The sequence below is a fragment of the Uranotaenia lowii genome, chromosome 3, assembly GCF_029784155.1.
Source record: "Uranotaenia lowii strain MFRU-FL chromosome 3, ASM2978415v1, whole genome shotgun sequence".
NCBI lineage: Eukaryota > Metazoa > Arthropoda > Insecta > Diptera > Culicidae > Uranotaenia > Uranotaenia lowii.
Window position 1 is genome coordinate 34,485,341 of NC_073693.1, and position 72,089 is coordinate 34,557,429.

At 32.5% G+C, this 72,089-nt stretch overlaps 2 protein-coding genes and 1 long non-coding RNA gene across 3 annotated transcripts; 2 read left to right on the forward strand and 1 right to left on the reverse strand.

Moving 5' to 3' along the window:
- Positions 1–2,888: 2,888 nt before the first annotated feature.
- Positions 2,889–3,917, reverse strand: LOC129752076 (leucine-rich repeat-containing protein egg-6-like). The gene has a single exon (XM_055747870.1). The coding sequence runs from the start codon at positions 3,915–3,917 to the stop codon at positions 2,889–2,891; it is 1,029 nt and encodes a 342-aa protein (XP_055603845.1).
- Positions 3,918–20,201: 16,284 nt separating this feature from the next.
- On the forward strand, positions 20,202–31,850 carry LOC129752077 (uncharacterized). The gene is made up of 2 exons (XM_055747871.1): positions 20,202–20,233; positions 30,722–31,850. The coding sequence occupies exons 1-2, from the start codon at positions 20,202–20,204 to the stop codon at positions 31,848–31,850; spliced, it is 1,161 nt and encodes a 386-aa protein (XP_055603846.1).
- A 9,422-nt stretch (positions 31,851–41,272) lies between these two features.
- LOC129750740 (uncharacterized) lies at positions 41,273–42,461 on the forward strand. The gene is made up of 3 exons (XR_008738474.1): positions 41,273–41,395; positions 41,457–41,748; positions 41,821–42,461. It is a non-coding gene; the product is annotated as an uncharacterized LOC129750740 (long non-coding RNA).
- The last annotated feature ends 29,628 nt before the right edge of the window (positions 42,462–72,089 follow it).

Genomic DNA, 72,089 nt, shown 5'->3' on the forward strand with positions numbered 1-72,089 from the left:
ATGTTATGAAATCGCTTGGTACATCTTTGTACCAAACATAAAATTTTAATTTTCTAATCAAATTTTGATGAACTACGTAAATGATTCAAGAGTAACAATAGTGTAACAATCTTGAATCCAAAACCTCGAAATCTAATCCCAGGACCACATCTCTACAACAGTTTTTCAAAAAATTTCTCACTTGTTGATAGTAATTGAGTCCCAAATATTGAATCCCAATAAAGTTAGACTAAGCTTACCAGATTGTATGGATTTTGACCAGATTTTTTCACTCTATTTGCAAAATCAAACGAAAATTACAATTGAGTGATAAGAATTATGTATCTTGCGTTCAAACCACTTTTTTTTAAACAAATTTTGCCAAAATAAACACAACCGATTTTTTGGAAGCCTGATTTTTCTAATGATTCTGAATCTCCTGATGTGTTTTGAAAAAAATTAAAAACAGTATTCCGTGTGTTTTTCTCCTTTATTTTAGAGGAATATTTCCGAAATTTGCCTGCATATTGGACGGGTTTTTAAAAAACTTGAAACAATATGCCCTTATTTCGCAAGGTTTCAGGATAAAATTGCCTGGATTACTTGATCCAACATGAGTATTGCATTTTAATCTAAAATGTGATGAATTTTCCATATTCAAAACACTGAATTTCTGAATATGAAAAAAAAAAAACATTTGAAACTCAAACTTCTTTTAAGATTTGGATCTGAAATTTTTATTCTCAATTTATGTAAAGAGTTGAATCATAAGAAAGTTTCATGAGTCCAAAAATTAAAAATATATAAAAAATTTCGTCATTCACAATTTTATTAAAAATTTTCAAGTTCAACTACGAATAAATAATTGAATAAAAAATCATATTAAAAACCATAAATTCAAACTCAAATGAAAAATTTCTGGTCAAGGGTTCTGATACAAATTTCTCTTTTTGTTTTCATATTCATAGGATTTCTTATACGGAATTTAGATTCAGGCTTAGAATTTGGGTTAAAAATGCAAAATTCAGACTTGGAACTAAATTTCAAGATTTGTATTCAGATTAGGCTTAAATTTAAGTTTTTTATTTTTTGAAAAATCTAGATTTCGATTTTGAAACCATTAATTACAGGATTTAAATTATGAAATATGAAATAATAAATGATAATTTTTTAACTTGTTTTTTATCCTTATGTAAAAATGAAGCTGGAGATTTTATTTACAAAATTTACATATAATGCAGATTCTTCAAAATCAAAGGTTCTAACTAAGTCTTATATTTTAATCGAGTTTACAAGAGTAGTTAAAAAACTCATTGGAACCGCAAACCTTATTTTTTACTTTTATTTCTGAATATTTGATACATTTTCACCCAATGCTTAAAATGGTTATGCTTATGGTTCAGAAGAATTTGCTTGTTAAATTACGTGAGTTAATAAAAAAAAAATTCTGAATGAAGGTTTTTTTTGTTTCGATTCTCGATGCAGTTGGCACACCAGATATTGAAAAACCTATCTGAAACAACTGTAATCGATGTTTACTCTTGGGCTACTCGGGCGAACTCACGGATATCAGCTCAGGAGGCAACTGATTTATCAACTGAGCTATATCTCAAGTACCCATATTTTCGAAAGCTTCATGAACAAAATTGGCTTCTCCTAGGACTTATTTTCAAAAGTTAACAACTTTTAATTCAAAATAATTTTAATCTGAATAATTTGCACTAAGTACATGAAGCTCTCAGAGCCAAAGGAGTAGAAGTGAGAAAATGGTCGATTTTGAGTTAATGATGTTAAATGATTCTTCACATTTCAAACTACATGTGATAATTTTTTCGGATTTTTAGAATTTTATTTACATACTTTTACATTCGATTTAAAAGTACAAATTCTCGAAAAATATATAACAAACGGTCAAACACGTCAATTTAAAATCGTTTTTTCTCGAAATAAGCTTTTATGTACTTATACCCCTTTGGCTCCAAGGGGTTCACTTGTGTAGGCATTGTTTAAGCAAAAATGTTATTGGGAAAAATTTGTCATCAAAACCCCCCCTATGAGCCGGTTCTTCCTACGGCCCTGCTAATATAAATTGTGAAATGATAACAAACATGAACAAAATAGTTAATTAACATTCTATCTTGAGGTTTTGTTTGATTTTTATACAAGGATTAGGGCTTCCTGAATAAAACATCAAGTCTCCTTCAATAGGGGATCAAGTCTCCCCTAACTTCAGAAAAATCGCAATATTTTTACTCCCACGAAAATGCTTCTAGTTCATCAACGGGTTCAAGTATCGTTCTAATTTTTGGAGCATAGAAACTTGAAGTTACAAGCTGTCAGAAAATATCAAAGACGTCGATTTGCTAAATTTTTCCAAAAAGATATGGTGAAAATAAGAAAAGGGGATCAAGTATCCCCACTCTCCCCTACAGAAAATAACATTTATACCTTGAGTCGGTCTGAAAAAAAGGTCATTTACTAATAAGCAAAATTTAATCCGTCCTGACTAAAAAATCCTTTTGATCACCTCTTTCCATAAAATTATGAAGATTTGTAGCTAGAGGACACATCTGAGGTGCAGAAATAAAAGAAAAAAAAATACAAATTAATATTTTTGCTTTTTGCTTTTCCATGCATCTTTCAGTCAAAATGTATGAGAAATATGAATAAAAATTCTTGTATTCTTTTGGGAAATATGAATAAAAATTCTTGTATTCTTCTAGAAAATCAATTATATAGTTATTGTTCTTCATTTAGACATGATTTGGGTTGAAATTAAAACGATTTAAATGTGTATCTGATATTTATTTTTGGGTTATTTTACAACTGTTATTTTCTCTCGAACAGCATTTCATCGATAAACATGAACCGGTTCAAAATAAACGCCCGGAAGGTAGACTATAAAATTGTTAGTGCTCAAATTTTCTTTCACTCGTCTCTTGGTCGATTTCTCCTTCACCATCACTTCGTTTCTTCGATATAACAACGGAAATGTGCACTGGCTTCCAATAGCGGGACCGGATCTCTCGAAGGTGAGCAATTTTCGTCTCGGGATTCACCATTTCCTGCCGAATCCAACTTTCATCCAGTGGATTTTCGAGTAGGTCGATGGCTGCCAGCTGGGGCCAATCCGAGAAGGGGGGAACTTGATGCAGTAGATTTCCCGTTAAAAGAAGCTCCTGAAGCTCGGGAAGGTTGATTTTTTGTAAGATGCTGACGTCTTCTAGGCGGTTGTACTGTAGATCAAGTTTTAGCAATTCCGGGAGTGTTATTGAATTGAGAACTGTAATTTCAGTGATAAGGTTGTTAAAGAGTACAATTTTGTAGAGATTTTTCATTCCGTCGAAGTCGCTTATGTTCAGCTTTTCGATGAAGTTAGATTCTAAAATAACTTCTTGAAGACTGGTTAGGGAATTGAGATCTTGGGGAAGTTGAGTCAGATTATTGTTGCTGAGGTCGATCAAAGCCAATGACGGAACGTCCCAACCGGAAAAACTTAACTCATCAAGGAAGCAGAATGTTATCTGTAGTCTATTCAAATTTGGAAGACTGAACTGAGATGATGTTTTAATGATGAGTTTACCAAGTGTTTTAAAGATCTCCAAAGTATTCAGGTTCTTCATTTTGTCCCAAAGCGCGAAATCTAACCACATTAAGTTAGTTTCTTTCAGGGATAACATTTCCAGTTTCGACAACTTTTGGAGACTTAAGTTTTCCAGTGGATTCTCTGCAATCAGTAGACTCAACAAGTGAAATTCTCCTTCCTCTCGAATCGTAAGTTTAGAGGTGTTACTTCTTGCCAGGGTCAACATTTGAGCTTCATACGGTACGAAAATCTCCGGAATCGATCCACCGCTTATGTGAATCAAGGGACTGTCGCCAAATATCACATCCGAAAGTTCTGCATCCAAATTTTTGGCAACCACATCGTTCCACATAACTGACTTTAAATGTTTGGGGAATTCATCGGTTTGGTTTTTCAACTCAATCAAGTCTTCTCGTAGCGAGATGATTTTACAAGGGTTTAGAAGTTCCGATCCCGGATAACAAAAATGGACTTGACCTCCTGCCCGAGCTGCAGTTACAAGTAATCTTTAAAAGTTGTATATTTTGAAGAATTTGAATAAAATTGAATTCAGCAAGCAAGTAGGTACTTACAAATGTAGAAGAACATATAAAAAGATCATTTCACTGACTTTAATAAATGCAGCTGACTGTAGAGAACTTGTTCAAGTGATAAATGCTAACTAATCGCAAATCAGCACAACAAACTCTAAATAGGAATATAATGAGTACTCACCCTGAAAGGAACATTTCCCATTATTTAAGCATTAGGGTGGCATTCGAGGTATGGATAAAAATTTTTAATTTGGTTGTAATTTTGTTTCTTAAACTAAAACATTCCTTTCGATAGACCATGATATAAAATTTCCAAATTCAAAACTAACAAAATGCCAGTCGTTGTCCATAACCATTTTTTTTTTTGGGTGTGCAAAATAATCCCAAACCAGTTAGTTTGGAACTTTATTGGTAAAACGAAGAATTGAGGAAATTCTTAACTAAAAAACAATCATTTTAATTTCCCTCGTAATTTTTTTTCGTAGAAATATGAAATGAATAAAAATCATTTGAAAAAAACAAAAATGACAAAAATGACAAAAATAACAAAACGGGAAAAATGACAAAAATGACAAAAATGGCAAAAATGACAAAAAAAAAAACAAAAATGAAAAATATGACAAAAATGACAAAAATGACAAAAATGACAAAAATGACAAAAATGACAAAAATGACAAAAATGACAAAAATGACAAAAATGACAAAAATGACAAAAATGACAAAAATGACAAAAATGACAAAAATGACAAAAATGACAAAAATGACAAAAATGACAAAAATGACAAAAATGACAAAAATGACAAAAATGACAAAAATGACAAAAAATGACAAAAATGACAAAAATGACAAAAATGACAAAAATGACAAAAATTAATGACAAAAATGAGAAAAAATGAGAAAAAATGACAAAAATGACAAAAAATGACAAAAATGACAAAAATGACAAAAATGACAAAAATGACAAAAATGACAAAAATGACAAAAATGACAAAAATGACAAAAATGACAAAAATGACAAATACAAAATGACAAAAATGACAAAAATGACAAAAATGACAAAAATGACAAAAATGACAAAAATGACAAAAATGACAAAAATGACAAAAATGACAAAAATGACAAAAATGACAAAAATGACAAAAATGACAAAAATGACAAAAATGACAAAAATGACAAAAATGACAAAAATGACAAAAATGACAAAAATGACAAAAATGACAAAAATGACAAAAATGACAAAAATGACAAAAATGACAAAAATGACAAAATGACAAAAATGACAAAAATGACAAAAATGACAAAAATGACAAAAATGACAAAAATGACAAAATGACAAAAATGACAAAAATGACAAAAATGACAAAAATGACAAAAATGACAAAAATGACAAAAATGACAAAAATGACAAAAATGACAAAAATGACAAAAATGACAAAAATGACAAAAATGACAAAAATGACAAAAATGACAAAAATGACAAAAATGACAAAAATGACAAAAATGACAAAAATGACAAAAATGACAAAAATGACAAAAATGACAAAAATGACAAAAATGACAAAAATGACAAAAATGACAAAAATGACAAAAATGACAAAAATGACAAAAATGACAAAAATGACAAAAATGACAAAAATGACAAAAATGACAAAAATGACAAAAATGACAAAAATGACAAAAATGACAAAAATGACAAAAATGACAAAATGACAAAAATGACAAAAATGACAAAAATGACAAAAATGACAAAAATGACAAAAATGACAAAAATGACAAAAAATGACAAAAATGACAAAAATTGACAAAATGACAAAAATGACAAAAATGACAAAAATGACAAAAATGACAAAAATGACAAAAATGACAAAAATGACAAAAATGACAAAATGACAAAAATGACAAAAATGACAAAAATGACAAAAATGACAAAAATGACAAAAATGACAAAAATGACAAAAATGACAAAAATGACAAAAATGACAAAAATGACAAAAATGACAAAAATGACAAAAATGACAAAAATGACAAAAATGACAAAAATGACAAAAATGACAAAAATGACAAAAATGACAAAAATGACAAAAATGACAAAAATGACAAAAATGACAAAAATGACAAAAATGACAAAAATGACAAAAATGACAAAAATGACAAAAATGACAAAAATGACAAAAATGACAAAAATGACAAAAATGACAAAAATGACAAAAATGACAAAAATGACAAAAATGACAAAATTACAGAAATGACAAAAATGACAAAAATTACAAAAATTACAAAAATAACAAAAATTACAAAAAAATACAAAAATTAAAAAAATCACAAAAATTACAAAAATTGCAAAAATTACAAAAATTAGAAAAATTACGTAAATTACAAAAATAACAAAAATTACAAAAATTACAAAAATAACAAAAATGGCAAAAATTACAAAAAAAAATAACAAAAATGACAAAAAGACAAAATTTGCAAAAATTACAAAAATAACAAGACTAACAAAAATTACAAAAATGACAAAAATTAAAAATTACAAAAATTACAAAAATGACAAAAATGACAAAAATTACAAAAATTACAAAAATTACAAAAATTACAAAAATTACAAAATTTACAAAAATAACAAAAATTACAAAAATTACAAAAATTACAAAAATTACAAAAATTACAAAAATTACAAAAATTACAAAAACTACAAAAATCACAAAAATTACAAAAATTACAAAAATTACAAATATTACAAAAATTACAAAAATTACAAAAATTACAAAAATTACAAAATTACAAAATAACAAAATACAAAAATTACAAAAATTACAAAAATTAAAAAATATTCAAAATTACAAAAATAACAAAAATACCAGAAATGAAAAATATTACCAGAATTGCAAAATTTACAAAAAAATCAAAAATAACAAAAATGACAAAAATTACAAAAATTACAAAAATAACCAAAATTGCAAATTTTACAAAAAAAAAAACAAAAATGACAAAAATGACAAAAATGACAAAACTGACAAAAATGACAAAAATAACAAAATTGACAAAAATGACAAAAATGATAAAAATGACAAAAATGACAAAAATTACAAAAATTACAAAAATTAAAAATTTACAAAAATTACAAAAATTACAAAAATTACAAAAATTACAAAAATTACAAAAATTACAAAAATTACAAAAATTACAAAAATTACAAAAACTACAAAAATTAAAAATATCAAACATTACAAAAATTTCAAAAATTACAAAAATTACAAAAATAACAAAAATTACAAAAATTACAAAAATAACAAAAATTTACCAAAATTACAAAAAATTTCAAAAATTACAAAAATGAAAAATATTACAAAAATTGCAAAATTTACAAAAACTACAAATGTAACAAAAATGACAAAAATAACAAAAATAACCAAAATTGCGAATTTTACAAAAATAAAAAAAATTAAAAAAATTGCTAAAATTACAAAAATTACAAAAATTACAAAAATAACAAAAATGACAAAAACTACAAAAATTACAAAAATTACGAAAATAACAAAAATTACAAAAATTACAAAAATTACAAAAATTACAAAAATTACAAAAATTACAAAAATTACAAAATTACAAAAATTACAAAAATTACAAAAAATTACAAAAATTACAAAAATGACAAAAATGACAAAAATGACAAAAATGACAAAATGACAAAAATGACAAAAATTACAAAAATTACAAAAATTACAAAAATTACAAAAATGACAAAAATTACAAAAATTACAAAAATTACAAAAATTACAAAAATAACAAATATTACAAAAATTACAAAAATTACAAAAATTACAAAAATTACAAAAATTACAAAAATTACAAAAATTACAAAAATTACAAAAATTACAAAAATTACAAAAATTACAAAAATGACAAAAATGACAAAAATAACAAAAATGACAAAAAATAAAAAAATATTCAAAAATTACTAATATTACAAAAATTACAAAAATGAAAAATATTACAAGAATTGCAAAATTTACAAAAAAATCAAAAATAACAGAAATGACAAAAATTACAAAAATTACAAAAATAACCAAAATCTTAAATTTTACAAAAAAAAACAAAAATGACAAAACTGACTAAAATGACAAAACTGACAAAAATAACAAAAATGACAAAAATGACAAAAATGACAAAAATGACAAAAATGACAAAAATGACAAAAATGACAAAAATGACAAAAATGACAAAAATGACAAAAATGACAAAAATGACAAAAATGACAAAAATGACAAAAATGACAAAAATGACAAAAATGACAAAAATGACAAAAATGACAAAAATGACAAAAATGACAAAAATGACAAAAATGACAAAAATGACAAAAATGACAAAAATGACAAAAATGACAAAAATGACAAAAATGACAAAAATGACAAAAATGACAAAAATGACAAAAATGACAAAAATGACAAAATGACAAAAATGACAAAAATGACAAAAATGACAAAAATGACAAAAATGACAAAAATGACAAAAATGACAAAAATGACAAAAAATGACAAAAATGACAAAAATGACAAAAATGACAAAAATGACAAAAATGACAAAAATGACAAAAATGACAAAAATGACAAAAATGACAAAAATGACAAAAATGACAAAAATGACAAAAATGACAAAAATGACAAAAATGACAAAAATGACAAAAATGACAAAAATGACAAAAATGACAAAAATGACAAAAATGACAAAAATGACAAAAATGACAAAAATGACAAAAATGACAAAAATGACAAAAATGACAAAAATGACAAAAATGACAAAAATGACAAAAATGACAAAAATGACAAAAATGACAAAAATGACAAAAATGACAAAAATGACAAAAATGACAAAAATGACAAAAATGACAAAATGACAAAAATGACAAAAATGACAAAAATGACAAAAATGACAAAAATTACAAAAATGACAAAAATGACAAAAATGACAAAAATGACAAAAATGACAAAAATGACAAAAATGACAAAAATGACAAAAATGACAAAAATGACAAAAATGACAAAAATGACAAAAATGACAAAAATGACAAAAAATGACAAAAATGACAAAAATGACAAAAATGACAAAAATGACAAAAATGACAAAAATGACAAAAATGACAAAAATGACAAAAATGACAAAAATGACAAAAATGACAAAAATGACAAAAATGACAAAATGACAAAAATGACAAAAATGACAAAATGACAAAAATGACAAAAATGACAAAAATGACAAAAATGACAAAAATGACAAAAATGACAAAAATGACAAAAATGACAAAAATGACAAAAATGACAAAAATGACAAAAATGACAAAAATGACAAAAATGACAAAAATGACAAAAATGACAGAAATGACAAAAATGACAAAAATGACAAAAATGACAAAAATGACAAAAATTACAAAAAATACAAAAATTACAAAAATTACAAAAATTACAAAAATTACAAAAATTACAAAAATTACAAAAATTACAAAAATTACAAAAATTACAAAAATTACAAAAATAACAAAAATTACAAAAATTACAAAAATTACAAAAATTACAAAAACTACAAAAATTACAAAATTACAAAAATTACAAAAATTACAAAAATTACAAAAATTACAAAAATTACAGAAATTACAGAAATTACAGAAATTACAAAAATAACAAAAATTAAAAAATTTCAAAATTTACAAAATTTACAAAAATTACAAAATTTACAAAAATTACAATAATTGCAAACATTACAAAAATAACAAATAATACAAAAATGACAAAAATTACAAAAATAAAAAAAATTACAAAAACTAAAAAAATTACAAAAATTGCAAAATTTACAAAATTTTGAAAATTTCATAAAATACTAAATTTACAAGAATGGCAAAAATTACAAAAATGACGAAAATGACAAAAATTAGAGAAATAAATTGTTTTAAAAGCGATGTGAATAGCATTTGTTTCCTTTAAGACATCGGTAATAAGATCGATTGAAAGTTTTACAGAAATTTTGTGGGTATGTTTGTTTTTGCAAAAAAGAATGTTTGAAGAATTTGATGGTTGTTATAAATTTTGTTTTGAAAAGGTTATCAATGAGGCTGAATTAGAACTAGAATAAAACAAACTTTTAAAATGTCAGATGTTGAAATAAATTTATATCTCATAAAAAATAAACGTAATATTTAAATTTTGCAACCTTACTTCCTTAACATTTTTATTTCTTTGAAATTAAATTGGACAAATATTCAATGAATTTTCAACATGATGAGCACTTTACCCATCACTCAAAGCAACAGATCCCGAGCTGCATTTCCCCTTTGCAGCTTTTGTCCGGGTGTCGTATACTTTTTTCCAGCAATGCCTTCTCCTTGGCCAACCATTTGCAGCTCCAAAAATTTCCGTTCATCTTCACAGCCGACAGCTCTTCGTACCGGAAACTGTACAGAATTCTCAGTTTGTTGTCAGCCAAATCGAGTGAGCTCAGCTTCGGAACGGTCCAATTTCCGAAATCCAGTGCATACAGATTGTTCTGGGACAGATCCAGCTCGATCAAACTGGGTAAATTAAGGGATCCACCATCGACTATGTAGGCAATTTTATTGTTTTTCAGGGAAATAGTTTCCAGGGATTTTAAATAATTGAACTGGCTCAAATCGATGTACAGAATATAGTTACTTTCCATGGTAACCTTGAAAAGTTCCGGAAATTTGTTCAACTGATCGGGAGTCCGGAGTAAACGATTTTCGTTCAAGTTCAGGACTTCCAGTGACGGAAGATGTATTGATTGAAAATTTATGTAAATAAGTTGATTTCGGGAGCAGTCTAATTTGACCAGGTTCTGGAGCGATACAGGTTTGGAGGCAAAAAGTCGAGTGAGCATTCCGTTTGTGAAGCACGCCTGATAAAGGTTATGCAACGAATTTAAAGATGAAAAGTCCAAATCATACATTTTCAGACCGGAGAAATACATTTCAATCAGACTGAACATTTGGTTGGTTACTTTCGGAATGATGGGTTGATTGTAGGATGATATCACCGACATGGAGTTCTTGAATTCATTGACGAATTTAAGTTCTATGGGGAGCGAAGAATTGATTGTCAAACGTTCCAAATTAGGAGTGATATAAAGCGTAGGAATGTTCGAATCGCGAACAACCAATTCCGTACAAAAGGACAGGATTTCCGAGAACATTTCCGGTGTAGGTCGCTCGATGGTGACATTTATTAGGGACATCTCAAGCGATGAGTGCTGTGGAGTGTACCAGTTGATCGGATGCTTCAAAGGGCCATCGCTGAATCTGCACTTCTGCTGGGGCGAGCTGTGATCACACAATATATTCATACCACGGGTAAAGGGATGAAGTTGTAATCTGAAAAAAAAATATAAACATTAACACCAAAACATTAATAGCTTTTTTTGAAGGGCAGACGTTAACCAGGTTATGAAGATCAAAAGATTTTGTGATGCCATTTCTGACAGACTCGTGTTTGGAAATTGAAAATAGAACCTCATAATCTATGCAGTTTCCGTTGAATACGATAATTTGATTAAAATTACCCTTACTGTATTGTTCATGGATGAGCATTAGGGTGGCCGCAAAGATGGTCATGTGTTATGTACATATTACACAACTCTGAAACATTCTGAAAGAAGCCTGGTGGTGTTCGGGACCCAAGACAGCAACATCACGAAGGTCCTCCTGCGAGATAGTGGGATTAGCTGCGGGCCTTGCAAGTCCGTTAAAATGATACTTCTACCCAGAACATCTAGCAACACTGTTGTGTTACCGCAAACCCAATTTGAGTAGTCGCGCTTAACCGTGTGATGATTTAAACATTCGTACCACGTTTATCATCATCACCTGTCATCAGCAATAATTGATCCATTGTTCTCGATTGCGAATCGAACACAAAGCGTGTGGAGAACCAAAACAAGCAATTTTTTGGTTTTGCTCGTGGCAGCAGAAGTCGTCTGCTACTGTTCCGGATGCCGAAGGAAACCGTAAGTTTCAACAAATACAAGCAACAAACGATGAACAATAAATTTCGGGTGGAAATCGGCAAAGACCGACGCGACGAAAAGGGAATAGCGATTGGAAACTTGGAACATGGAACTGCCGATCTCTAATTTTTTTGGGCAGTACCCACGTGCTCTCCAACGAATTGAAGAGCCGCAAAATCGTCATCGTAGCACTGCAAGAAGTATGCACTGCAAGAAACACCCGAACATGTGGATTTTGCCTGTCCGAGGTGTGCGGCGGTACGTACTAACCTTTTTGCCGCGTTTGGGCCCGGAACGACTGCAGACAACGTGGCACAGAGGATGTGTGTGGATTCCAACACTTGGTATGCGGTCAGCGATGAGTTCACTCGGATCATGACTGCCCTTCAGAGGATCTGGAACCAACGGCAGTCCGCGAACGGTGTAGGATGACTCCATCGACGGGGAGCATCTGAGTAGTGTGCGTCCGATCCCTTGATCGAAGCTAAAAAGAGAAGACAACATCTTCTGCGTAGTGGAGGTCAGGGGTGCGCCACGAACGTGTGTTGTATATCCCAACGTCGAGTAGTGCCGCTTCCTAAGGGGAAAACCGCGGGGATAAAACTATACCTTCCTCGTAGCGGACTTTGCAGGGGGTTAACCACTGTCGAGGGATACCCACGGGTGGAGAGGCTCTCAATGCCGGGCGAGCCTCTCGAGTCGGTGTAGGATGTCGTTACCGTCGGAAACATCCGAGTCGTAGCTTTCAAAGTCCCGAATGTGTGCCGTGACAGGCGCGAGTCCAGGACAATGGGATAAAGAAGACCGGACAACGGTCGGAGTAGACTAACTTCATCGACGGGGGGCTGTCGAGTAGTGTGCGTCCGACTCCACGGTTTGAAGTTACATAGCTAAAGCAACATCTGCAGCGTAGGGGATGCCATGGGTGCGCCGCGCTCGAGCGAAGGATGCTCCACCTTCGGGGAGTATCCGAGTAGGGTGGTTCACAACAACCGAAGCTGCGGAGATAAGACTTGACCTTTTTCGCAGTGGAAATCGTTGGGAAAGGGTTATTTCACAATCGGGGAATACCCACGGGTAGAGTAGCTCTGGACGCCGGGTGAGCCATTCGAGTCAGAGTAGGATGACGTCTTTGTCGGGAATCATACGAGTCGTTGCGTTAAGTCCCACGCATCAAAGCGTTAAGTCTATCTTATCAAAGCACAATACGAGGCATTTTCGTGCAATGTCTTGCACGACGGTGTCTTGTCCGATCCAATCCCGGTAACTGCTGGAATGAGACAGAGATGCATCTTATCACCCCTACCTTCTAATCGTAATGGATGAGACTATGACTGAATCGATTGACTGTGCACCGAACCGAGAATTGCCGAGGAATCCTTCAACAATGGAGCAGCTGAACGACCTTGACCTGGCTGCGATATTGTTTTGCAGACCCAAACACAACCGGATTTGCAGAGCAAACTCGATGACCTCACCGAAAGCTCCAAGGCCACAGATCTCAAAGTCAATGTCGGAAAGACCAAGTCGATGGAGATCAACATAGGAAATCCCTCTAGTTTCATGGTAGCTGGGCAACAAGTTGAGAAAGTGGAGTGCTTCCAGTATCTTGGTAGCCAGATAACGCCTGATGGTGGTACAAAAAAAGACATCGAAACCCGGGTCAGAAAAGTCCGATTTGCGTTTGCGAGTCTCCGAAACATCTGGCGGTCATGCCAGATCTCTCTACGAACGAAAGTCCGAATCTTCAACGTCAAATCCGTATTGCTGTATGGTATTTATAAACCGCTGCCTGCGGAGTATCATCCGCACTTGGTGTCCGGCAACTGGATCTCAAATGAGGGACTACATCGTCGGTGTCATCAAAGAGCGCTAGAAATCGAAATCCGGGAACGTAAGTGGAGATGAATTGGGCACACGCTGCGAAAAGATGAGAACGAGATCTGCAGAAAGGCACTTGAATGGAATCCAGAAGGACATCGAAGAATAGGCAAACTCGGGGCGGCAAAGCTTAGCCGCCGAAATCAAAACTTTCGACGAGAATCTTGGCTGGGACCGAGTGAAGAAGCAGGCTCCGGATCGTCAACAGTGGAGGTCTTTCACAGCGACCGTATGCCCCGGAGGATCGGCGCAAAACATCAAGTAAGTAAGTAACGAATAAACGGATAGTTGAATAAAGGTCGTTTTAACAAATCGGACACTTCTGTTCTTCTGTTTGTCGCTCACGGAACACCTGGGGATCATTTTACCAAACGTAATCACAGATCGACCACGTTTTGATAGACAGCCGGTACTTCTTGAACATCATCGATGTCAGATCCTGTCGAGGCGCTAACATCCAGTCAGACCACTATCTGGTCCATCCAAAACTCCCCATAGTGAATAACATACGAAACTGACGCCTGCTTCGACTAAATATCGCACGACTGGTGCAACCTGAGGTAGTGGTAGACTACGCGCAATCACTCGAAGCAGCGCTGACGGCAATTGGCAAGCTTGATGAACAAGACAGCCATCAACAGCCTTGCGAGAAACGTCATCGAGCATGTGGAACGAACTCGAAGAAACGACTGGTACGACGAGAAATATCGGAGGGTGCTTGTCGATGAGAAAGCCGCGCGGGCGGCAGTGGTGCAGAGAATTGCCTGTCAAAAAGTGGAAAGCGAGTCAAAATTTTCCAGGAGAGTGTCGCCTGGAGGAGGAGGAGCTCGAGGAGCTGGACCACCTTCATTTTTCCCAGGAAACACGAAAGTTCTATCAGAAGATGAACGCATTCGCATAGGTTTCATATCGCATGTCGAAATGTGCCGGGATAAGGATGGTGACATCCTGAAGGACAATCTTGAGGTTCTCAAAAGGTGGAAGCAGCACTTATAAGAACACCTGTACGGCGCACATGCAGGAAACCAAGACCGTTGGTGAAGGTACATAGCCAGTGTAGCCAGCCAACGACGTAAAGGAGCCACTCCCAACGATGATCGAAGTTAAGGAAGCCATTTGTCAGCTGATCAGTAACAAGTCGGCCGAGAAGGATGGCATCGCAGCTGAACTAACACTCAACTACACCGGTTGGTGGTCCGGATCTGGGACACAGAAGAGCTACCGGAGGAGTGGACGGAGGGGGTGATATGCCCCATCTTCAAGAAGGGCGACAAATTGGACTGTGAGAACTACCGAGCGATCACTGTCCTAAATGCCGCCTACAAAGTGCTGTCCCGAATCCTACTCCGCTGCCTAACGCCACAAGCACACAGATTTGAGGGAAGTCATCAGGCCGGCTTCATGGCCGATCAACGACGGACCGAATCTTGACATTACGGGAAATTCTCCAAAAGTGCTGTGATCCCCAAGTCTCTAGGCACAATCAATTCATCGACTTCATACGACCGCATACGACACGATCGACCGTAACGAGCTATGGAAAAAAAACTGGACGATAACGGCTTTTCCGGGAAGCTGATCAGACTGATCAAGGCGACGATGGATGGAACGCAGGACTGTGTGCGGATTTCGGGTGAATTGTCGAGTACATTTGAATCGCGCAGAGGGCTTCGACAAGATGATGGTCTATCCTGCATGATGTTCAACGTGGCGCTAGAAGGTGTTTTCGACGAGCGGTGGGCGAAATGTGGGGCACGATTTTCAACAGATTCAGTTAACGCATCTGCTTTGCCAATGATATTGAAATAGTCAGCAGATCAACTGCGGCGGTGAAGGAGATCTACCGCAAACTGAAACGAGAATCAGGAAGGATTGGGTTGATGATTAATACGTCCAAGACGAAGTATACGCTGGCCTGCGGGTCGGAGACCAACCGAACCTGCTTGTCCAGTAATAAGATGGTCACGATCGACGGAGACAAGCTGGAGATAGTCGAAGATTTTGTCTTTCTCGGTTCACTGGTGACCGCAGACAATGACACCATCCCTTGAGATTCGGTGAACCCAGCATCCAGAAGGTAGCGAAGGCTGGACGGATACGCTGGGTAGGACATGACCTCCAAAACAGGTTTTCGCTACGAATCCGGTAGGAACAAGACGAGCGGGGGCGCAACGAGCGAGGTGGTTGTACCAAGTTAAGCGTGGTCTGGCGAATGTGGGATACCCGAGAAGTTGGAGAACGGTTGCCATGGACCAAGTGAATCTGAGAAATATTGTTCTTCAAGTAATGTGGTGAGAACATGTTTGAGGGAGAGTTTATTGGCAAAACTGAACAGTTAAAGCACATACAAACAGACAGGACACTTAGAACAAAATTCGGTTGATTCTTCGCAAAGCGATTACATCGCCGTCTAGCGGTGACATTGCTAACCAATTCCTTTTGCCTATTCTGAAATGATCGTATTGCTCGATTGTCAGAAGCATTCTGGAGTACGCAGCTCCTGTTTGGGCCCCGTACCAATCGACACTAAGTCAATCCATTGAAGGTGTTCAACGAGCCTTTATCCGCTTCGCTCTTCGGAAACTTAGATGGAATCCTGTTATCACTACTCCATACGAACATCGCTGCAACCTTATACATTTGGATACGCTTGCCTGGAGAAGAAAATTTTTACAGTGTTTGTTCACATTCGACATATTGAGCGGGAACATCGACAATAGCGAACTCCTACAAAATGTTAGTTTGTCCGCCCCTACACGGTCACTCCGGCATCAGCAGTTCCTCTGGATTCCCGGTCATCGGACTACTTATGGTGTCTACAACCCTTTGGACACGTGCAACCGCTACTTCAATCAATGTGCTAGCATCTTCGATTTTGGAATCTCAAAACAGGTGTACAAAAATAGATTAAGGCAACTATCATTATAATTAGTCTGTGCGAAACATTTGTTCTCGAAGACAATAAATAAATAAATAAATAAATCAAGGATGCCTTTGACATTTTGATGTTTTAAAAATAATGCAAACAATGAAATTGAAGATTGGTGAAGCCGTTCTCTTCATCAATAAAGTTTAAGAAGAATCAAGTCTGAAAACGCAGGGACCAGCACCTAAGTACAGCAGAGAGTGTAACGAATGTAAGCAAGCAAAAGGATAGAATTGATGCTCACCTTGGTCTTCTGGAAAGATTTTACAACCTCTTGCAAAGATTCCTGATAGTGAGATCAGCTTATGAATCATTATATTTTTCAGGTACAGATATCTGAGCCACGTCACCGCGTAGGTTACCCAGCAAACCTTCCTTACAATAAACAACGAACATCTGCCATTCCATTTAGGAAAAAATATCAAGCATTATTCCGGGACAGTTAATTATTGATCATTTCCGTTTGTGGCAGATTCCAGCAACTGATTCCAATTCTGGTTTCGAAATAAAGCATAAATTGACGATTTACATATCCATCTTTCGGTAGAAAATGAACTCATTAGTTATAAACCTCTCTTAGCTAGGAATTTGAAAATAGAATGTTTGTTTATTTACTACAAAATTTAATTTTTAATATATTTCAATTAAAGAATAGTCTTAAACAAAGTTTTTAAGAAGGACATATTTGTCGGATTTTCTTTTCTATTTAACCGCTCCCAAATCTTGTCAGACTGAAATTCCGAAGCAGATTCATGTCCACAGGACAGAGATTTTTAAAGTATCCTGGAGTATTCTAAAGGAATCTTTCACGAGAACATTCCTATTTGGTAGATTCACATTCACGGTTTTTTTTTCTCTAAACGTTGATCATGCGTTTCGACAAATAAAAACAGCATTCCGACTGGCCACTATTGCTTACTACGCAGGCGATATGAATTCAGTGCACCTAACTGTAGAAATTTAAGCACAACGATAAATTTAAGTATTATTTTTTTTTATATTGGAGTCAGAATAAACATTAATTGCATTACTGATTTTGTTTTGGAAACAGATTCTGGTCGCACGAAATATAGTACAAAATAACTAGCTACTATGATTGAAATTGTTATTTTCAAAATTTTAAATTAGCACAATCTGGTGTCGGTATTGCCTACTATTGATAGTGCTTTACGAAGAATGAAAAAAGAGTGTCCGGTCTGTTTGTCTGTGGTTAAAGTTAGGATACACTAAGATAATAAGTACACTTTCCGAAACAGTTATTTCTGATTTTTTTTTCAAACGAATCTGGACTCACAATGTACATAAAAAGAATAAATAAATAAAATCGTCATAGAGGACGTTTAGCTTCAATAACATCAATAAAATACAGTATATGTAGGCTTTATCCGAAAAAGTAAAACACAGACTACTTTTTGTCGCTTAAGATGACATAAGAAAAAGAAAAATGATGCTGCATAAATTTAGGGGAAAAGGGATTACACATTTTTTATTCACTCAGATATGAAACTTCAAAACAAAACTTTGAGCTTTCTATTGGAGTTTCTAGCACAAACTTGTGCTGCAAAACAATGATTTTCAAGCCTGTGAAAACGAAAAGAAAAAAAATCGAAATTAAGGAAACATTCTGAAAAAAAATCCAAAAATCGAAAAAACCGTCACGATTTAGATAATCATTTATTTTCAACCTTATCAATTAAAACAACAAATTTCAAGTACCAATCGCCCTGCACACGATTTATCGGGATATTCCAAACTCTTTTCCACCAGTTTTTTCTCCTTGGCTAACCAGCTACACATCCACAAATTAGCATTCAACTTGGCAGTTTTGATTCCCTGATATCGAAAGTCGTACAGAATCCTCAGTTTATTGCCCGTCAGAGTAAGGGTTCGCAGTTTGGGAATGGACCAATTTCCGAAATCCAGGGCATGCAGATTGTTGTAGGATAGATTGAGGTCCAGCAAGCAGGGCAAATCAACGGTTCCATTATCGATTATGTAGGAAATCCGATTTCGTGCCAGTGACAATAATTCTAGATTGTTCAGTTCATTAAACTGACTCATTTGAATGAACAAAATATGATTATCGTCCAAGTTGATCTGGTAAACAGCGGATAGAGCCTTCAACGTTTTGGGAATGTAAAGCAAGCGATTTGCATTTAAGTGGAGGTATCCTAATGAATTTAGATTAAAATTTTTAAAATTCACTTCGGTTAATTGGTTTCCGGAACAATCAAGTGTTGCCAAAACTGGAAAATGAACCACTTGGGATGCGAACAGCCGTGTCAATATCCCATTTCCAAAATATACAATATAAACATTCTTCAGAGGGGCCAGAGTAGCAAAATCAATTTCATACAGGTTTAATTTAGAGAAACGAATTTCACTCAGTTGCGGCATTTGGTAGATTATTCCTGGAATGGTGGGTTGATGATTCATCGAAACAAAAATGAGGCTATTGAAAGCTTCATTCACAAGTTTCAAAGTTATTGGGTAGGTAGAATTGATAGTTAATCGTCTCAAGTTTGGTGTCAGGTAGAGTGTTGGGATATTCGAGTCGAAAATGAGCAAATCGGTACAAACAGGAAGAAGCTGTTCGAAAAATGCTCGATTTGACTGCTCTATAGTCACGTTATCAAGTTTAAGTTCAATCGAGGAGGGTTCCTTCGAGTACCAGGTTACAGGAGACGTCAACGTCACATCCTTAATTTGACACTTTTGAAGGGGACCACTGCTATAGTCACACAGAATCTTCGTACACCTTCCATGGGAAATCAGGTGGAATCTGTAAATTAATAGACATGGATTTTACCAGCACTCACTCACAGTTTTAATAAATAACGTACGTTAACAATGTAAAGTATAACAACTGCTCAAATGTTATCATTTTTGTGTCCTCAAACTTGTTCTATAGTTTTTACCAGCCTCTACATAGATTAACTCAGAAAAAATAATTTGATTTCAAGTACTTCATAACTTTTTGAAAAGATAGATGCTTGGGTCAGTTATCGACCAAATACTTAGCGTATTTTATTCGGAAATGTGTCCCTTTTACCTGATTTGAACCTTTTTTCATTAAACTTTCAGTTTTAAAGTATGCGAGAACTGAGAAGAAAAACGCCTCAAATTTGTTAGTAGCTCTGCATGAAACAGTTTTGTCAAAATCATAACTATCGCGTTGTGATGTAATAATTTGTTTATGGCTGGCTGACGATTAAATAACACTTACGACCAATTTTGTGTCGATTGACTGAAGGTTATCAGATAAAGGTATCCTAGACAGTATTCTAAAATGCTGCCGACTGTACGGTTGATTTTCCTGATGTAAGTATAAAATTGAAATAATTTGAATTTAGGTTATGATCATTTAAAATCCGGGCAGTTACAAACGTGTGTATTTTAAAAATTATTCATTTGATCGAAAAACTTCCTATGGAGGAAATGAATGTGTTAAGGGGGGGGTAGGGTCTAACATTTTCAAAAAATCGATTTTTTTATTTTTTTATTTTCTTATTGTAAAACATTTCAAGAATGTTGTGTCAAATTTTCAAGTCAATTGAAGCAAAACTGTAGAAGTTATAAGCCTTTATCTCCTCCTATCTAATACTGCAAGAAAGCAAGAGCAGAAACTTCAAACGCGTTTTTCTCGAAAGCACATTTACATACTTATCCGATTCTTTTCAAATTTGGAACATATTTTCTACATATAAAATACCAGACCCCAACGTTTTTCTTTTTTGATTTTTTTACTTTGGGGAGATTTTAGAGGTGAAAAATGGCGGATTTTTAAGTGAAAAATCGTAGTTTTTACTTCAAACAGCCACAAAAATTTCATAAAAATATTTTTAAGTTAAATAAAAACGTTGGGGTCCAGAAAAACATCTATTAAAAATATTTTGCTCTGATTTTTTGACTTCAGATGATTCTGTGCTGAGATACAGTGTCCACCGCAAATCCTGTTTTCTAAAAGGCATCCTCGAAAATGCTCCGTCACCGGCTCGTTTTTCAATATTTTTCTACGAAAAAAAATACTAAATGTTCTTTTAACAATGCTTTGTATAATGCAAAAAATTTGAATACATTTGTTTGAACGATAGCTCTAGAAAAAAATCGTGAAAATGGTGTTTTTTTATACCCGTTAGACCCTACCCCCCCCTTAATATGAAATTTAGTGTTAAAATATAGAAAAAAATATTTATCAATGATTTCAAGAAAGACTCTAACTTTTTCATAAAATCTCTTTTTTTATCTTTGCACACTTTTTTCAGTCATTGATTATTTTTTTACCACAGAAGCAAAACCTTTGCAAAATCATGATATTTTACACAAACTCACCTGGAAAAAGCAATTGGAATCTGGTTGGAACCTTTTCATGAGTAGGCATCTCGAAGAATTTGATCTCTTAAATCCGGTTTTAACATACATTTTTTTTCCATCAGAACTCATCTGTCATATTGCGTAAAAACCGGATGCACAGATTGCGATCTTTGTAACTGATCGTTATTAGTTATTTACTTGGTGTCTACTAGTCAGGCAACACTTTTTGCCTGTCGGAAATGGATTTTTTGCATTATTTAAGGAGTCGGTATTTAGCTATCCCCAATAACCATAGACTATTTATCATATTTAAGATCAAGGGTTGCACTCCGATGGATGGTTTGAACTTCGTGTGGATCTTAGAGTGTCTCCTTATACTTCTTAACCATTTGGTCCGAAAAAAAAAATCAAAAAAAATCAACAGTTTATGAGCTTTCAAGTCAACAATGAAGAATTTTCGAGGCGCAAAATGCGTAAAAGGAGCAAATTTGTGCAAAATTATTTTCACCTTGTCTTTTTGCATCGTGAATATCTCAAACACACGCTAACTTAAAAATCTATCAAAAAAAGGAAAGATAGTCAACGCTTCTACATTTTTGCATATCCGAGCTCTATTAACGTAGCTTTCACCGAAATAAAGTGTCCGGATACTAATTGATCATAGCCTTAGTTTTATAGAACAATTTAATTTTTTTAACCTAGTAAAATATAACCCAGCAAACATTTATGAAGGTATAACGCAGGAACAACAGAATTTTTCAAACAAATATACCAGATAAAAAGATTGTATTAAACTTACCAAAATAGCATATAGCTACAAAAGTGGAGGCGATATACCTACAATGACAAGATTCCAACGATTCGATATTCCAACAAAAAGCAAAATAAACGAAAAAAAATTTCCTCGACCGAGATTTGAACTCCAGTTCTCCGAGTTCGCAGACCGGTATCTTACCACGATGCCAACTCATCAGTTGATTTGGTTAACGCTAAAGCTCTATAGATGAGATTTTCTTTTTACGAACCGGTCAAAGGAAGAGACCGGAGAGAGTGTCAATTGAAGGACCGCCCATTTATCGTAAATCAGTCCACTCAAATCGTAAATGTCGAATGAGCATATTCTCAACTTTCTGGAGGCATATTTACGAATTGACTAAACTGCTATCCGATTCAATTTTTGTTGGGCAAAGCTTGTCGTAAATGAATGATAGAAAAGCACTCAATACCAACGTGTTTACGATAATTATTGAAAATGTCTCAATATTCGATTTGGATTATCATTTCTATTACGATTTCATGTTAGCTGGGAATACCCATATCAATTAAAATATCTAAAGTTATCTTTGCGATGATTGTGCCCTAATGTTGTAAACATTCTAAAACTGTTTTTTTAACATTCCAGTTCCAAATTCTGCAGTGGATTTGACATTTAAATGATGAACTGTTAAAACAAATTTAAACTTCTGAATCCTGCATTTGATCATTTCACCATATTCTTGAATTTCATTTTTACAACCATGTTCATAGCTGAACCGTTTTAATAATTCCACTCTTATCATTAAACAAGTTTCTTGGATGTTAAAATTGAACTTTTCAGTTTAGCAGTCAAGATTGTTGAATTCTAAAAATCGTAATTTTTTTCTTGTTTCAAGAATAGAAACAAATGCCTTCGTGTGCTTATCTTTGAGAAAATAGCAACATTTTTCTCATTGCCTACATTCAAAAGAAAGTTAACGGTATAGGCCAGAGATATCATTCGCTCTTACAATCAAGGTTGCCGAAATTACAGACAAATCAATAGCTTCACAGAATTTTTAGCAATTTTTAATACAGAGTTTTGGAAATATTCAGAGATTTCACAGATTTTTAAAATTTTGGAAAATATTTCAGAAATTGTTATTTTTTGTCAACATTAATTTTTGAATTTTTACTTTGTTTTGAAAATCATGATTAGATTGTAAATTTAAATGATTTTTCTTAAGTGAAAAAAACAACTTTGTATGACTTTTGAATGAAATCAATGCTATTTCCAACACATAAAATCATCACAGAATTTCTGGGTCAAATCACAGAAAGTTTGAAATTTTACACAATTTTTTTTTGTAAATCTTGCGTTCAATGAGCGCAATAAGCAATTCTTTCATAACACACAAAAGTTCCATATCTACTAAAACGCGTGCCTCTAAAGATCTAATTTCACTGAAAAAATGTTCAAAGGAAATTGGTACCGAGTTTGTCAAATGCGGGCATGAAAAGTACGAAATGTTCTTCAAATCCAGCGTAACATTTCATTCCAATTACAGACCTCGTTCGTTTTTGGCAACACGCCCGTAAATTATATGTTGCCAAAATCGAATGTTGCCAAAATCGATCAGATTTTTTGCCACTTTTTTATTTTAAATTTTTATTTCAAATTATTTAAAATTGATTTAAAACCATATATTAGCATAAAAGTTCTCAATTTGGCTCAATTGTATTAGTTTTAGGCAGTAAAACATGGAAAAATTCATATTTTTACTGTTGAAAACTATTATAAATAAGCCGAATTGAAAAATGTCATGCTAATATTACGTTTAACATTAGTTTTGATTAATTTGAAATGAAAATAAAAAATAAAAAAATGACAAAAAAAAACCGTATTTTTTGGATGTTGCCAAAATCGAACGGTTTTTGCTCAGATGTTGCTAAAATCGAATGTTGCCAAAATCGAACGGAGTCTGTATCTCGAAATGAGAAAATCACGTTTGAAATTTCTGAAAATCTAATCAAAGCTTGTTTTAAGAATCGACCACTTTTTGTTCAAGAAAATCAAAAAAAAAATGTGGATTACATTCACTTATTGTTCGTTGGTTTTTAAAAATTTCAACTTTTTTCGATAAATTTCGGATATTTTAGAGTTTCATCCTTATTTTTTTGCGAATCCAATTAGGCCTATTTTCTGTTAAATAAAATGGGGTGAATCGGGACAATTTTTCGATTGTTCTTCTTTTGTCACCCTCCTTTAATTTTCTCGAAAATCGAGAAGGGGAAAATAAATAAAGATTATTCAAACAATTGACAGAACGAAAGTCAAACTATACAGATAGGGAATTGTATCACCTTTTGTATTAGAGATTTTTCCAAATTTTCGATCTTAAACAGTGGTTCTCAAAATGGTCTCCTCTACTGCCCCCTTGGTGGGCGTTGAGAGCTTTTAGAGGGGCAGTGAGCTAAACTTTGAAGTTTGGGGGAGGGGGGGGATCGTTAGAAGGGCTCAGGGGAGCGGTTGTGTTATTTTAAAATTCACATTTTTACAAAGTACAAAAAAACTTAGAATTGAAATGACAACGAGTACGTTCAATGTACAACAATGAAACGACTTTGAAGAAATTTGAAAACCACATGGTAGCAGGTTTAGGACAAATATCTGTAAACTCGCAGAGTTGTTAAGCAAGTTTTTGTCTTAGTAAGTCACAATCACAAACAGATTTTTTTTTAAATTGTGACAGATTTCGTATACGATCTGTATAGTGATCTGGGTTTGTATGTTTATTTTGGGTTGTACAAAAAGAAACCTTTTTGATAGCAATTCTTGAAAATCTTAAAAATATACTGTCCTAAAAAAATGACAAAAAATCTTTAAATAGAATCTGTGTTAAAAGACGTCCCAAAGTTGGTCATAGGTTTTTGAAATGAAAAAGAAAAATGCTCACAAGCCAAAAGATCTTTTTTCTTTAGTTCTGATTTGTTGGTCCTTAGTTCAATCGATAAAAAAGTGCAATTCAAAAATTTTTCGTAATAAAACATCAAAAGTTATTCTATTTTCAATAAATTGTGGAAATTTAGTTGTTAGAATCTTTTTAAAATTCTTAGACCCGTGAAAGAAGCAGTATTTTTTTTTCTTTAATTGTGATAAATAAAAATTCGAAACTAATTTTATCAAGATATATCACTATGTGTTATACTTTTTATGCTGTTTCACCAAATTAGGATTAAATATTTGATGAATAAAAAACCAAAACCAAAAAAAAAAAACTAAAATTAGATACGCGATTTGTTATTAGTTTTTTTTTTATTTTTGCAAGTTAAAGTATTTTTCGTTGAAAATTTACACTTTTTCAATTTCAGTCTTGGGGTTTGAAGCAATTTGATTTTGTAATAATTTTGAGTCCAGTCTTGCTACAATTGATGGCTATGCGTTGGATTTTCGGTCGTCTGAAGTCAATTAGAACAATTTGAAATTTCATTGAACGTTTCAAATAATATTTACCATAAGTTTCCGAAAGCTTAAGGTTTTCCAACGATGCCAATTAGCATTCTTCCAAAGATTTTTCATAAATTCTAACAGGGGGAGTTGTGCTCGAAAATTGTGCAAAAGGGGGTAGTGCAGGAAAAAAAGTTTAAAACCACTAGATTCTTTGATGTTGTGCGATATATGCGGTTGTATGCATGTTTATTGCATACAAACTTTTGCCAAATTTTTTTCAATTTATTGAAAAATTTGGACTATTTTTTATCATCCCCTCGTGATGTTTTAACTCCTTCCTAGTGACAAAGGAAAGATTACAAATTTGTTTCAGCCTTATTGTTGAACGAATATTCGAACATCCTTGATTTGGCTTCCTTATGGTCTCAAAAACGAGGTATTATTCAATGAAACATACATAATAATTCCCGGTTTAGCAAGCTTTACGTGATGGCATAAAAAGGTATAACTTTTTTAAGTGATGTCAAACGTCAAACTTTTTAAACACCAAAAATCAGCAAAGAGAAGAAATGAATTGTGTCGATAGTAATAAAAGTATAAAATCATTTTCTTAAAGTTTAGCTCATTGAATCTTGCATTAACTTGGAAATTTATTAAAAAGTTAGAAATGCTGTGAACATGAAAAAAATGTTTCAGTTCTCACTTTGAAACATTTATAACATTAAAAATGCAGTTCAATTTGAGGAATTATAAACCATAAAAACCATGAAATCAAAGCAGTCGATTCAGTATAATTTTTCACAGTCACAACACACATCTCTTTGTTGTTTTACCAACTTCAATAATAGAATGTCCTTTTTTCGGCCATTTGAACATTTCCGGGAATCAGGAATTCTAACAATCCTTTTCCCGGGAATTCTTGGCATCCCGGGAAAAATTGAAAAATATGATTTTAAAACTCGATGGCATACGATACCTTATCTTTATGGTATTTTTTAATTCTAGAATAGTAGTGTTGTAAAACATTTAAAATTGTTTCAATGCCCCAATAGTTCAATAAACAATCAAAAAACTCAAAAAAAAAAAATTATATTTTTATAGACCATTCCAGCGTGACGTCACAACTCTGTCTGTGTCACAACGTTTCAAAACAATTTATTGATATATTGTTTGAAGATTTTGCAGTTCATATCGCACATTGAAAAAAATTACACCCCTAAGCTAAGAATTTAATTCGTTACAATTTGCAATCAAAAATATTTTGATTGAACGAAAAGTTATCAAAATATAAGCAAAAGAAATTGTGACGCCACTTTTTCCACTTTTCAGTTTTTTTTTAAACCACATTTTTCTGCTCTCTTATTGAAGCAAATTTTATGAAAATTTTAGAAAAGTTTTGTTCCATTACAACCATCAAATCGCTGTTTTAAGTTTTTTTAAATGTTGATTTGAATTAACTGTTTCTCCCAAGGTCCCAGTTCGATAATGGTTATGGTGAAAAAAACATATTGAGTTTCAAAAATATGCTTCTGATGGGTTATATACCAGTTTTGAAGCTTTATAACAATTATATTATAACTCTAACTAATCGATATGCGTTCCTCAGATGAAATATTGTTATAATTTAAGCTTTAAAACACTGAAATTAAAAGAAAATCTTTTAATAAGGACCAATATTATTGGTGAAAAATGTTTAATAGGTGTTTTTTGTTCATCCCGAACGAATTCCGTTCAAATCTATACAAACTTAACGACCCCTTTTAGTAGTATAATCTGGCCCTATAAGTCTCTTCGTGGGAATAAATGTGAATACGGGGCTCGATTTGGATTTTCTAGCAACATTCTATGAGGTGAAAGTTTCAATAAAGGACACTTTTTTTAAATAATTTTATGAGAAATTTGTTTTCCTTCAAAGTCTAATGAATTTGTATGAAAGCAAATGTTTATTCATAAAATTTACCGTGATCAAAGGTAACTGAAATTTTTTTTGATGGAAAATGAAGCTCAAGTAATTAACTTTCAAATGCTCGGCAAATTATTTTTGAATAATGAAAAATGAAAATCGGTTCTTCAGTTGAGGAGCGCTTGGAATGGGTCTATATTATTTTAAAAGTTGAAAATACTGAACGGAAATCCTTTTTTGGCAAAAATTTCAAACAACCTTTAATCAAAGTAATTTACACCAAATTTTTTAAACTTCTTCCAGTATTCATTCAGTCGTTAGCTAAATCAATGATGGCATCTATAAATTAGTCAGTGTAGATACTTTGAAATTAGATAGTGTATTAAGTACTTAAACTGACAATGCTGACTGATTCTTGCTAAAAAAATTTGATATAATTGACAAAGATTTTTCACTATCGATAGAAGTTGGATTGCTTGTAATTCATCAAATCGCGTAAATTTTCATATAACTATCTACAGACGATTTTGGCAACACGCCCGTACATTTTGTGTTGCCAAAGTCGAATGTTGCCAAAATCGAACGGTTTTTTTTCTCACCTTTTTTTCAGTTATTTTCACAAAATAACTGTCATTATTATAAAACATGTTATTTTTGGTCAATTTCCGACCATTTGTAGTCATTTTTAATTTTTTTCATCATGTTTCTGATGCATTTTCTATTTCCCTTGTTTTGTTTTAAATGTTTGTGTTTATTTGTCATATTTGCTGTTTTTGTCGTTTTTCATCATTTTTTAGTTGTTTTTCGTCATTTTCAGTCTTTTGTTTGAGTTTGTTTTTTTTTAATTTTTTGAATTTTTCATATTTTTGTAATTTTTGAGTACTTTATAATTTTTTTTTCAAAACTTTTGTATTTATTGTTGCATTCTATCAGCATTTCAGAACATAAAAACGTATTTATGGTGTTAGTCTAAATTATATTGGTTCTGTTATAACGAAAACAAAAAGGTAATGTTGTTTCTAAAAACCGTTCAATTTTGCACATGTGCCAAAATCGGATGTTGCCAAAATCGAATGTAGCCAAAATCGAATGTTGCCAAAAACGAACGGGGTCTGTATTTGTTTCAGTTAGTTAGTTAGTCAGTTTAGTTGACTACTCATATCCACCTTAAATCATTGAACTTGAAGTGCTTAGATATGATCATTCATTCAATACTTCAGATAACATAATTGATTAGACTTTGCTGAACTTATGCATTTCATGCAGTTCATTCACAATGCACAAAACTCAATTTACAACCTTTTGTCCCTATATATTCAAAAGATTAATTTTTAAAAAATTCAGAAAAAAGGTAAGTCAATATCTCAAACTATAGACACCGTCTATACGTCTGTGAACCTGTTTTTAAATATCCAAGGAAAGGGTTGTGTTAGTAGAGGAAAGGTTTTAGATCAGGATCCATTTTGGTGAATGGTACGATCGAGTTTTCCTACACCTCCTGTGCTCTTAGATGTTTTTTAAGGAAACTAGGGGAGACTTGATCCCCTATTGAAGGAAACTTGATCTTTTATTCAGGAAGCCGTAATCCTTGTATAAAAATCAAACAAAACCCCAAGATATATTGTTAATTGACTGTTTTGGTCATGTTTGTTCTCATTTCACAATTTATAGCAGACATAAGAAGAAAATTCTATAACTTTGTCTCAACGCTAATTACATTGCATACTTAAAGGCGCTATTTTTTATAATTAAGAGAAAATTAATTATTTTTGCTCTTTTCTTCAGATAATTGTTGGATAAATATTAGTTTTTGGATAAATATTAGTAATTTCGTAATCAGCAATCATAACGATCAATTCAGAAGAAGAATATGCCGTTTGGAAGGGGGATCAATTGTACCCAACTCTAGGGGATCAATTGTACCCATAATCAACATTTTAGAAAACTTTTTCTGAAAAAACTTGAGAGTTTTCCATTGCTTTGAAAATATGGCATTATGAAGTTCATTTTACGCTCGAGCGATTGATACATTGGAACAAATATTTTTTTCATAATATTCCCTTGTGAGGAACATTTTAAAGTGATGAAAAAAGATCTTCAAGTTACATTTTGTGAAATTTTTCAAACAAAGTTCAATTACTCAAACAATTATTTTGTTAAAAATTTTTAAACTACAAGCATTGTTATTTTGCTCATTTTGGCACATTTGTCTAGAACATTTGATCTTTGTAAGACATTCCAGTTTCGAGATATAGCTAAGGAATCAAGTATCCCCAGGGATCAAGTATCCTCATTCTCCCCTATTTTTAACGATCAAAGCAATCGATGTCTTTTATGATTACACCAACTGGATACCGACCCGTGGAAATGCTGCCCCACAGGATACGAACACTATCCACATATTTAGGTGTCAAAAATGTAAAAACAAATGCAGCAAAACCATAGGAGAGTAAAAATATAGTAATAAAAATCGGAAAGCTCTCACCGGGATTTCCTGTCCGGAATCCTTCTAATCCTCCTAAGTGTGGCATACATGTTTGATGCATATTCAACTTTTCTGCCACAAATCAGTAGAATATCCGTGTTCGTGTTCCTATGAGCACGATATTACAATTTTTTTTTCTTGCAAATTTCTCATTCACTTATTTCTCAAACTGTAAGAAGCTGTAATATATATGAAAACAAAACTTTAAAAATTCCAGATAACTATCTATTTGTTTCAACTGTCAAAAGTTTGCGAAAAGAGTTTCGTCATGATGAGTGTTTTGAAAAAGAAATTTAAAATTAAAAAATATTTTTTAATCAAATTGGATATATTTACCAGTCTCAAAAATATTCTATAAAGTCTATAAAGTCTAATCCTTATTTGAAGGAGATTTTTCATTTTGCTTCCTGAATTCAGGTCGTGTAAATTTTTAGTAATGTAGCTTTCTTTATTGGGTTTGGGAATTCTCGGGATTTTTCAGCGTTTCCCGGGATTCGGAAATTCACGATAATTTTGGTTTCCCGGGAATTCCCGGTCGGGACAGGAACCTATATTTAACAAGAACTATTCACATTAAACACAAACCAGTTATTCATTGCTCCTTTTTATTTTCGTTTTCAAATTTTTTTTTTCTAGATTATTGTCGTTTTATCATCTATATGGCATTCTCGACTTTATATCAATGTTGCAGCTGGCGGACAGTTATCGAAATTCTCTTCTGGTAAACTGATTAGAATATCTTAGGCAACTGATTTGCCAACTGAGCTTTATCAATTGTTAAGGCCTTTTTTTTATTTTTAAGGCTCTTATTTTCTGGGTTTTAATTGAGGATTGGGCTAATTGCGTTTAATTTTTTTTTTTCAAATTTGGGTTTTGTGGATTATATATTTACATTTATATAAATTTCAATTTTCTCTTCAGCACCCTGCTGGTTCAATCCTCCTTCCAGGAGGAGGAGGAAACAAGCTATCTCCGCTTTTGCGGCTTCAAGAGCGGAATCAACGTGTGCTACACCCATCCGGTGGAAGCGCTGAAGGCCCCCTTCGTTTGGCCAGCCGGATCTCCGACGCTTCGATATGTGGACCTGGTTGGAGTAACCGTGGCAGAATCTTCCCATCAGCTTTTCGTGGATTTGCTGAGCACTGCCAATCGGATGGATGTTTATGGAGGAAAAGTTCCCACGATTTATCAGGTTGCTTCCGTCGATAAGTTTGTGGTTTCGAACAGTAGCACCCGACGCTGGATTCTAGAAGATGACAGGGAGTATATGGCCACCGAAGTATTTTTTAATCAGAATCCCCTGGAAGCTGTTCCGGCGAATGTAGGCAGGCTGAAAAGAACGACGGAAATTTCTTTGGCAGATGCGGCTTTGAAGGTGCTGAATATGAGTGCTTTCGATGGTTTGGACCAAATGGTATTTCTAACTTTCATCAATAATATTGTGAGTCTTAAAGTAATTACTCCAATTGTGGTGAATATGGCTGGATTGCGCCAGTTCTATTGCCATCAATGTTCAATATCGGAACTGGATGTTAGCAAATGGAATATGCCATCACTCAAATGTTTAAGCCTAGTTAAAAATCCACTGACTTCCGTTCCGAAGGGTCTATCCAAACTGAAAAAACTTCAGATTCTCGAAGCGTACGGAAACAAAATTCAAACCCTTCGAATGGATGACTTTAAAGGACTCGATCATTTGACAACACTTTCGCTGGAAGAGAACCAATTAACTAAAATCGTAGTCCAACAGCCACTTTCGATAAAAGCCCTTCGATTCGTGGAACTGCAGACGAATAAGCTTCTGGATGCTAGTGTCCTTAATCAGGTTGATTTACCGGGTTTGGCAGTGTTGAACTTTGCCGACAATAATCTGACTCGTTTCGATGCCACACCCCGATGGAAGAAGCTGGAGTATCTGAATTTGGATCGCAATCCCTTGGACTGCAATTGGGCCGTAAAGGAAGCCGTCAATCCCCAGTCAAAGGTTGAGAACATCAAACAAATCAAGGAATCCTGCTGGAAGCCAGTGTTCGTTAAAATCAATACATAAAATCTTTTGTTTGTACCTCTCCATCCGTGCTTTAAATTTGTTATTAAAAGTTGAAAAAATTGAATTTAACTCGTAAATATATTACGATCCTTACAGTCTTTCCGAATGTCCGACTCTAATCTAAGTCAAGGTTAGTCTCTAGCAGTAAACTAGTTTGTGACATTTCAATGGGCCATATCCGATTTAGATCCATATGCGAGCAGCTTCTTTTTTCTCAACTGGCACTGTGTGACATATCTATCTCTCGCCCGGTGATAATCGAAAGTGGTTTCCCTACCATAAAAAGTTCACCACCAAAACCTGCCCGGAGAAGTTCCTCGCCTCATCCTTAAACTGGTCCAAGCAAGTTTCACTTTCTTGGAGCGGATTATTCCGTCTGAAGGGGTTTCTGAGAAGGCCGGACAGAAGCAATGCAATGGAATCAGTTGTCTGATACTTTCGTTGAAAAGGAAGAAAAAACCAAAAACATGATAGTTTGAGTTTTGGAAGTGGAAGAGTGCAAAAAAAAAATAATTCACGGAAATTAAATCAACCAACATCATCATCAAAAAAATTACATGGTTTGACTGAAGTAATCTATAAAAAGTTCAATTATTTCACAAATGTTGGTATAACAAAATATAGGACAAAAAAGGTTTAAAAGATAGTATATCAAACATGGATTGATTTTTACTGATTAAAATCTACCGCTGGTAAACCACAAAAATTCGAAGAGGTTTTTAAGGGATTTTATCGTTATTTTTTATGTATAACAATTTATTTAAAACTAAACAACATATCTTACCAGTACAGTTAGAGGATCAATTATGTGATTTTTTTCAGCGATAAAATTCTGGATGTAAGAGGGTTAAAAAGATTGAGGTTGCTTTAATCTATGAATGTACAAAACAGTACTAAAGAAAAACCAAATTATAGTTTTAAAGACAAGATGAATAAATAAGTGTCACGAAGTTGATAAGAAAGGACTTTCTTAACTTATCATTGAGTCACCTGAGAGTAAGTTGTGTTGCGTTTTTAAATTTGTCCTGGAGCAAACTGGCCACAGGAAACACACCAACATTTTACACTAGCAGTTTGGAAAGAGGCTGAGGAACAGATGAAAAATAATGGATAAACAAAGAAAATTGTCAAAATTGTCAAAATTGTCAAAATTGTCAAAAATGTCAAAATTGTCAAAATTGTCAAAATTGTCAAAATTGTCAAAATTGTCAAAATTGTCAAAATTGTCAAGATTGTCAAGAATGTCAAAATTGTCACAATTGTCAAAATTGTCACAATTGTCAAAATTGTCAAAATTGTCAAAATTGTCAAAATTGTCAAAATTGTCAAAATTGTCAAAATTGTCAAAATTGTCAAAATTGTCAAAATTGTCAAAATTGTCAAAATTGTCAAAATTGTCAAAATTGTCAAAATTGTCAAAATTGTCAAAATTGTCAAAATTGTCAAAATTGTCAAAATTGTCAAAATTGTCAAAATTGTCAAAATTGTCAAAATTGTCAAAATTGTCAAAATTGTCAAAATTGTCAAAATTGTCAAAATTGTCAAAATTGTCAAAATTGTCAAAATTGTCAAAATTGTCAAAATTGTCAAAATTGTCAAAATTGTCAAAATTGTCAAAATTGTCAAAACTGTCAGAATTGTCAAAATTGTCAAAACTATCAAAATTGTCAAAACTGTCAAAATTGTCAAAATTGTCAAAATTGTCAAAATTGTCAAAATTGTCAAAATTGTCATAATTGTCAAAATTGTCAAAATTGTCAAAATTGTCAAAATTGTCAAAATAGTCAAAATTGTCAAAATTGTCAAAATTGTCAAAATTGTCAAAATTGTCAAAATTGTCAAAATTGTCAAAATTGTCAAAATTGTCAAAATTGTCAAAATTGTCAAAATTGTCAAAATTGTCAAAATTGTCAAAATTGTCAAAATTGTCAAAATTGTCAAAATTGTCAAAATTGTCAAAATTGTCAAAATTGTCAAAATTGTCAAAATTGTCAAAATTGTCAAAATTGTCAAAATTGTCAAAATTGTCAAAATTGTCAAAATTGTCAAAATTGTCAAAATTGTCAAAATTGTCAAAATTGTCAAAATTGTCAAAATTGTCAAAATTGTCAAAATTGTCAAAATTGTCAAAATTGTCAAAATTGTCAAAATTGTCAAAATTGTCAAAATTGTCAAAGTTGTCAAAATTGTCAAAATTGTCAAAATTGTCAAAATTGTCAAAATTGTCAAAATTGTCAAAATTGTCAAAATTGTCAAAATTGTCAAAATTTTCAAAATTGTCAAAATTGTCAAAATTGTCAAAATTTTCAAAATTGTCAAAATTGTCAAAATTGTCAAAATTGTCAAAATTGTCAAAATTGTCAAAATTGTCAAAATTGTCAAAATTGTCAAAATTGTCAAAATTGTCAAAATTGTCAAAATTGTCAAAATTGTCAAAATTGTCAAAATTGTCAAAATTGTCAAAATTGTCAAAATTGTCAAAATTGTCAAAATTGTCAAAATTGTCAAAATTGTCAAAATTGTCAAAATTGTCAAAATTGTCAAAATTGTCAAAATTGTCAAAATTGTCAAAATTGTCAAAATTGTCAAAATTGTCAAAATTGTCAAAATTGTCAAAATTGTCAAAATTGTCAAAATTGTCAAAATTGTCAAAATTGTCAAAATTGTCAAAATTGTCAAAATTGTCAAAATTGTCAAAATTGTCAAAATTGTCAAAATTGTCAAAATTGTCAAAATTGTCAAAATTGTCAAAATTGTCAAAATTGTCAAAATTGTCAAAATTGTCAAAATTGTCAAAATTGTCAAAATTGTCAAAATTGTCAAAATTGTCAAAATTGTCAAAATTGTCAAAATTGTCAAAATTGTCAAAATTGTCAAAATTGTCAAAATTGTCAAAATTGTCAAAATTGTCAAAATTGTCAAAATTGTCAAAATTGTCAAAATTGTCAAAATTGCCAAAATTGTCAAAATTGTCAAATTGTCAAAATTGTCAAAATTGTCAAAATTGTCAAAACTGTCAAAATTGTCAAAATTGTCAAAAGTGTCAAAATTTTTGTCATTTTGTCATTTTTCTTATTTTTGTCATTTTTGTAATTATTGTAATTTTTGTAATTTTTGTATTTTTGTAATTTTTTAATTGTTGTAATTTTTGTAATTTTTGTAATTTTTGTTATTTTTGTGATTTTTGTAATTTTTGTAATTTTTGTAAGTTTTGTAATTTTTGTAAGTTTTGTAATTTTTGTAATTTTTGTAATTTTTGTAATTTTTGTTATTTTTGTAATTTTTGTAATTTTTGTCATTTTTGTAATTTTTGTAATTTTTGTAATTTTTGTAATTTTTGTAATTTTTGTAATTTTTGTAATTTTTGTAATTTTTGTAATTTTTGTAATTTTTGTAAGTTTTGTAATTTTTGTAATATTTGTAATTTTTGTAAGTTTTGTAATTTTTGTATTTTTTGTAATTATTGTAATTTTTGTAATTTTTGTAATTTTTGTAATTTTTGTAATTTTTGTAATTTTTGTAATTTTTGTAATTTTTGTTATTTTGGTAATTTTTGTAATTTTTGTAATTTTTGTAATTTTTTGTAATTTTTGTCATTTTTGTAATTTTTGTAATTTTTGTAATTTTTGTAATTTTTGTAATTTTTATTATTTTTGTAATTTTTGTAATTTTTATAATTTTTGTAATTTTTATTATTTTTGTAATTTTTGTAATTTTTGTAATTTTTGTAATTTTTGTAATTTTTGTAATTTTTGTAATTTTTGTAATTTTTGTCATTTTTGTAATTTTTGTAATTTTTGTAATTTTTGTAATTTTTGTAATTTTTGTAATTTTTGTAATTTTTGTAATTTTTGTAATTTTTGTAATTTTTGTAATTTTTGTAATTTTTGTAATTTTTGTAATTTTTGTAATTTTTGTAATTTTTGTAATTTTTGTAATTTTTGTAATTTTTGTAATTTTTGTAATTTTTGTAATTTTTGTAATTTTTGTAATTTTTGTCATTTTTGTAATTTTTGTAATTTTTGTAATTTTTGTAATTTTTGTAATTTTTGTAATTTTTGTAATTTTTGTAATTTTTGTAATTTTTGTATTTTTTGTAATTTTTGTAATTTTTGTAATTTTTGTCATTTTTGTAATTTTTGTAATTTTTGTCATTTTTGTAATTTTTGTCATTTTTGTAATTTTTGTAATTTTTGTAATTTTTTGTCATTTTTGTAATTTTTTAATTTTTGTCATTTTTGTCATTTTGTTTGATTGAACTGGTTAATCGCCGCGATGAATTGTTTGATGTTATCATCGACTTTTTTCGGCGAAAATATTGTCATTTTTGTCATTTTTGTCATTTTTGTCATTTTTGTCATTTTTGTCATTTTTGTCATTTTTGTCATTTTTGTCAGTTTTGTCGTTTTTGTCATTTTTGTCATTTTTGTCATTTTTGTCATTTTTGTCATTTTTGTCATTTTTGTCATTTTTGTCATTTTTGTCATTTTTGTCATTTTTGTCATTTTTGTCATTTTTGTCATTTTTGTCATTTTTGTAGTATCTTAAAAATTGGTCATCGTGATTCGATTTTTTTAACTTCATGTACATAAAAGGTTAGAAATTTGAAAAGTTTCAGTTTCCGAAGTTTTCAGCCTTTTAAAACTCGTTTTTCACTGGAATTTCGATTATTTTAGTTTTTGTTTTCATCACACAAACAAAAGTTCATTTTGGTTCAAATTGGTTTTTTAATAGCAGTGACACGCCCATTGAGTAACATTTCCATAACCTCAAGCTGACACTTTTCATGAAGATAAACATCTTATTTAAGCGCGACGCATCGGAAGAAGTGAAATCAAATGTGCCACCAAGCTTCAACCTCCCATTGAGAAGTGCGGGTGAAAGGAGTGAAAGACCCGAAACCAAACCTGATCAACGACGAACGTCAACATCTCCCGGTTAAGATTGATTACCTTTTTCTGTGCTACTGCTGAGGTCCAAAAAGAAAGGGAAACAATCACACTCTGTGCATCTTCAGCGCGCCTCAGCTTTAAAATTGATGACTGACTACGCATCGCACCAAAACCTGCTCCACGATCCGTGACGGGTTTTACTCACTTACTTACTTACGAAAATGGTAAGGAAAAGTGACAAACCGACAAACCGAGTCACCTAGAAAAGTCTTTTTCTGGTTACCTTTTATCCGGATCAGCGGAGCTAAGCTAAGTCGAGCTCAGAGGGTCTAGGTGAGGTCATTGACACAGTTTTGTAGAATTTTTTTTGTGGTCTTCTTGTTCTGTGGTCTTCAATATACCGGTGTGAAAAACGTTGGATTTTTTTCTAGCCTCTATTACCTTCCTTAAAGCTGAACTTAAACGTTACTGTAAGCAGTAAGAAGAAGGTCTTAACAGGTTGTGTGCATCATTTCTCCTCAACAGAGTATTTGATCTTCTTATGTTTGACATTTCGAATGGCCATTAAAAAAAAGATTTTAAGGTTAAAAAAAACAAATAATAAACATTATGTTCGGTTCCGATCGAAAGTTCCCAATTAAAGATCGGACGACTCAATTTTTCGGGCGCTGAAGCCCTGTTCAAAATGTGCGTTTTAAGCTGACCGCAACAATAGATTTCACTCTCTCGAGTGTCACTGTCTCCATTCATGAGCATAAACAACCATCAAGTTCGGTCATGCTTATTCTGCGTTTGAGATTCAAATTTGCCGCGTGCCAGTATGGAAATTTCTGCAAACCACTTTTGCGCCACCTCCAGACATAAATCAGCAGGAAAAGGGTACTTGCTGCCACTTTTCGACCGAAGTCAATGGCTTTCTCTCGAAGTTTCACTGTCCAAGTCTTTCAAGTCTTTCAAGCTTAAGTATTCGGCTAAATGCCATCGATTAGTGATTCAAAGGTGCCATATCCCATCGATTAATCTGATTTACGGCCGATCGAGTTTCGCACTCGATTCGAATCAATTTGGGAAATTTCTTCGAAGCCGGTTCGGAATTTGGACTACGACAACGACCATGATCTTTGACGCCCGATAGCAAATGTGGTTTGTTGTATTTTTTTTCATGCTTTTCCTTTCGGATCGTTTCATGTCATGATAATGCCGTTTGAGTAATAAGGTCGAAGTCATAATTTTCAAAATGTTGCGTTTAAGCGTTTGGAGCGTTTATAATCCCTTAACAAACCAATGTTATGTTGCTTTCAAAATTTGTATGAAAGTCAAATCAAATCAAAGAAAGAAAATTATTTTCGCTAAACTTTGTGCCTTGAAAACCTATATTTATTTCTCAAAAAATAGACGCGTTGATAATAAATTTAAAGAGATTTTCAAGAAGAATTTCACATTCTAAGTATAATAATATAATATATAATAATATAATATAATAAGTATCGACAAATACCCCGTAAAACTATTTTCTGTATAAAGCTGACAAAATATAGGGGAGAGTGGGGTATCGTGGGCCACTTTTAATATCTCAGATGTGTGTTGAGATAAAAATCTCAAACCAACTGTTATCGTCGACGCTTTGCGTAAGCATATATTTATATACATATGTTGTTTACTGAAATACGCATCATATGCTTCTTTTATTTATCGAGTTAAAACAAGTAAAAAAATTACTTACATAATTTAAAAAACACCCGCTAGTTTCATCGATGGGAAACCTAAAGTGCATAACAAAAATATGCTCATACGCTTATGATCTTAGTTTTTTCATGATCTTTCACGTGGAAAAGGAAGTTTTGATGAAACATCAATAAGTCACACAAACGCAAACAATTTGCAAATCATAGCTTGTGGGGAATCGTGGGCCACACATCTTGAACCACCTATATATTTATGTATTTATACACATTCAGAACTTAAAATACGTTTTTTTCATCTGTAAAGTTTTCTTATGCCAAATGAAGAGTTATGAAAAATATTTTGTCCATCCTGTATAAGGAATTTAGCCAAAACGTTCGCGAGCCAGGTTTTGGAATCTATTCGATCATACACAGCTCTCTTTTTTATTTCATCATCTGAAATTGCTTCAAAATAACGAAATGAATTAGGAAATCCCAGTTTTGGGTCAACTCATAAACTTTGCATGTTGTTTGGTCAATTTGGATTTGGTGGCCCACAATTCCCCACCATTTTTCAAAATCCAAAAAATATTGTTTTTTTTCAAACAGTCAGAATTTGGGGAAAATAACTTATTGAAAATTTTAAAAAAATACCTCGTGATACCTTGAAAATGTTGAAATCCATACCATTTTTTAATTTAATTTTATCTTTTATAATAAAGAAGTTATGGAACAACGAAAAAAGTGGCCCATGATTCCCCACTCTCCCATACTGATTAGATTAAAATAGAAATTTCACAAAAAAATATGGAAGTACAATATGATTTCAAGGAAAAAGTATAAAATCAGAAATAATCAAATATTCAAAGAGAAATTTTAAAACCGCAAGTTTAAATCATTATGAAAAAGGTAATACCTATCAAAGACTACACACCAAAAAATTTGTAAAATTACACGAGCCAGAAACGCTTAAACACCTATTTTTTTTATGATTTAATTCAAAGAAGATGTAATTTTACATTACTAAGATCTAATTCTATTTCATCTCGCATCTAATTACCACATCGTGTTTAGTTTTATCGTGGACTTCCTGAAAAACGATCGTTTAACAAAGTTCTTACAATAAATCTGATCGCGTATGATTTGTTTTATTTTAATTTGGTGTTATAAAGTGCAAACCTCTCAATGGAACGAGATCATAAGGACAGAAAATATGATCCATGCCAAATTCAGCCACGAATCATGGCAAACTTGGATGAATGGAATTGTATCGAAAAACCAAACGTACCAATGAAAATTTGAATATGAATTATTCAAAGGATTCCATCAAATTGTGAAAAAGTGCTTTTATTTGGATTCCAAACATGTATCGTGAAAAGTGAATATCAAAGGCTAGCGGCAAATATTGCACAAAATATCAAAATTATACCTAATATGTCTGGTAGCGGCCGTGACGCGCAGATTTTCAAATTGTAAGAAAAGAAAAAGTTATTTATTTGAAGTGTTTCTTGTTAATAAACATAACAGTTTCAATTTCTATTTCGGTTGCCAGAATTATTGCAAACAAAAAATCAACATATCCTTCTATGGCAATCATTAACTTTTAATTCTAGAGTTTGTTTTGATTAGGTCGTATGAGCCACTGTACGAGTTTCGAGAAAATTGCTTTGGAAGTTTTGAAACACATTTTAATTTCTAGTTTTGAAACCAAAGTTCGGAATTGTCTGAAAAGTTGTCATCCAATATTACAATAGATTAAGAATATGCCTCCGTATTCGATACGGGCTTCAATTTTACTCTTAATAGTCAAAGTGTACTTACAACCTTTTGCCTGGATTGTTTGGCGCAAACGTCTTTTTGCAAAATGATGAATCCAATCTTGATAATTTGTTGCGTTTGTGAAATACTTTGATATTCCGTTGGAAGTTGTATGAAGTGAAGGTTCAAACAGTCGGAACCGTCAATATAACACGGAGGTGCCCGCTTGAAGGCTCCTTGCATCGGCTTGCGATGTACTGTCCATCGCAGAAATGTTTCTATTGGACTATGGACACTGCTCTACCACCTTTGACTCCGTTGCCTACCAAGTAAAGTGTATACTTAGTTCAACGCTGACGAATGTTCGGGATGTATCTGTTGGAGTTTGAAAAAAACTAAATGTCTCGCATATCAAAAATTTACACTTATTTTACTTACCCTGCACCAAATTGAAGTGAGCCGTTCTTCTTAAGATAACAAGAACACTCTCACAACCGATTTTCGTTAGATTTTATAGTGTATTTCACAAAATTTCAACAATTTTAAAGCATTTTCTACAAAAATGCAAAACGACCGAAAAACCAAATTGCCGAACTGTTGTTTTGTGTCCTTTTGCATGCACGATAATTCAGAGCAACACAAAAGGTCGTTAAAACCAAATTGCACTCAAAAATGAGAAAGTTATTTTACGTCTTAAATTCAAATCATGTTGCAGGAGTTATTAATAAATTAATTAAAACCAAACTTTTTTCCAACATAGAATGAATGTTTAACAATCGTTTGCAGTCAATAACTCATTCTTGTTTATAATGGTTCATACGACCTAATCAAAACAAACTCTAGAATTGATTACCACTAAACAAACCAATTTAAATTTCTAACAAACGAAGCCAAAAAACATCACACTCACAATCTCATAAATTTGAACCTTCGAAAGAATAAATCATTTAGTAATATTTTACACCGTTTGTAAATGTGTTTCTGTTTGACAAACATGAATTTAAATTCAGCCCTATTCACATTTTGTATTACATGGGCGAAAACTAAGATATATTACTTTCTTTGCTGGAAGCGTGTAGGGGCTAAAATGTAAACAAAGTTAAAAAAATAATAACCAAAACCAAGGCGGGCACCGATTGCAGCACAATTATCTGGATCTTTAACCGAACCCGATTCGATTCGATCGGCCAGTCCGTTGACGAATGTATTCTTCGACGATGCCAAATAGCAGGTAAGTTGCTTGTATTATCTTATACGCTGAATCAACTTAATTAATGATTGTTATTCCAAAGGTTGGATACGTTCCGGTGGAGCGGCATTATGGCCAAGTGGGCAATCGATGCACAAAACATATTTTTCTATATAGAAGACCGCGGTATCTTCCGGTCGATACAGTTCTCCCTTGACAATCTGGCGTTGACCATCCTGAAACATCCTTCGATTTTATGCCATTCACCAGCATAACAATTGCAGCCGCTGCCTGGGTCAGGATATTTTCGTATTGACGTATTCGTACATGACGGGAAGAACAGCATCTATGGGTTTGTTTGAATTAAGGGACGTCAGATTGCGTTGATATTTCTGGTAAGTTATTTTTGTGGTTTCACGACTTCGTTCTTTAAATTTTTTATTTAAAAAGTTTCGTTGTCTGCGCAGACAAGAGGATGAAGCTGAAGACCTCGTCGAACGGTGCTTTTCGTCGTTGAGTCTGGCGGTCCATTATGAAAACCTCAATGTTTACATTTCCTGAACTGTTGGTATACGGTAATGGAAATGATTCGACCTGCACAACATCGTTATCAATCCGATAAAGCTGAAACGAAAATTACGATGCAAAGGCTGCAATACTTCGGAGGCCACCGTTTCTATTCCGGATATACAAAGTATTTCTCGAAGGTCCGAAAATTGGTTGGTTGACCATTACGATGCTTCACCAGGAAAAGGATGGGTCGACACTATTTTTCATGATTAAAATTACAGGTAAGGTAAGGTACAATACTCAAGCTATGATGTTAGAATCGAAACGAAATTAGCAAGAATGAGTTATTCAAATAATTTGATAACTGAGGCCTTAAGAATCAGAGGGGTGCAGAGTTAGAGTCAAAAGTTGAGTAAATCATTCGATTCGCCATATTTTAATTTACATCTGGTGCAAAACTCAGTTATTTTTGAAAAAAAATTTGCACTTTTGTTTGAACTAAAACTGCTCGAATAAAAAATATAAATGAGAAATCGAGCACCTTGACAACTTTGAAGAACTTTTTCTTCATTTTGATTTCTTTTTTTTCGTTTTTGATAGGAGTTTAACTCATCTAGGTCATTCTTCCTTTGCTTTTTTTCTTTATTTGATACTGATATTTTGATATTTTTTGGGTCGAAAGATTTTTTTGCGCACATAGAAAATTAAAATTTACACAAGTAAAAAAAAAAGATATTCAATTTATGTTATAAAATTATATTATTTATTCCAATACACGTGAAACAGTTAGGTAAAATTTCAATATGATGTTCAAAAATAAACTAGATTATTACGTTATCATGTAGTTTTTTTTTTTTAAGAAATATCCGTACCCAAACTTATACAAGTTTGTTCAATGTCTTGAATGCTGCCCACAAGTCCGCCATAACATATGTAGCTCAATTGAATATTTTCTCAGCAGCCTGTTACAGAATTCATATTTCACTTCGATTCCAGTATTAAAATGAAATATATGCTTCTAAAAATTGTTTCTCCGAATGCTCTTATCACAAAATATGTACGACGCTGAATCAAAACAATGGAAAGATTCCTTTTAATTCAACCATGGTATAAGAGAGGTTCAGATACCGGTGTTTCGACAGCAACTTACTACTTCGATCGAAAACACTCGCTGAAAGAGATAGTAAGTTGCTATCGAAATTCCGGTTTCTGAACTTTTCAAATACCGTGGTTGAATTGAAAGGAAATTTTCCATTGCTTCGATTCAGAAGAGTTATTCACATATTAGAACGTACGACGCAATATTACATCATCAATAATCTAAATTTATGTCAAAAAAGATGCTACGCTTTTGTGCGTCCAAGTTGACATAAATTTACATCATCGATGATGTAATATTATGTCGAATGTGTTATTTAATTAAATCTTTACATTTTATGGCTTCAAGCGTTTCTGTCTTTTCAAGTGTAATTTTATGTAAAAAGTGATGCTTTTGTTTTGTGCATCCTATTTGACATAAATTTACACCAAAAAATTAATAGTGTGTAGACTAAGAAGATTAAAAAAATATATCTACTTTCCATATCTAGATTTTAAAATTGATGCCGCAATGTACAGTGATCCAGAAAAGAATTTGATCGTAATAAAAGAGATTTTATAACAGATAGACACATATGCTCATCAAGTGATGCCCTTTAATAATCATAAATCAATTATAAGGGCGTGTTGTTTTTGCTTTATTTACATATAAAAAAAATTCAGAGAAAACAGAATTTGGCTATATTTAATAAAATAAAAATTATTTAAATAACTAGTGCCAAATAGATGACAATTTGACTTTTTTTTTATTTTAAAATTAAAATAAATAAATAAATAGAGCAAAATTGTCTTCTACAATGTTCTATATGGCGATTCGTGAGCGAATTATCATTTTATGAATGTTGAAATGTTTGTGTATTGAAAAAATAGTATTCTGGCTGTTACTTTTGTGAATGAATTCATACAAGAAATATGTTACCTAAACATTTGTATGAAATTAAATTGCGAATTTTTTTTCTCAAAAAACATTTTTACTTTTCATACTGTCATAGAGTGAGTGCTCCTACTTTGGACCTAGAGCCTACTTTAGTTCTTAATTGCCAAAAATTGTAAATTCTGTTAGCATAGGATAAAGATACATCTATGCACAGAATGAACTCTCATTCTTCCCGAATCCAACCATACCACTTTTTGCCATAAAATGTCATTCTAATAAAATTTTCAACGTTTTTAAAAATGTTCATCCTCATCAGTGATAGATCAGACAGCTTGATTAGTAGGGCGCGTTTTCAGAAGTTTGAGTCAAAAAGGAAAAATCTCGTTTTTTACTAATCAAGCCAAAGTTTAAAAGGCAAATACTTTCATTGGAAAGAATATGAACCATACTACTTATTTTGGCTAAAAAAAAGAAAATTGATGGAAAACCCGGAATTTTTGAAAAGGGTCCCAAAATAGGAGAATTTCGACTTTGATGTTCCATTTTTAGACCTGACATCACCTAAACTTTGTGTAAATACCAACAAATCAACAAGTGTGCTAATTTTTAATTAGGGCATGATTCAGAACCAAAATTTGTTTGCCAGCTTTACGCAAATAAACTGCAAGTAAGTGTACTTATAAAAGTTTCAACTATTATTATGCTGATAAAACTGACGCGGAGAGAAAGTGTTTGAGATACTCATAAAAAAATCTATGTGTTTAAAATGGTATAAAGCTGCAATACTATTTTATGATATTATTTGATTGAAGATTACATTCTTAATGAATTTGTTTATTAATTTACGAAAAATCAAACTTTTTATGGGAATTTTTTTAGGTCCAATGAAATGAAAGGAACCAGTTTATTACGAAAATAAGAACAGTAGGTTCAAAGTTGGAAATTTTGGTCATCCATATCTTTTCTAATCTTTCAATTACGGTGAAACTTAAGTTGGAAATTCTCATTGAAAAAAGCAGATAATATTTTTTACTATGAATGAATTTCCTTAAAGATATAAATCTCTGGTCCGTTTATGAGAAAAAACATGATTATTTAAAACCACCGCCTAGAGAGACCAAAGTAGGAAACTAACCCTATCTCGGATTGGTGCAAACCAAAAAAATTATTTTATTATTAAATTATTTAGCCAAAAAATAAAATATTTGATTTTGAAATTATGGGATATAGGCTAGTTTTTAAACTCCAGATAAAAATAGCCTTCGAAAGAGAAAATCCCCATTTCTTGTGCAAAAGTCGAATTTTCATCGTTTTGTTATAGCCAGAGACCATTGCGAAGCTTGAATGAGCGATTATAAACATTTAGTTTATTTCTAAAAAATAAGTTTGAAATTACTGAACATTTTTACGTCATTTTTAATTTTTTTTATTTCAACAAAATTTACTGGAAATAGAAAAAATTTGCAAGGTTGCGAAATTTATTCCGGACGTATCCGGACCGAAAAAATCTGGGAAATGTTATCGAAAACCTGGAAAAATCCGAACATTTGATTTCAAAATGTTTAACCCAAAATCCGGGCAATATACGGGCGAGTTTGGTCAAAACCGCGGATTTTTAATTGATTGTGTTTCTAGATGTTTTGCAATATTCAAAAATATAGTTAAGTTATTTTACTAGATTGCCTGTAGATGGTTCCAAATGAAAAAAAAGTCCCGAAAAAGAGCTCTTTTTTTAAATACTGATAACTTATGTTAAATTTTGTTCACAAGAATATTAAAAATTGTAACGAATAAAACTATCATTTGATGTATAAATAAGTGAGGGTTTGAAGAAAAGTTTTGGTAGCTATCCCGGATTTTACGGTAGAAAAAATGTCTTCGAAAAGACACCCAATCGTTGTTTTTCGTTTACCAATGAACCGATTTACAAAACTCAAATGTTTGGTTTTATATCGTTCTCTTGATTTTAATTTCCATTGAACTTACTTGGTTCCTCAAAAATCACAATTTTTATGTACCTTAGAATGAAACTAAAAACTTTTTTAACATATTTCAAGCTTCCACTTGGGTTGATTTTTCATAAAATTTCAACTGAAAATTGTCACTTTGCAGATACCTACAGCTACAAACAGGTCCGTACGAAGGACCCGTCCAGAGGGGGGAGGGTTTCAAAATTCAAATTCAGCTTTAAAAATAACAGTACCAGAAATGCACAATAAATAAGGAATTTTATTTCTAAATCCATTTTCCTACTTATGACCATCACACAAACTCGGATAAATAATCAATTCTACTGTTATGATTCAAAAAAAAAATCAGAATCCAGTGCTTTTTCGGTAATTTATTAATAACTTATTCCAAACTAGCTGACCCGTTAAACTTCGTTTGATCTTCTACTAAATAAATCGTTGAAAAATGTATAACTTCATTTATTTGTTCTTAACATCATCGTGCCCATGAATCAGTTTTCATGAAAATCGTTTTTATAATTGTTCGAGTTGTTTCCCATTTCAAGTTGATTTTGCCCGCTTTCCAAAAAGATATGATACAATCCATCTCCGACCCGAAAAATTTTCAAAACACCTAAAAATGAATTCGAATTCAAATTTCAAATAAAAGCAGAATATTAGGAACTTTTGAACCTAAAAATAAAAAAAAAAATTCAAAACACATAATTGCGCATTGAATTTTATTTAATAAAATGAATTTAGTCCTGTTTCAAGAGTGCCAGTGATCAAAGTCAAAGATAAAACCAGATTCAAATTCTATCATCGAAATATAAAGGTTTAAATAGTACATTTTTGATGTTCACAAAAATAACTTTATTAACTTAAAATACAACCTGTTCAATTCATCATTGAAAGCTTAGACTGAAAATTTTGAAATTTAGTTTCTTGATTAATCCATACGAAAGTGATAAATAAAAATAAAAATAAAATGTTTAGTTGATAATATTAAAATCACAAAGCATTCAGCTCTTATGTTGCTACTTCGAATCATTTTTTGTACTTTGCATAGAAATTCAAAACAATAAAAGTGATACAATAAAAGAGATTTGAAATAATAAGAAAAATCGTTTTTTTATTTTTCAAACGGCGTTTTATGATTGAAAGTTTAAAATTTGAAGCTTACTTCAAGTTTATTAGTTAAAAATGTTAAATTTGGAATATTTGTCGCTTTCAATTAAAGGATTGGACCAAGCATTTTTAAGACTACCAAATTGATAACTTTCAGAAAAAAAGTAAATTTACAGTTTATCATGTTTTTAAGGTTTTCCTAGCTGTACTTTTAGACAACAGCTTGTTATATTATATTCATTAAAATGAATTGTTTAATCAACATTATTTGAAACACTTTGCGCAGAAAGTAAGTTACAAAGTGCGCGATCAGGATGTATCCGATTTCAACGTAAAAAACTCCGCAAATTTTCAGCCGATTTCTAAAAATAAACAAGTTTTTTCCGGATATTAAATGCCATTTATGCCAAACCAGATTGAGAAAACTAGATACATCGATTTAATGACCACCCTCAATTGATAAGCAAAAGGCAACTCTTTCACGGGCATTCTCCATACCATTAGCCAGTTTTTGGTGTTTTTGGTGTGCTGGCGTAAATTTTATTTTGAAATATATTCACAGAAAAAAAAACGTTGTACTGTTAAATTCTGAGAACGAGGAGGACAGTTAAAATCATCATTTTTGAGACAATAATATTAACTGTAAGCACCCACAGTTTTCACAACTGAACGATCGTTTTCGATGTAAAGCACTAAAATTTCAGTGCGTTTTTTGGTCTGTATTGAATCATAGTCTAAATGGCACTAAATGTTTTGAAATTGCGTTTTTATGGCGAAATCGACTGAAAAAAGCGGAATTATTTGACTTTCAAATCGGATTGACATGAACAAATTTGAAATTCATCAAAGTGGAAACATAATTTTTGAAATTGGTTATTTGTCGGTTATTTATTTTAAAAATATCAACTTATCATATTTCATTGAGTACTCAAAGTGTTGTTAGATTATAAATTGTGATATTACATAATCTGAAGAATTTTATCGATTTTCGAAACATATTTTTTGAGAAATAAAGATTTATTTTGTTTTTCAAATTTTTCTGCATATTCTACCCTGATATTTCATACAAACTTTGAAGTAATGTAATAGAAAAACCATCAGATCTTTTCAAATCAAGGATATTTTTACAACATTTTAATGCGTTTTTAGAATTAAAAAAAAAAATGTTTGAAAAACGTTTATAAGAAATTAAATGAAAAAAATATGCTCAAATTTCAAATCAAATCTGATTTTTAAAATTAGGCCCGCTAGCTGAAAATGTTGGCCACCCATGATTTAAAAGAACAAGTAGGGAAAAAAGAATATGACGAGCACCTTAAGCCCACGAGTGTTTTAAAAAAGAGAAGTGAAGTAAAAAGTTGAGAATAACACGATTGATGACAAAACTGTGCTAAAAGTCAATAAAAATGCGATGAGAAACAAAAAGACCTGGTCAAACTGCTGAAAATTGAATTCAGTAAACAATATCAAACCTGATGGTTTTCCGACGTACGGGGTAAGATGATCACTAAGTTGGTGTTCTTCGTTATATAAGTATTTCATTTGCTCAAAAGTAGTCATTTTAGCTTTAAAGGCTTCTTGTATTAGTTGGGATTACTAGCGATTATAAAAAACAGTGATTGCAAAACAAAAAGGTGCGATTGTTGCATCTTCTTGACAGAGCTTTTTTGAAGTTCATTCGAATTTTTTTAACTTCATCGAATCTTAATGTATTTCACAAAAAAACATGTATTTACCAAATGACCAAGTGTTTTATACGGTTGTAGAAAGGAAAATCAACTGTAAATAAGGATGTGTTATGAAGAAAGACTTAAAACACACAGTTTTGTAAAAATTGAAAGTGCCCATCTTGCCACGTGTGGCCATCATGCCCTTATTTCCCTAACACAAAAAAAATGAAGCTGAAATTGGCATTTTGAATAATATTTCATTTTTCATAAAATTGGTAATGACATAAACGATATATTTATTACAATCAAAGTGATAAGTAATAAAGTGAAGGATTTTGGGTTTTAGGTATTTTTGATAACCCTGTTGAGTATCGTGAGTAGTAAATACCTGTCACATGATTACCAGCTTATTGATGTATAAAATTAGTATTTGATGAAACAAATTTGAAGTTTAAACGATTGGTTTCAAATTCTGAATATGTTTAGTTGCACTTGTTAAAGAAAGTTCATTCTACAGACTAGATGTTAAGTATCAAGATTTGAGTTGCAATACAAAAAGTTTGTGGATCGTAATTTGCAATTTATATTCAAAAATCAGCTTCAATTTGTGAACGTCATATAGTGTCATCAATTGGAATGTCTCAGGCCTAGAGTGATATCGGACTAAATTTCGCCGGAGTCGAGCCAATTTTCTGACATGTTTGTTAACACTTATTCATAAATACCTTTTGAATCCACTTCCTGAAAATTTTGTTTGGATAAAATCTCCAAGGTGGTAGGGGGGAGGAGGAGGTTGAACCAATAAATCTTCTGCCGTTCACAGGCCTTGCCCACAGATTCATTTAAATCTGATCGTATAATTGATATACATTTTGTGAAATTTTCCGAAAATTTGTAGCGACCTTTTTTTAAATTTACTGGAAGCTGTCATATTAGACTAAGTCGATTTGAGGTCAATTTTAAAGATCACAAACCCTGGGGTCTTTAAAGCTGTGTTTTGGTTCTCAGCTCATCCATGATCTGCACATTTTGCACAGGTTGAAAATTACGAAATAAAAACCCGCTTGAAGTGATCAACTGATAAAAAAGTTTTTGGCACAAATAATAATACCTATCAAATCATTCCTTTGATTTTTGGTACCTTCATTTTAAGTTCTCTACTTTTCTAATTTTAATGATTAATGGCATTTCGGTGAAGTATACATTCTAACAGGAAGAATTTCAAATGAAAGTAATGAAAATTATAGACGGATAGATTAGATTAGGAAGCATGAAAGGTGTTGAAAATGAGCCAAGAGCGTGATTTGAGAAAACTTCTTGCCGCACAAGACCATTTGTCCCACATCGTATTACTGTCTAGAAGAAGCAAAGTCGATAGGCTGACTTTGCATTGATCTATACAATGATACATGGATGGATCGAAGCACGTGTTTTTCGTACCCCGATCGGACAAAAGGAAATGTACGGCCGGCTCAAGTGAAGTTTTCTATTGTGAGTACTGGTTCGATCGATGTGTAAACCTTTTTCGGGTTTCGTTGTTTGCACGGCGACGCTACTACTTTATTGTTTCGCGCACTTTGAGTAACCGTCAACGTCCCTACTTTTAAGATATGCACATCAATTAGTGAACTGCATTTTTATTTCCCCATATTTCCCCCCCCCCCCCTTTCTCTACTTTTATAAACGACTCATAGATTTTGAATTGAAAGTACACAGCAAAAATTTGTTCCTGCAAAATTACGCATATGTCCTGTAGCAAAAAGAAGCAGGACATTTACCGCAATTTTACAGGTCGAAAACATGATTACGTGACATTTAATTTTTAGTGTACAAATTTTTTACAGGACATTTGCTGTAATAATAAATGAACCATTAACTTTCAAGAAAAACAGTTTAAAATTACAGGTTATGTTAATTACAGGTGATTTATTCTAAAGGTTGAAGTTTTCAGTGACACGTAATAGTCAAAATTTTTTCTGTGTATTTCATGTTATCTTGGTATGCAAGATAGGGTGGTTGCCAAATGGGTCATGCCAAACTTTGCAAACCGATCATATTCATATTGTAGATTGCCAAAAAAACTGACCTGTTCAGAATATTAGCTCAATCGGACTTGATTCAGGAGTGCCTCAAAAAGCTAAAAAATCACCAAAGGGGGGGCCAAGGAAATCGAAAAAAAAACTTAATTTTAAATTTTGATGCCAAATGGCTTCAAAATGCATAGAACGTCGAAATTTGGAGTTACCTTGAAAAAGTTTTTTTTTTTGGTAAAAACCGACTTGAGAATTTTAAAAATCAATTATGGGAGGACCCAAAGGGAATCCGGAGAATCGAAATTTGACTTATAAATGCATGAAACTTCGAGATCTGGTGTTATCTCCATACAATTTTTTTTATAAAAAATCGATTTTCTGGAACCTGGTCGATTTACCGAAAAACGGCCGCTCTTCTGCTAAACCGTAAATTTCACAGTTTATTTACAGTTTTGATTTGCTTTCGCTGGTTTATGTGGCTTAATCCCCAGTAGAAGATTTCGGACTTTGATTTTTTTTTTGTATTAATATAATAATTTTTGTTTTCGTTATCAAAAACATTTTCATTTAGCAATTCAAATGCCATTGCAAGCCATTGAAAAAGATTTCTAATATGGTTTGCCAAAAGTACTGATTTTTATTTTTTTTTCTTCTTAATTTTGTTGTTCAGTGTATTCTCTGAATGACTCCACAAATCCAAACATCTCTCACTCAGAAAAGCTCCTTAAAATACAATTTCTTCTCTCTGGACTTACACTTTGCTCTACCTCTCACGATTGCTTGCATTCCTCGCTCCCAAACAGCAGCAGCAGCAACAGGTGATGGTGGAGCAAGGTCCGAAGAAATGATAAACCAAAAAAAAAACAGGAAAAAAACTTCCAACATGATCTTGGTTCAACTTCCACAGTTGGAGGTTTTCGCCCCGTTGCGTCAAGGTCCGCGGTTTAGTTATCCGCCAGTCGCGACCAAAGACGCACGCGTTTCGCGCCAATCTTTCGGACTTCTTTCTCGATTTTTTGTTACGGTTTGTTGAACGAATTTTCGTTTAGCGGTGTTGTGAGCTGTTGTGTTGTAGTGCTAATTGCAGGTAGTTTGAGTTAATTGTATGAAATTCCGATGGGTGGGTGTCATGAAAGAGGAAGGGGGGGGGGGGGTCAACGAGGTGTCGAGGTGCGGTTGGGCGGGTTGTTGAAGAAACTTTCTTCTTTATGCAGCGGGAAGCGAAAACTGGGAAGGAGAGACATCAACGCTTCAAAGCGACGAACCTGTATGGAGGAAACTGATTCAATTGTAAACATTCAGGGGAACCCTGGGATGGCTGACTTAGTGTAATTAGATGCGGTTCTTGATCTGTTTCGGTAAAGAGTTTGGTGAAATTGTTGTCGTCTGGGATGTTTTTATCTCTGACTGCCAGAAGGAACTCGCCCGGCGGAAGCTCTAAGTGAATTGAACGGCTGTTGAACGGTGGATTGTCTACGGTTGATAAGCGTGGGATTTTATCCGCTCGGCGAATGAATGAGATTGGTGATGGTTGATTTGGATTCAGTGGCTTGCGCAGCGAGCAGAAGAAACTCATCTTTCGAAGAAACGGTTGTGTGGCGAAAACTGTGCCAATGTTCATCAAAACCATTTCAAATCCGGAGAAGAAAAATAAAACACCAAGACCAAAAACAAAACAAAAAGATGCTCCAAAGAGAACAGAGAAAAAAAACCGAAGATGATGCCAGCCTCGCGCCAATGATGATAAATTTTATGGAAAAAGTCAGAGGCAAAAATGTGTCAATTGGGTGGAGCTGTCGGGGTGAAATTGTTGTTGAGTGTGGGCTGTGAATCGGATTCGGCCAGCTGACGCATTAGGCGATTTTTGTTGCTCTCCTATACGATAAATTTCATTGTTTTTTCTCCTTCAATCTCTGACTCTGGTGTTTGTAATTCGATGAGTTTTCCTCATTTCAAAAGGTGATCAATAAGCGTGTGCCGCTGCTTTAATGGGGAGCCAGCAGCAGCCAAAAAAAAAAAAATCATGAATTTCACTGAAACGTTCAATTTTGGGCGGCTTTTGATATGCGCATGTATGATTTGGGGCCCCCGTATCCTCAATTCGAAACCATATTGTTTTGTTTCGAAAATCGTTGGAAATTATCGCAATCAACATCTAATTAGATCGGATTTTTGGTTTCTACGGTTTTGGTAAGGTATCATTTTGAACAAGAAGTTTTATAAATATGGACGTCAGTGAGTTGTTTAATATTTCTTTTAAAAATTTTGATTGGATTATATTTTAACGAATATTTAAAATTTTATTCAGAATATGTTTGACTAGCTTCATATTGATTCAAGTTTCTCATGGAGTGAAGATTTTCGATATTGAATGAACTAGAGTTAATGTTCTAAAGTTCTTAGAACTTGGCTTAGAAAATATTATTGAACTTTCATATAACTAATGTTTCAAACAACCAAAGAACGCCTCAGATCCCCTTTTTGAAAATGGCGACATATCCTTATATAATTATAAACATAATATTTGATGCGTTTTTTTTTTAATACTGACTTCTACATCAGGAAAACTCTTCAAATTAAAATAAGAATGAATAAAGTTGAGAAAGTCTTATCATACTCCAACAAACCATTGGAAGCCCGGTTAACAAATTGTTTTTTTTTTATTTTAATTTATACTAGACCTTTTTTGACAGTTCAGCAAACAAAAAACCAAGTGTGAAAATCAGTTTCATACAAAAGCATTATACTATTTTTTTTTGCAATCCTTTGAAAATTACAATTTCAACATAAAATTTAAATGTAACATGACTCTTAATATTTATTTCGAAATGCAGAAAATGTATTCGAATTCATCATCCGGATAGAAACATTTGTTCCATTCTTTGAGTTTTTATTCTAATTAATGAAGATTTTTAACTATAAAATTTTCAATTCCAACGTTTGGTTTTTTTTTTTAAATCTTTTTTATAACACGTCAGAAATTTTCCCGCACGTAAACGGGTCAGACAATTTTGAGTGATTTTGGCGTTGGGCGTTGGATCTCGAAAGTTTGAGAGACAGGCGAGGTCCGAGCAAATCTGAAAATAAATCAAGCATCAATCCAAACAAGTTTTGAGGAAAGTGAATTGATAAATGGCACATCAGCAGCATTCAAATCGTGTTATTAAAAAAAATATGTATATTTTGAGGATACTTTCTCTGAAAATTTCATTTCAGGATGCAGAATTCAAAACTTGACAGAATAAACTTTTTGTGGAATAACCTGGGCAACATTCTAGGGCCGGGACGGACTTTTTTGTAATTTTTTTAAAAATAATATCCGGGCAAGTTTTATTAAATCCTAGCGATCTATATTGGTTAAAACAAACTAAAATGACACCTAACATTTTCAGATTCTAGGAATTTTTTTTCATTGTAGATTCAAGGAAGAGATAATAGGAATTTAATTTTCATACGTTTTCGTTTGATTTAACAACTTTCGAAAAATGCTTGTAAAACCTGGGGTTCTGTTGTCCAGAAATTATTACATTTACTAGCATCAAGGCCGTGCGAACGGGTGGGGGGGGGGGGGTTTAGGGGTTTAACCCCCCCCCCCCCCATGGAGATTTTTTCCAAGTAAAATTTTCATTACAAGAAATTAATTTAGCGGGAAATCACTTGATCTTAAAAGGTGTTAAAAAACAAGTGTTAACAAACATGTCAGGAATTCGGCTCGCATCCTGCGGAATTTCGTTTCACTCTCTTAGTCTAAGCATTTCATTTCACGGCTCTTTATGAGGTTCACGAAATGAAACCAATCAATTATAGATATCAATTTGTAATTCAGTTAATACATTTAGTATTGAAACTCAAATTTTGACACGTTAAACCCCTAACTCGTGTTTAAATGGATTTTTACTAAGAAGTGTAATTAAACAAGTTCAAAATTTGAAACCAACCATTTGCACTTAAAAATTCATTCATAGCATACCAATTTATACATCACAAGTTGGTAGCCATGTGAAAGGTATTAAACTTACGATAATCAACCGATTTAGCTAAATAAATACAAAATCCTAGTATCGACGACTGTATAACTAACTTTTTTGATTGTAAAAAAGAATAAATGTCATTCCACATTTTTGCTGATATGAAATATTTCTCAAGAAACCAATTTCAGAATCAATTGTTTGTTGTGTTTCTAATTCTTTTGAATCCTTAACTCCATATCCAAAAAGTTTTTGACAAATTACTCAAAGCCTGAAGTTTCACATTTTTTCCTAGTGCAAAGAATTAAAGAGATGATTTTGAATAATTCTGGTGCCCTTAAACCAGTATAAGGTTTTTGTCTAAGAGCTTTATTCTTTAAATCACTTTTGAAAATAGGTGAAAATTATTTTTTCTTGATTTTTTTTGACAAAATTTCAAAACATAACAAAAATTGAAAAAGCTTTCAAATCAATTATCCATTTTCCCCTAGATCGCATCTAATTTTGGTTTCGGCGATAAAGTTATGTCAGTATTCTACTTGTTCACTTCAATTCATTTAAATAAAATTTAACTTCAGATATTTTTAAGCAAAATAAATATAGGTTAGAAAAAATTGATTAAATTTAATAACATCTTTTCTATTTTAAATTTCTTCACTAGAGTCCGATTTGCTTGTAATGATTTATTTCAATTTTATTAAAACTGTAGAGTTTAACTTGTTTAAATCATGCATCATCAACCGAATTTTAAAGTTTTTATTATTTCAAATTTTAACATGAATTTACCGATTTTTCTAGTCAAACATTTTTAGTTTCTTTTGAAATAGTTTTAATGAGTTTCTCATTGTTTTTCAATACTGAATTTTTGTGTTTGAAAACAAAATAAGCCTAATAATCTTGTTTTTTAAAAAGAAAAACATAGTTTCTACCTTTTGTCCTTTTTTCATTTGACGGCTACAAAATATTCAGAGCTTGAAATTTCAAACTTTTAAACTTGCGTTTGAAAATTTATAAAGATTTTACTTGTTTTAATTACTTTGAATAATCTTTTTTAATCGTTAATGATTTTTAAAAAGAATTGAATTTATTCGAATTACCTACTTTAAAGTTAAATTTTAATGTCCAACATTTATTAAACAAGTAATAGTTTTGAGCTTTTAATATTTACGACAAAACTTAATATTTTTTAGTTTTTATTTTAAAACAATTCTTATTGATCATTCAAGAAATCAACCCTTTCCTAAACTATACTGTTGCAATAGAAGCTTTCAAGGATGAGCTGAACATGATGTTTTATAAATATATGAAGTAATAATTGTGAACTTCAGAAATGAACTATTTCAGTCTTTTAGGTTGATAACTAGACGAAACAAAAAATAATGTTATCTTATCAAGTAAGTATGTGTTTCGAATAAATTTTTTCAAGTTCAAAATGGATTTTTTTCTTAATCAAGATTTCACAATTCAAATTGTGTATTAATATATATTCAATTATAAAATATTACAGCGGATTTTTTCAATCAAGTCTTCATTTGAAAATGCAAAAAAAAAGAATGTTAATTTCGACGATTAATAAACAACAATTATTATAGTTTTGCTGAACAATTTCAAATCATGATTATTCTTTCATCTGGTCTGAAATATATCTTAGAATTCTGATTTAGTTTCTTTATAAATCTGGGTTAAAATTGATGAATTTTATTTCTATTCTTCTTATGTCCGAAGCTTTAAACTCTGGTTTAATTTAAAATTTTCAATCGCATTCGTTTTCTGTGTTTTCTGAAATATTGATGTTAGATTGCTTAGTATTTATTTTTAAACAAATATCTAGCTCAAAATAAGGAACATCATTTTAAATAATTTATAGATGTTTTGCCGGAAAGATCAATGATTCAAAACTTTAAGAATCTTGATTTTGAATTTTAAATTTTGTAACCCACCCCCCCCCCCCCCCCCCATGAGCTGGTCCTTCGCACGGGCCTGACTAGCATCATATATGGCAAATTTATTAAAACAAGTAAAATAACGCTTCCCAAAAAAGTTAATGTAAGTCACCTTCTAAAAAACTTATAAAATAGTGAAACATTCTCCTACTCCCAAAGGACTTAAGGATGAATCAATCCTTGGGGCTTACATTCCCGAAATATAAAATACCACAACTGCGAATTATATTGGTTTTTTAATGGCTATTTATTCCAGGCGATTTCTTGAGGAGAACCAGTCATGACCCCAAAGTATTTTGGAGGTTATTGATGGAAGATTTTTGAAGATTATTTATGAAACTATTACACAAACACACATTTAAAGTAAATCTGGAAGATTGGGTTTAACACAAAATCAGGGAAAAGTCCGGTCCGGTCTGGTTGCCCTTATTTCAGTGAAAAAAACCCGGATTTTTCCCGAATTTGTTTCCCTTTATGAGCCAAATGTAACAAAAAAAAAACAATTTGTGTTTTACATTTCATTTATTAATAACGAAATATTAACAGCAAGTTTAATAAAAATAATCATGAAAGATTTTTTGGAATCCTTCAACATAATTTAGAATCTGTTGATAAATGTTGATGAAAAAAAATTTTTTTTGACTTTTTTTTAACAATTTATGTCAAGAAAATCCTTAGTTTTGGCTAAATTTGCTCGAATATTTCCCGGATTTGGATCGACAATTTTGATATCAAATGTCTGGATTCTATCAGGATTTTAGATAAAACAGCCCGGATACGTACTGAACAAAATCTGGCAACCTTAATTTAAAGTATCTCAATGAAAAGCAATGTTTCCTCGAAAAGATTAATTCAATAAACACTTAATGTATTTCCATTGGGGAATGGGTAGAACCTCCCATCTATGCTTAAAACCTCCTTCCTAGTGAAAGAGAACTATGCATGCCGTGACCAAGATTTGATCCCATGAGTTTGGCTTAGAAAACTTGTACTCTATCCACTGTGTAATGATCGTCTGTCTAATTGGAATGGTTGGAAAAATCGTTTTCAATATAAATGAAAAAAATTATCTATATAAACACATTTGTTTGCAATTTAATGAATGCATAAAGTCAGCATAATTGATAATATAATCAAACACAACTCAGATAAATTTTTAACTTAAATTCAATTTAACAAAGAACTATTTTTCACAACCGAATAAATTGCATATGACTTCAATGGCTAAAAATAAGTTGTTTAATTGTTAAATTTTGAGTTTGTTGTTATTGAAAACAGCAGTTTAAGGCTTAGCAGTGATTGACCAGAATTAAGAAAAAAACCCTTTATAAACAACACCAAAACAAACTCTTAGATTTCTGTGAGACTCACGATAAGAACACACAATGCATATTTTTTTAATTTTTTTTTTTTGTAAATCTCATGTGAGAAAACAGCTAGGGTGATTTACAATCGTTGCTTAGCTAAGCACACAATTTTTGTTTTTTATGCTGTATTTATGTTATTTTTATTAAATTGTATTCATAAAGGATTGGTCAACAAGATCGAAAAAGTGACATAAAAATTTTAAAAATCGTTAAAAACAGCTTATCTGTGCACAATACATTCACAGGCAAATTTTATGTAGTACCCTATATTGTTCGATTTTTATTCCGTGGTTGCACATTTTAAAAGCCCTCTAAGGCTCAGCCAGCATGTAGTCCAAGAAGCTGATATTAGGTACGGAAGCTTATTATGAGAACTTCTAGTTCAAATGCAATTCAAACTGGAGTAGGCTCCTTTTGAAGGGGATCGTTCATATAAACCGTCCAATGCTTACTTACTTACTTACTTAATGATCCCGCGCCGATCCTCCGGTGCATAGGGCCGTGGTAAAAGACCTCCACTGTTGACGATCCGGAGCCAGCGTCTTCACCTGGTCCCAGTCAAGATTCTCGTCGACAGTTCGGATTTCAGCGGCTAGGCTTCGCCGCCACGAGTTTCTGGGTCTGCCTCTTCTTCGATGACCTTCTGGATTCCAGTCTAGCGCCTCTCTGCAAATCTCGTTTTCATCTTTTCGCAGCGTGTGCCCAATCCATCTCCACTTACGTTCCCGAATCTCGATTTCTAGCACCCTTTGATGACACCGGCGATGTAGTTCCTCATTCGAGATCCAGTTGCCAGGCCACCAAGCGCGGATGATATTCCGCAGGCAGCGGTTTACAAATACTTGCAGTTTTCGCGTCGTCACCGCATATGTGCACCAAGTTTCGCACCCGTACAGCAATACGGATTTGACGTTTGAGTTGAAGATTCGGATTTTCGTTCGTAGAGAGATCTGGCGTGACCGCCAGATGTTTCGGAGACTCGCAAACGCAAATCGGGCCTTTCTTATCCGGGTTTCGATGTCTTTTCTGGTACCACCATCAGGCGTTATCTGGCTACCAAGATACTGGAAGCACTCCACTTTCTCAACTTGTTGCCCAGCTACCATGAAACTGGAGGGATTTCCTGTGTTGATCTCCATCGACTTGGTCTTTCCGACATTGACTTTGAGACCTGCTGCCTTGGAACTTTCGGTGAGGTCGTCGAGTTTGCTCTGCATATCTGGTTGTGTTTGGGCGAGCAAAACAATATCGTCTGCCAGGTCAAGGTCGTTCAGTTGCTCCATTGTTGAAGGATTCCACGGCAATCCTCGGTTCGGTGCACAGTCAATCGATCCAATCAGAATCTCATCCATTACGATTAGAAAAAGTAGCGGTGATAGAATACATCCTTGTCTCACTCCAGCAGTTACCGGGATTGGTTCGGACAAGACACCGTCGTGCAAGACCTTGCACGAAAATGCCTCATACTGTGCTTCGATGAGATGGACTAGTTTCTCTGGGACCCCTCGTCGCCTTAGAGCCGCCCAGATGTTTTCATGGTTAAGTCGGTCGAATGCTTTTTCGAAATCAACGAACACCAGCAGAAGAGAGTCCTGGAGCTCGTTGATTTGTTCCAGTATGATTCGTAGCGTTGTGATGTGGTCCACACATGATCATCGAGATCGGAATCCAGCTTGTTGCCGTCGGAGTGTAGCGTCTATTTTCTCCTGGATCCTGTTCAGAATCACTTTGCAGAGTACTTTGAGGGTTGAACAGATCAACGTTATGCCTCGCCAGTTACCGCACTCTGTCAGGTCTCCTTTCTTCGGGACCTTTACGAGGATACCCTGCATCCAGTCGGCCGGGAATGTTGCAGTATCCCAGATGTCAGCGAAAAGACGGTGCAACATTTGTGCTGATAGGGCAGGGTCGGCTTTCAGCATTTCAGCAGGGATGCAATCGATCCCAGGTGCTTTGTTGGATTTCATGTTTTTGATTGCCGCTTCTATTTCAGCCAGCGAAGGCGCTTCCGAGTTGACACCATTTATGCGACTTACTGTTGGTGCTTCGAGCTGCAGATTCTGTTGGCCATCGCTATTCGTGACTCGGAAGAGTTGTTCGAAGTGCTCAGTCCATCGTTCGAGCTGATCTGTTCGATCGGTCAATAACTGACCTGCTCGGTCTTTTAGCGGCATTCTTGCATTAGTCCTTGCACCACTGAGGCGGCGAGAAATGTCATAAAGTAATCGGATATCTCCATTGGCGGCGGCTCTTTCTCCCTCTTCGGCTAGGGAGTTTGTCCAGGCTCTCTTGTCTCGTCTACAAGCTCGTTTAACTGCCTTTTCCAGCTCCGCATATCGTAAGCGGGCGGCTGCTTTGGCTGACCCGGTACATGCCTGCTCAATTCCGACTTTCGCCTTTCTCCGATCATCGACCATCCTCCAAGTTTCATCCGACATCCATTCACTTCTTCTTCCACAAACTTTACCGAGAGTAACATGGCTCGTCAAAAATCAAGAAACATATTATGGACCTCAGCTGTATTTCTTTAGCTTGTAAGTACAACCAAAATTAATTAAAAATAAATGCAAACCCACAAATTCAAAAAATTTTCATTATTTTTCATTTTCAATGAAATTTACCCATATGAATCGACGGTACGAAACATATTCTTTGACTAGAAACCGTCGGATACATCAAGGCAATGTAAAATTAGGTACTCTTTGAGACTTCAGTTATGTGGAGGTATTTGATGTGATATCGCAATACTTTTTTTGCCGTGTACGTACACATCAATGAGAAAGTGTGCAAAACTTGGTTGATTTTTACCCAATGGTGAAAAAATTATGCCCTGTTGAATGTGTCACAATAATTTCGTGTTCGCCCTTTATGACCCGAACTGCTCCTTCTCGATGCGATATCTCAGAATATCTCAGAACGATACATGATTTTTTTTTCGTTTTTTCTAAAATTAGAATTTCTGCAACTTCTTATTTTTAAATTTTGAAATTGTCCGTATTTCTGCTATTAATTGTTAAAAAAAATTAATTTTGTTTTTTTTGGTCTTCAGAAACCAACCCTGAAGTAGAAAAGTCTCTATAAAATGGGTATTGTGCAACAAACGTAACTCATTTTGTTGAAATCTCAATGAAAAACTTTTGATTGATATGATTTCTGATAGATTAAGAGCTTATATTCAAAAAATTGAAGTGCTTGATTTCACAGACCACGGCTGCTTATTTTAAAACATGGGTGGCCAAACCATGGCCCGCGAAGCTTTTTACAGAATAACCACATTCCAATCTAAGTTCTATTCAAGAGTTGAGATTTTTGATGATTTCTGTACCATTTAGAGTTGAAGTTTATCAAAATTTGTATCAAAACAAAAGTCAGATTTAAAATTGTATATTTTTGAATTTTCCAATATTTGACACATGAACAGTACTTTCGAATAACAGATGTGTATTGCGATGAATTTCCCTTATTAAATTACTTCAAACCTTTATCCTGAAAGCGATGAGGATATGACAATGAAAATATGATATGACAATTTGCGTAGGATGACTTCAGATATAAATCCAATTTTAAAATTTGCTCATTTTTTCAGATGGTAGGGGAGAGTGGGGTATCGTAAGCCATGGGGAAACGTGAGTCACTTTTAATATCTCAGATGTGTGTTGAGATAAAAATCTCAAACCAACTGTCATCGTCGTCGCTTTACGTGGGCATATGTTCCTATATGTTGTTGACTGAAATACGCATCATATGCTTCTTTTTTTTATCAAGCAAAAAAAAAGTTAGAAAAATTTACTTACATAATAAAAAAAAACCCGCTAATTTAATCGATGGGGAACCTAAAGTCATGGCCGTAGGAACGGGGGGGGTTTTGGGGGTTAAACCCCCCCCATGAGGATCCAGAACAGCAAGCGAGGTGTTCTACTCTACGCTCAAAATTTTAATTTCAGAACCAAATTATGATAATAGAGTAAGGTTAATGAAGAGTAACAATCTTGACTTTAAAACTAATGTCATAACCTCAAAAATCCATCTCAAGTCCAAAATTCTGCTACACTTTTTCAAAATGTTCTCACTTGTTCTTCGAAATTCAGGTCTGAATATTAAATTTTGAATTAAATTAAACCCATTTTGGAATTTCTGATTCTATATTACCGATTACCAAAATTGTATTCCTAATTTATTATTTCGGATTTTGTAACCTGTTTAGAATTCTTGATTTTCAGTTCGAATAATTAGAAATTAGAAAAGAAAAGCTTCTTTGAACTCCTAGTTCAAATGTGATTTTGCATTTTATATCAAAATCAAATCATGTCTTTTGAGATCATATGCATTTTCAATATTTGGATAGTAGTTTTCCGAATAGAGAGAAATTTTGTGTCATATTCAAATTCGAAGTTCTTTAACTTAAATCTTACATAAATTTCAATTATTTAAAGCTCTGAAATGACAATCCATATTTTAATTCTCATTCACAATACAGATTTAAAATAAATAATTCAAACAGTGATTTCACCTGAACTAAAGAATTTAAATAATAGATTCAGGAATAAGGGCTCTAAACTTAGCTCATAAAATTCTGATCTGGAATAAGAAGATTCGGAAAACGTTTTTTTTGTACATATCAGAAATTGTATGGAAATCTGGATACAGATTCAAAGCGCAATTTTTGATTTTTTGGTTCAAAATAGAGATTAAGAATGCAGATTCAAAATTTAAAAAAAATATTGTACTTGTAAATAAATTTTACAATCAATATTAGTTGTTGAAGAATTCAAGAAATCAAGAACTTAACACATTGCGGACCAAATACGAGATATCTCGCTTTTTCTTGCTTGCCAAAAGTGTGCTACACTTCGAAGTATAACTCGAATGGACTGAATTTGAGTGTTAATCTTTATTCGACAAAATTGAACACAACATGGGCCGTAACTTAAAAATGCTAGATTTTTAAAATTTAGTCCAGAGGTTTCTGAGATGTAGAATGCCAAATTTCGGTGTTCCTCGTCATAGATTTCTTCGTGGTCCTTTATGTGTTAAGATTGCTTGTCAATTCATTTTCCAGATTTCAATTTTTTAAACAAAATTAGTTTGTGTACACAATTTAATTGAAAATCACAAATAAAAGGTAGAATTTGAATGCTTTGTTTCATCCGAAAAACTCTAATTTTTTTTTTAAATCATCCACAGGAATTTAATTATGGAATTGATTTTATGAAAAATATTTGCTGTAAAAGAAACATCTTCACCTTAAAATCTGCACAAAATTTTATATTTTCCCAGTGTATTGTTTAACATTTTTAACACATTAAGGACACAAAAATTCGGCATTTTATGTTTCAGAAATCAATAAATTCTGCAATTCAAATTCCTGCTAATTTTATATAGATATTTGAGTAACGGGAAAAGTTGTGTTAAATTTTGTAGAATGAGGTTTCATTATCAAATTCATAACGTTTGAATTATGCCATATAAAGGAGCATATTAGCGGCAAGCAAAAATTCCAGATTTCTCGTATTTGGTCCACAATGTGTTAGTATTACAGCTTTTTAAAGCCAAATTTAATACTGACATCATTAATTTAGTTCAAGTTTGCCTCAAAAACATTTTATCCGAAAATCTGATGATTTTCATCTTTTAATTTTTTTTTGAAAATTTTATTTATTTTCATCGAAGGTTAAAATCTTTGAACTTGCATAATAGTTTGGAAGATTAAGTTTGTTTGATTTGAGTATTGAATAAGTTTTTTACGCCCTTGTTTTATGTTCAAATCAACTAAGTTTGAACTACAAGACTCATAAACAAATTCAAAAATTTTAACTATAGATGAAAGCGAATTTAGTTCACCTTTGACGTTTATTATCAATTTTCTAAAGTTACGACTTAATACGAAAACTTTTAATGTCAAAGTTTTTTTTTGTATTCGTGAGATTTTGGACAAAAAATGTAAGGTAAAAATCAGTCACCAAAACCCCCCCCCCATGAGTCGGTTCTTCCTACGGCCCTGCCTAAAGTACATAACAAAAATACGCTCATACGCTTATGATCTAAGTTGTAAAGTTTTCTTATGCCAAATGAAGAGTTATGAAAAATATTTTGTCCATTCTGTTTAAGAAATTTTGCCAAAACGTTCGCGCAGGTTTTGGAATCTATGCGGTCATACACAGCTCTCTTTTTTATTTCATCATCTGAAATTGCTTTAAAATAACGAAATGAATTTGGAAATCACAGTTTTGGGTCAACTCATAAACTTTGCATGTTATTTGGTCAATTTGGATTTGGTGGCCCACGATTCCTCACCATTTTTCAAAATCCAAAAAATATTACTTTTTTTCAAACAGTCAGAATTTGGGGAAAATAACTTTTTAAAAATTAAAAAAAAAACACCTTATGATACCTTGAAAATGTAGAAAACCATACCATTTTTTAATTTCATTTTATCTTTTATAATAAAGAAGTTATGGGACAACGAAAAAAAGTGGCCCATGATTCCCCACTCTTCCATACTATTTACCAGCTTTTGTAGCTTATTAATGATTTTTCACATGGATTTTCACTTCTAACTTTTCAAAAATATTCTATTTGCTTTTGAAATTCAATGCGCTTTAGTGTGCCATGTTTCAATATTTATTGAAAATATCAAATATTTATTCAAATCCCAAACAGTCAGTGTCAAATTTTGGAAAAAAAAATTCTTTGGATGTTTCTATAGCTGCGGTTACTTTTCGAAAATCGATTTTAAAGTAGGTACGCATTGCGTTTGAAATGGCATTTTGAATTGTTGAAGTTAGTTCAGTTTTTATACTATTTATGATGGAAGTCTGGTTAACTTTTGACATAATCAGTTTAAAATAAGTTTCTGATCAACTGGGTTTGCACAAGAATAACTGACCATTCATTTTTTGTGCAGCACTGCCGATTAAATTACGACATCTGGAATGGGCATTTGTGAAGCAGTACGCAAATGTTTGAAGTGAGTTAACATTTTTTTTTTCGGATAGTTCGCTCATAACATCACATCATTTTCTTCGTCTTTTAAGAAAAGAAAAGTCGGACAACTCAACAGGATACAGAAGTCACAAATCAGAATTTTGATATTCTCAAAAATTGTTAGACCATGAAAAAAAAAATTAAATGTTATTTGTAATTTCCACACTATTAGACATTTCTGCTACAAATAGACCTAACAGACTTTTAAGCTTGAATAAATTACTAATATATTTTACATAGTTTTTCCTCCATATATTCAATGATTTGGATAAACACAGATGCTATTTTAGTCGTAAAATGTTTCCAACTTATTTATGAAACAAATAATTTGGTCTGAGAAACGAGCTCTCAATACTTTTTAAATTTTTTTTAAATCAATCCAAGAAGATTCCGTATTAAATATCCTGTACCGAATCTCATTTATCTGTCTTTCATACATACTTATATAATTTTGTACAAAAAAAATGAAATCTAAACAATTATTACATTATCATAATTGAAAACCAGTTAGATATGCATTTGTTTGCTTTGAATATTAAAACATATTAATAAAAGTATGATGTGGCCCGCCAGCCTATCTCATCTCCAAAATTTGCCCGCCTGTTCAAAATGTTGGCCACCCATGTTTTAAAAGTTCATGGAAAGTTTTCAAATTATGGTGCTATATTCATAATTTGATTAAAAAAATGCTATTCATTTCAATTACATTCATCTTTAATCGAAAGTGTTAATTTTTTTAAGATACTTATAGGGTGACCAATTTGAGTTCAGAATTTTAACATATTGAAGACCAAATGTGAGGTATATCTATTTTGCTTAACGCTTTCCATTACCCTGCGCACAGACATTAAAAACTTTTAATTTATTTATCAAATAATATTATAAAAATGAAAAACGATCCTTTGATTAACTCAAAAATATGAAATCTGCATATTTTGTGTATTTGAGGTTGAAGTAGAGCACGCCGCACTCCATAAATTTCTCAATGTGTGTTTTTTGAGGTTCTTAATGTAATAAAAAATTACAAATTTCCTAACCCTTTTTTGATTTTGAAGCCATTCGCGTGTAATCAATTACATAGGATCATTGGCATAAGAAAATAACACGATGGATATTGCTTTTGACTGAGAGAAACAAAATAAAAACGTTTTCACGCCCCTCCCTATAGATCGCATCCCGATCATAAGAGAAAAACAAAATTATATCAAGATAAGATATATTGGTATTCAATTTCTTCATATCAAAATGAGAGGCTTGTAAAAAGTTTGAAAATAAATGCATCTTTTTTTTCTTTTTTTTATATATATTTTCAACCAATCTTAAAAAGCTTCTTTCATAATAAAATAATTTTTTTTTTTCAAAATAAAGTATCAGCAAAAAAAAGTATTGTCATGGAAGATGACATTTTCCAAAAAAATGATCAAATACTCAGAATTGCATTTAAAACTGATTTTAAACTTGAAAGTTTTATTTTCTTGTCATTCTTTACCTCAATGATGAAACTTTAGTTATTTATTGCATTCATTGCATTTGTATTGGAAATATACATACTGAAATCGATCTATCGTGGAAGCGCATTGTATAAATAATGGGAAAGGGCCTTTGTTATTTGTAGAATTGTTTAAATTTGTAAGTGTAATAAATTTTAGAATATTAAGATTATTTAGGAAAATAGATTTTTTTTGTGAAAGGTTTGAAGAATACAGTAAAGTTTTCATATTTCATCTTTGTTTCATAGTATTGATTTTTTACTTTGATGAGAAATTTCTTTTTTTAAGACTGAAATTAACGTTCAAATCTGTTTAGTCGTTTCATTCGTTAAATAAAATATTTCTTCTATAATTGCTGTACGGCCGATCTATTTAAAGGATAATCAAGAATTTGAGTGTGTATCCCATGAGTTTTTAATCCATATCTTAGATTTTTCTTCAAATCAACCCTCTAGAGTTAGATTGCTAGAATCATGTCTATACGTTTCCAGGCCTGACAAAGTTGGGCAATATCCGAACAAATATGGTCAAAATTCAGGAATTACTGAACGAAAATCCAAAAAAAATTTTATATGCTTCCAAAACAAACCTTTCATGATTATTTTCATAAAACTATATAAAAACAAAATTTCTGTTTTTTGTTTAATTTGGCGAATTAAGTGAATCAAATTCGGACGAAATTCGGACTTTTTCCAAATTTTGTAACAAATATCCGGACAAACCCGGATGAAACCAGGCAATCTGACAACCTTACTCTAGAGCAAAGTTGTTAGTGAAAGGAGAGGAAGAAAAGAATCAGGAAATACATAAAAACTTTTTTTTGTAGAGAAATGAATCCAACTGTGTTAGATGAAATTTTAGGGACTAGATAAGAGAAAATCGATGTTGAAAAACATGCGAAAAAAATTCGCCTTGTCTCCCGGTAGGACTTCAACCCACATCTTGCGCCTCTCCGGGGCCCATGTATTAACATTCTACTACAGGAGACCAACCTGGCGTATGGATATTATACTGGTTGAGTGTCGATGTCTATCGGAATGAAGGGAATAGTTCTCCCATGTGATCATAATCATTTTTCTTGGTCTATTTCTATTCCCATCATTTCATCTTACGGTAGTTGGAATCAAGTTTGGACATTTTTAAGCACGGCAAGATTTGCATTGCCTTCTCATATCCTGCACGGGTTGTTATGGTGAGAAATGATGCATTTTGCCGTATTTGGATATCCAGCCAATTTCGGTGTTTGGCACCGCCTTATTTCTATTTTTAAACTGCAACCCAGAGATGGGTCTTGACTCAAACATTCTTTCAGCGAAACTTTTTTGGGTTCATGTCCTACCGGGAGACAAGGCGAATTTTTTTCGCATGTTTTTCAGTATCGATTTTCTCTTATCTAGTCCCTGAAATTTCATCTAACACAGTTGGATTCATTTCTCTACAAAACAAGTTTCGCTGACTAAATGTTTGAGTCAAGACCCATCTCTGGGTCGCAGTTTAAAAAAACATAATAACATTCAATGTTTTCAATCAATTTAACCAGCCAATTTGGATATCAATTGAATATCTACCAAAATGTATCCGAAATCGATAAAATGAAAAAAAAAGTAGTGATTTACATTAGTGATTAACGATGTAAAAATAAACCATTACAACACCGGTCTAGTTTAAACGATAATGTGTGAACCTGATCGGAAACACTGTTGGAATTTTATCAAACCCCATTAATTTGTCAAATCAATGCCGAATAAAGAGTTTAACTATATGCATCGAACAAACTTTCCAGTGTAGTAGGAAATGTTTCAAAGAAACCTTTTTGTGATTGATGTAGGTACATTCCGATTCGCTAAGTGCCAAAACGTTACCGAAAGGAAAAGTTCCGAAGCTCGGGCACTCCAATAACATCCGGAAACGTACGTTCAAACGTCTGAAGTTTCCTTCTCGAGTGCCAGCGATCACTTACAAGAAACACTTCGATACAAACAGGCAAAAGGTGGGTGTCTCATGTTGCAGATTGCTAACATTACATTTCCTGCCACTTCGAAGCAAATCGCAAACACGCGTCGTGCCCACTTGCAAATACTTACTCTCTTTGCTAGCTTTAAGTTGTCGGCTTCGGGTCAATCGACTCCAATCAACAAGCAACGGTATTTCGAGGCAGCAGTAAATGCTTGAACTAAAGACGGAAAAAAAATCATTTTACCTACAATTATGTGCCTTGATGGCTGGTCGATGAGCTGCAAGGTGCCTGGCCCTCCGGTGCATAATGCTCGAACACTCGACGTTATGGTAAATAAAAAAGTTTACTTCGAGAAAAAGCCCCAAGGCAGTACCCCAAGGAACGATCGAGCTTGCACTTGCACTAAGACATCAGCAAAGAAAGTCGGAGGTCTCTTGCTCATTTAGCAAGTGATTCAAGTTCAATGTACTCTGGGAAAAGCTTACACTTGCTTGAGGTGGTTGGTGACCAATTGGTTCTTTTTTAGGTGAATATTAATTTATTTTCAAAAATTTATTTCTAACGAGAGGTTTACCATAAATCACAGTCAAGAAGACATTAGTTGTTATAAAAATTTCAAAAGTCTTCGTCACACTGAACTCAATAAGCACTGAATTAAAAATAATTAATCAGAAAAAACACTTCATGACCAGAGTAAATTTGAACGTTGTTATACATTTTTAAGGCAGGAAGCCCCCATACTGTGTTCTGAAGATTTGTTAAAAAAAATTACTTAAAAGGGAGCTCCAACTGACTAAAATTTTTCTCAAAACTCAAAATTATTCGCGGTTTTCGGGAAAGTTGATGATTGACTGGAAACCTTTATGGTCGAAATATCAATAATGTTTTATAGCTCGGTCAAAAAAGTGCACAATTTTGATCAATGAACTCCAACCTATTTTCGAAAGTGATCTCGAAAACCAGAGCTGATAGTAGAAATCAGTCAAAATAACCTCTTATTTTCTTTGAACCTCGGAAAAATGTAAATTTTGTTGCCTTGCGTTACATATGAAAAAAGTCGTAAAAGCTTAGTATTAACTTAAAATATTATCTTAGTTAGATAGATTCATTTTGAAATTTTATGTGAATTTGCAATGCATGTGCAATCTAAGAAAAAAATGCTTGGATAATTCTGTTCTAATACTTAAAATGACCAATTTTGAGTTTCACTCAAACCTTGCGTATGGCGCCTCAAGTTGTCGTACCGAGAAAATAATAAATGCGTTTCTATCTAAATAAATAATTTGTTTGATAGTAGTATGCAGATTAGGGTGTCCCAAAATTTCATAATGTCTGGGAATCTGGGGCAGGCCCGTGCGAAGAACCCGCCCATGGGAAGGGGGGGGAGGGGGTGGGTTCAAAATTTAAATTTAGCTTAAAATAATAACATTACCAAGAATGCACAACAAATAAGCAAGTTTTATATAATAATTATTTCTTAAAAATATTTTCTTACTCATGTATGATCATTACACATGCTCGAAAGAATAATTAGTTTTACTGGTACGATTCAAAATCAATCAGAATAAATGTTTTTATTAGTTGCGATTTTCGGTAAACAGCAAATTCTTTTTTGGTGGAAACCAGCAAAGTTTTGCTGGTTTTTGTCCCCCTGACTTTCCAGTAAAATTTCCAGCAATTCGAATTGCTGAAAACGATCAGCAAACTCAATTGCTGAAAACCAGCAATCTTAATTACTGGCAATCAGCTATCTGAATTGCTGGAAGTTAGCATTATTTTTTTTTTTTTTTCAAAACAACCGGGGATTTATGTATTCTCGATAAAATTTACAATTTAAGTTTCAATATTCAACCCCCATGGCTCGCAAGTCATACCTGTTTATAAATATAAATTTACTAAGTGAAATTTTTACTAAGTGAAATTTATTTAAACTTTTTATCAAAATAAATTGATATCTGACCAAGTCTGGATCATCGTGCTCTATCTGGAACAAAAATAATAACTATAAGTTTCTTTTACGAAAAACTTAACTCTTCTGCTCTTGAAATTTTTCTTTGGCTTGATTGCTTCATTGCTGGAATATGGATGAACTTGCAACGCTGTCATCGCTGATAAACGACAACCAGACAAACACTTTTGGCGCGCAATGAAAAATAACTTACAAAAACAAAAACAAATTCGCATTTGACAGATCGATTGCTGGTTTTTCAGCAATTCAGATTAAGTGCTGGAAAAATCAGCAAGACAGAGAATCTTTGCAGGTTTCCAGAAAAAATTGGCATTGCTGGACGTTTCCAGCAATTTTTTTCTTGCTGGAAGTAGAGGCAAAAATTTACTGTTTAAGCCATTTAAAAATTATCCAATATTGTTATCATCATTCTGAACCAGAAATTTGTTCGAAAATAAATGCTTAGCAGTCTGGTTTTCAAATTCAAATCAATATTTCAGAAACACCAGAAATATGTAGAATGCGAATTCAACTTGAAAACCAGAATTGGAAGCTTCGAACATTAGCATTTGTGCACAGAAATAGAATCTTAAAAATATTACAAGGGATTTAAAATAATCAAAACCCAATTTTAAAAAATGTTTCAAACTAGGATAGAAATAAACCATGATTAAAAAAATTTTAGCAGAAAAATTGTGGATATTGACCATCTTAATTAAAATTTCCTTTTTTGATTTTCAATATAAGGGTTTATGAAACAAAATGTCAAATTCATCATTAAAGGGTAATACGGTCAAAATTTGGTCAAGGGAAAACGCGTGTAAATCGGTGAAATCGTTTATAAAAAAATAAATAAAATTAAATTTTATTTTCAAGTTTAATTAGTCTAAAATTCAGGAAAAATTGGTCGGGGTGATGTCCCCGGCAAATTCGAATTGGTTTTTGCCGATAAGTTTGCAAGAAAGTATATTTGCAGCTGCGGACGAAAAACCCCGGTTTTTGTAAAAAACAAGACCATGGACTCCGAAATGTTCAAGGAAGACGGCATGAAAAACGTTTTTTTTTTTTTCGTACACTAGATCTCACAAAGGACCAGTAAAGTTTTGGCCAGATTTGGCAAGTTGCCACTACAGCAAAGAGGTACTACAAAGGGCCAACGGGTGGATTTTGTCGAAAGGGACATCAACCCACCCCACTGCCCTCAATTCCCCCTATCGAAAAAATTTGGGTAATTGTCTAGCAGAAGATGAAGAAGAATGTTAGGACGACTCGGGGTGGAACAGAGATGAAGAAAATGTGGAACAAAATGGCCGCTGAGGTCAGCGAATAGGGTGTCCAAATTATAATGAGTGGTACTCGTACGAAAAGTTCGAAAATTCATCAAAAAAAATATCGGAACATTTTTTTATTACTTTTCTTTAAAGTGCAATAAAAACCTTACATTTTAAGTACAAAACATTTTAATTTCGTTTACATAGCTCCGAGATAGACCCGTTTTAATGCGTCTAGATTTGTAGTGATTCATGCTTTGAAAAATACTACAAACCTGTCTGAAATATATTGACTAAAATTGTAGTGGCTTTCGAAGTCCTCTTTACCGCTGCTTGGGGCTTTGAGGATCTTCAAAAACAAACAGTAAACTGAACAGTGAACAATGAATTGACTTCTTCTGCTGAATAACTATTTGGACTGAGTGCTGAAAAACTGATGAAACAATTTCCATAAATTCCAGCTTTAAAAAGCCAACCATTTCCATATTTTTGGAAATCCTCAAAGAGAAAGAAATAATAGTTAGATTCCAAGATCAAAGGCCT

Coding starts and splice junctions, on each gene's coding strand:
- LOC129752077 (XM_055747871.1), top strand. CDS start 20,202: ATGCTGCCGACTGTACGGTTGATTTTCCTGAT. Junction 20,234..30,721: donor GTACGGTTGATTTTCCTGAT/GTAAGTATAAAA, acceptor TTTTCTCTTCAG/CACCCTGCTGGTTCAATCCT.
- LOC129752076 (XM_055747870.1), bottom strand. CDS start 3,917: ATGTGGAACGATGTGGTTGCCAAAAATTTGGATGCAGAACTTTCGGAT.